Source organism: Oncorhynchus mykiss, chromosome 18, assembly GCF_013265735.2.
Source record: "Oncorhynchus mykiss isolate Arlee chromosome 18, USDA_OmykA_1.1, whole genome shotgun sequence".
NCBI lineage: Eukaryota > Metazoa > Chordata > Actinopteri > Salmoniformes > Salmonidae > Oncorhynchus > Oncorhynchus mykiss.
In genome coordinates, this window is record NC_048582.1 from 17186789 (window position 1) to 17258877 (window position 72089).

The following is a 72089-nucleotide window of genomic DNA, read 5'->3' on the forward strand; positions in this document are numbered from 1 at the left end:
TCTGGGACTGAAAGCAGACAGGGACAGCACACGTACAGTAGGACCAAGAGTTTTTCCTGACCACATGACCTGACAAGGGAAAAATACATAGTTATTTCATTCACTTAGAAACTATCATGAAACATCACTACTAAACAAAAAGGTCTGGATGCGCCCGGAGATAAATACTGTGCTGTTTATTGATGGCAATTAAAGGCCTTTTAACCCACGGGCACACAGAGTCAAATGTTTATGTACGTATTTGCATGGTATTCCGCGGCCTGCTCTTGCCAGATGAGGAGGGTTCTGTGAATTTCATTACCGTCTGCAAGGTGAACAGCAGGGCGGTGACAGGTTAAAGATTGTTTTGCTGTGGAGACGCGTCACTCACCGAATGTTTTCCACCTCAGTCATGTGGCTGTAACAAGATTCAGAGGCTCGGTGACATCAATGGAGCCACGATGCAGGCTGAGGACTCCACCCCTCCTCCTCCACCGGTCTGGTCCAGTTTAAGGTTCTGCTTGAAGTTTTTCTTTTTTAATCACTCCATCCCAACCTCAGCCCTCTCCTCCTCCCCCTCTCCCTCCTTCCTCGCCTCCTTCCCTTCAGGCTGCTCCTCTCTGCTCCTGTCAGCTCAGCACTTTGGGGGAATCGGTGCTCTTTGAAATGCATATTGTGCAGAGCTGAACACTGGCATGTGTACACTGCTGAGTAATTGTGGAGGCCAAATGTTTAATTACACATGACAGGCCGAGCAGCGGGGGTCCACACCACACCACAGCCCTGCATACAGCAGGCTGCTGGAAAACAAGGTCTCCACAGGGTCTGGCAAGAACAACAGACACCTAAACAATTCCACAACACGGCCAGGGAGAGAAGGCAGAGGGCTGGAATGAGGAGCTGGTGTGAGGAGGGTGGGCAGTATTTTCGTTTATGCATCGTCAAAATTCCTTGTTGAAGGTCCTGTGATAGAGACGTACAGCTCTAAGAGGTCCAAAACTGGTGAGCAAGCAGCAATGGCAAGGTAGCTGGACTTCCCCTGTTCCAGCTCTTCAGAGAGTGGAAACTTTCCATTACTTGACCCAGTGTGTCCCTCCCTCCCTCCCTCCCAGTGTCGTCTCAGCAGGACTGGGGTTTACCCTGCTTCTACTAATGGACTATGGCTCCTCCTGGAGCGAGGGAACGGGAGCGGGGAGCTGGGCCGGGGCGGAGGTGTAGGAACTCAGGAGCCTCAGGGGCCCTGTGTGTGTGACCCCTGACCTGGACTAGCATCAGGATGTGGCGAGCGGCGAGGGGAAGAGGGAGCACCTGTGCAGGTCAGTGGCAGCCCGTCAGGCTTAACTAATTTTGAAATTGACCTCCGACCCGCATTCCCACGGTGCACTGGGGCTAGCCGTCTGACAGACAGACGGAGGAAAGGGTGTGACTGGTCCACTTCCAGCCCTCCAACCCCACGCCTGGTTGTAATTACCCACGATGCCTTTCACTTGTTATCTGATTAGGCCTCTTTATTAAACCATATCATTGATTGTATTTTTTGTATATTGTCATTACAAATTAGCCCATTACCACACAACAGGGACCTACTGAGTGGTTTAACAACATTAACCTGAAGCCAATAATGGTCACAGAGACTTGAGTGGTTGACCTACTGTGAGAGATTAGCCCAATCCTCTGGCTTGGGCTCTGATACAGCCGTGTTACACACATACACACACACACTGCTGTATACCACTATAGTCACTGTAAATGAACATGGTACAATATAGTATTAGGGCCAATATTAGCTTTTTTATTTCTTTTAAATTACTATTTTGAAATCCAGGGACAGTCTTTAGGCTGCATGTATTTTCAACACAGTTTCCACAAAGGTAATTGGCAGACAAATCTCATCAGCTGAGATTTTGTTGCGAATTGCAGACATGTCTAGCCTGTTAAAAATGGAAATTCAATCAGAGATGTTAAATTTGTCTCGCACATGAAGCAGGAGCAGGGGGGTCAGAGAGGGGCTGTAGTCAGCAGTGTGTGTGTGTGTGTGTGTGTGTGTGTGTGTGTGTGTGTGTGTGTGTGTGTGTGTGTGTGTGTGTGTTTGTGTGTGTGTGTGTGTGTGTGTGTGTGTGTGTGTGTGTGTGTGTGTGTGTGTGTGTGTGTGTGTGTGTGTGTGTGTGTGTGTGTGTGTGTGTGTGTGTGTGTGTGTGTGTGCAAGCTGCGGCATGCTGGAAACAATCAAGTAGCAGGAAACCCACCACCTCAGCTCTCCAATTTGCGACCACCTCTGTGTGTGTGATTCACCAGGCTTCAGGACACAACCACACTACCATTCAAAAAGGTGTCTGTCAAGGGGCAGCATAATGCCACAGCTGATGGTGTAGTAGTGAACTACTCAGCACAATGATTTCACATGCATATTACATCTAAACTATGTGGAGCTAAAATTGCTGTTCTCCGAAACGTTATACCTCTTTGTGGCTTGTATTTCAACTTACAAATAATTATACAGCTTGTTTTTTTCTCCTTTGAAATTTGTCCCACTGGTTTTAGTGAAGGACGAGATACTCATTGATTTTCTCTACAGTGAGGCTATTGACGAGTGTTCCTTCCTTTGAAGGCCAGGCTACACCAGGCAGAGCAAACGCATAACAACAGGACCAGTCCCAACATAATTTTTCATCCTAATTGGTGGTCCTTTGTCAGGGGGAACGCTCAGGACAGAACGCTTAGCTCTGGATGCTTGACTCCTCTTCAGATGATTTACTTCTCTCTCTCTCTGTCTCTCTCTGCGTTAATGACATTTTTGTCTCGTTTGTTGTTGCCATGGCAAAGAGACAACGTCAGGCGTGTCATGTGTTCACGGGACACAGTGATGCAATTGGAGCACCAGCAGACGCCCCGACAGAAGATCAGCCGGCCCCTCCACCACGCTTTCCCCACATCCCATAACCCCTCACTCTCCCAGCCGGCTTACTCTCTCAGACTTCAGTTATCAGTCATCACCCTCATCAAGGCCTGGGATATGCATGGTTTGGTTTCATTCACAAAATCGTCTTTGGGAGAATCGGTGATGACGTCTCACAACACCAACAAAACCCCAGGAGCTAAAAAATCCTAATCTCCACAAATCTGAACATGCGACCAACATTTCACATATATATTTTTGTGTGAGTGTACAAAACATTAAGGACACCTGCTCTTTCCATGACATAGACTGATCAGGTGAATCCAGGTGAAAGTATTGTATTTTTTTTTAACAATATTTTTATTGACTTTTCTTTTCTGTTCACACTTTCCCAGGCAAGACGACATTTCCCTAAGCCATTGGGCAACACTAGGCCTGTTCACACTTTCCCAGGCAAGATTACATTTCCCTAAGCCATTGGGCAATACTAGGCCTGTTCACACTTTCCCAGGCAAGACGACATTTCCCTAAGCCATTGGGCAATACTAGGCCTGTTCACACTTTCCCAGGCAAGATTACATTTCCCTAAGCCATTGGGCAATACTAGGCCTGTTCACACTTTCCCAGGCAAGATTACATTTCCCTAAGCCATTGGGCAACACTAGGCCTGTTCACACTTTCCCAGGCAAGATGACATTTCCCTAAACCATTGGGCAACACTAGGCCTGTTCACACTTTCCCAGGCAAGATGACATTTCCCTAAGCCATTGGGCAATACTAGGCCTGTTCACACTTTCCCAGGCAAGACGACATTTCCCTAAGCCATTGGGCAATACTAGGCCTGTTCACACTTTCCCAGGCAAGATTACATTTCCCTAAGCCATTGGGCAATACTAGGCCTGTTCACACTTTCCCAGGCAAGACGACATTTCCTTAAACCATTGGGCAATACTAGGCCTGTTCACACTTTCCCAGGCAAGATTACATTTCCCTAAGCCATTGGGCAACACTAGGCCTGTTCACACTTTCCCAGGCAAGATTACATTTCCCTAAGCCATTGGGCAACACTAGGCCTGTTCACACTTTCCCAGGCAAGATTACATTTCCCTAAGCCATTGGGCAATACTAGGCCTGTTCACACTTTCCCAGGCAAGATTACATTTCCCTAAACCATTGGGCAACACTAGGCCTGTTCACACTTTCCCAGGCAAGATTACATTTCCCTAAGCCATTGGGCAACACTAGGCCTGTTCACACTTTCCCAGGCAAGACGACATTTCCCTAAACCATTGGGCAACACTAGGCCTGTTCACACTTTCCCAGGCAAGATTACATTTCCCTAAACCATTGGGCAACACTAGGCCTGTTCACACTTTCCCAGGCAAGATTACATTTCCCTAAGCCATTGGGCAATACTAGGCCTGTTCACACTTTCCCAGGCAAGATTACATTTCCCTAAGCCATTGGGCAATACTAGGCCTGTTCACACTTTCCCAGGCAAGATTACATTTCCCTAAGCCATTGGGCAATACTAGGCCTGTTCACACTTTCCCAGGCAAGACGACATTTCCCTAAGCCATTGGGCAATACTAGGCCTGTTCACACTTTCCCAGGCAAGATTACATTTCCCTAAGCCATTGGGCAATACTAGGCCTGTTCACACTTTCCCAGGCAAGATTACATTTCCCTAAGCCATTGGGCAACACTAGGCCTGTTCACACTTTCCCAGGCAAGATTACATTTCCCTAAGCCATTGGGTAATACTAGGCCTGTTCACACTTTCCCAGGCAAGATTACATTTCCCTAAGCCATTGGGCAATACTAGGCCTGTTCACACTTTCCCAGGCAAGACGACATTTACCTAAGCCATTGGGCAATAGTAGGCCTGTTCACACTTTCCCAGGCAAGATTACATTTCCCTAAGCCATTGGGCAATACTAGGCCTGTTCACACTTTCCCAGGCAAGACGACATTTCCCTAAGCCATTGGGCAATACTAGGCCTGTTCACACTTTCCCAGGCAAGACGACATTTCCCTAAGCCATTGGGCAACACTAGGCCTGTTCACACTTTCCCAGGCAAGACGACATTTCCCTAAGCCATTGGGCAACACTAGGCCTGTTCACACTTTCCCAGGCAAAACGACATTTCCCTAAGCCATTGGGCAACACTAGGCCTGTTCACACTTCCCAGGCAAGACAACATTTCCCTAAGCCATTGGGCAACACTAGGCCTGTTCACACTTTCCCAGGCAAGACGACATTTCCCTAAGCCATTGGGCAATACTAGGCCTGTTCACACTTTCCCAGGCAAGACGACATTTCCCTAAGCCATTGGGCAATACTAGGCCTGTTCACACTTTCCCAGGCAAGAGCTATCAAGTGTTTTGCTTGCAACAAGCACATATCTATAAGTGTTTGTACTTGGTTCTTTAGATCAGGATCGATTGGGTACAACCCCAGGATAAACACCTTGGGATGGAGAGGCAATTTTACTGACTGATACTATTTGGGATATCATATGTGATTCCTCCTTCCAAAAATCTTGAATTTTCTCACTGTCCCACAGACAATAGACAACTTTAGAGTGATTGCACTTGTAGCATATATCTGGAATTGTACTATTAAACTTATTTAACTTAGCAGGGGTTACATATGTTCGCATCAACCAATTGTATTGCAGTAGTTTTAGCCGAGTATTCACAGTCTGTGTCTGAACCTTAGTACATATACTACTCCATTCGCCCAAGACTATGTCCTCCCGAATATCTTCCTTCCAAGAGGTCAGTTTGTGCCCAGAGGATTCTGTTGAGCCAGACTCTAGCATATTGTTTAGAGATTAAATTATACCCTTACCATTACAATGGGTTGAGATTGTATTTTCTTAAATGGACAGAAGGGCTTCTGTTAGGCTTTGGTTATGGGTAGCCGTGAGGAACCTCCTTAGCTGTAAATGTATTTTTTTAAAGATCCAGGAATGTCATATTTTACTATGAGTTCTTCAAATGACATAAAAATACCTTATTTATACAAGTCTCAAACTTCCCTTAAACCCTTGTTGGCCCATAGTTGTTGGCCTAAGCTCTCTCAGGAGTGAAACTGATAAGACTAAAACATGACAAAGAATGCGTTTCACCAAGGAACTTCCGCACCTCATGCCAAATGTTGATTGTATTAAAAACAAAGGGATTATTTTTTTTTTTAAATGTAGTGTCTTGATATCAGCTAAGTAAATGTAGAGGTTAGGGGGTAATTTTGGGTCAACTGAAGATATTTCAGTCTCCATCCACGAACGGAGAGACTCGGAGGTAAAATAGTACATAGCAGTGCGAAGCTGAGCTGCCCAGTCGTACCACTGGATATTAGGCAAATGGAGCCCCCCGCTATCATACGGTAAGTACAATAAGGACAAGCGAACTCTGAGATGTCTGTTATTCCAGATAAATATAGTGAACATCTTTTTAAGCCTTGTAAAGAGGGAGGGTGGCGGTCACAAGGGAATGTTCTGAAACAGATACAACAGTTTTGGGAGGACATTCATTTTCAGAATGTTAATCCGGCTAATTAAAGATACAGGTAAAGATGACCATCTATCTATGGATTGAGTTATTGAATCTACGACAGGGTCATAGTTGAGACTATGCCGTCAATCTCTGGCACAATACAAATGCCAAGATATGTAAAGCATTCCGTTGCTTTAAGAAAAGAAGCCAGAGGTGTAGGTCTATGTCTTTCCTCCTCCTTTAGCATCATAATTGAGGATTCAGCATGATTTATTTTGTGTCCCGAGAACACCCCAAACTCTTTGAATAGGTCCAGAAGTGCGGGTACGGAATTGCACAGGTCTGTAAAAAAACAAATCACATCATCTGCATAAGGGGCAATTTGATGTTCCAGCTGATCTATTCTGATTAGAGGTCAACCAATTAATCAGAATGGCCGATTATTTAGGGACGATTTCAAGTTTTCATAACAATCGGAAATCTGTATTTTTGGACGCCGATTTTGCCGAGGCAAGTCAGTTAAGAACAGAGTCTTATTTTCAATGACAGCCTAGGAACAGTGGGTTAACTGCCTTGTTCAGGGGCAGAACGACAGATTTTTACCTTGTCATCTCAGGGATTCAATCTTGCAACCTTATGGTTAACTAGTCCAACGCTCTAACCACCTGCCTCACGAGGAGCCTGCCTGTTACGCAAATGCAGTAAGAAGCCAAGGTAAGTTGCTAGCTAAAATGAAACTTATCTGATAAAAAACAATCAATCAATCATAATCACTAGTTATAACTACACATGGTTGATGATATTACTAGTTTATCTAGTGTGTCCAGCATTGCATATAATCGATGCAGTGCGCATTCGTGAAAAAGGACTGTCGTTGCTCCAACGGGTACCTAACCATAAACATCAATGCCTTTCTTAATATCAATACAGAGAAGTATATATTTTTACACCTGCATATTTAGCTAAAATAAAGGTTAATACTTATTTTCCACCATAATTTGCAAATAAATTCATAAAAAATCCTACAATGTGATTTTCTGGATTTTTCTTCTCTCATTTTGTCTGTCATAGTTGAAGTGTACCTATGATGAAAATTACAGGCCTCTCTCATCTTTTTAAGTGGGAGAACTTGCACAATTGGTGGCTGACTAAATACTTTTTTGCTCCACTGTACTTGGGAATATTGAAGACTCATGTTAAAAGGAACCACCATTTTTCATATGTTCTCATGTTCTGAGCAAGGAACTTAAACGTTAGCTTTCTTGGCACATATTGCACTTTTACTTTCTTCTCCAACACTTTGTTTTTGCATTATTTAAACCAAATTGAACATGTTTCATTATTTCTTTGAGTCTAAATTCATTTTATTGATGTATTATTTTAAGTTAAAATACGTGTTCATTCAGTATTGTTGTAATTGTCATTATTATAAATAAATGTAAAAAATCGGTATCGGCTTTTTTTGGTCCTCCAATAATCAGTATCGGTATCGGCAGTGAAAATCATATTCGGTCGACCTCTAATTCTGATACCTGAAATTTTGGACGGGACCTAACAGCTATTGCTAGAGGCTCAATGGCTAGGATAAACAGGAGAGGAGAAAGAGGGCAGCCCTGCCTATAACCCCTGCAGATGTCAAAATGTTTAGATACCGTATTAGTGGTAAGGATCTCTGCAGTGGGATTTGTATATAGTATCTTTATCCATTTACAAAAGCTCTCACCACAGCCAAAACGGTTAACACTTCAAAGAGGTAGGGCCCCTCAAACCTGTCGAAGGCCTTCTCTGCATCCAACGACAGGATCACAGTGTCTGATGACCCAATTCTTGCATGTAGAACATTTAGCACTCTCCTAACATTATGAAATCCTTCACGACCTTGAATAAAGCCATTTTGGTCTCTACCCACCACATCCGGGAGAAAACCCTCCATCCTCCTCACAAGTGCTTTACAAAGAACCTTAGTGTCAGAATTCAAAAGTGAAATAACATGATAGGAATCACATTTGGTATGCAGCTTTCCGGATTTTAGGAGCAGAGTGATCAGAGCTCCTTCTTAAAGAAGGGGGTAGGGGACCATTTTTGTAAGATTCCAAAAACATTGCCAGGAGGGGAGTGCAGATTGTTCTTTAATCTCTTGTAGATGTCAATGGGCAGCCCATCTGGGCCAGATGCCCTCTCCGCCTTCATACTATCAATTGCATTGGAAATTTCCTCCACAGTCAGCTCAGCATTAAGAATATCCTTAGATTCATCTGAAATATTGGGAAATTCCAATCTATCTAATAAGCTAGCCTGGGTATCAGTTTCAGGAGGATACTCTGATGCATATCATTTTTCATACAAGGATTTAAAGGTATTGTTTATCTCCCGAGGGTCTACCATCACAGCTCCCCCTGCATCCTGAATTGATTGCTCTCTTTGCTTGCTACTGTTTGATTCGCCAGGCCAACAGCTTCCCAGCTTTTTCACCCTGGTCATAATATGATTGGTTTAGTCTCAATAAGCTTTCTGCAGCTCTACCTGCAGAAATTCTGTTATATTGGTTTCAAGTAATTTCATTTTTTGACGAGCATTTCTTGACTTGGATGAGGTGAAATTTATCACTTGGCCCCTTCTGAAAGCTTTAATGGCTTCCCATCTAGTACAAGCTGAAGTCTGTGTTGTATTAATTGAAAAGTATAGGTCAATTTGCTGTCCAATGTATTCTGTAAAACGTGTATCTTGCACCCATTTAGGTTGGAAGCGCCATTTAGGTGGGTCACCTACTAAATTAGAATCGGAATATATAAGAGATGCTGAAGCATGGTCAGAGATGACAATGCTATCATAAAAGTAATCTTCAATTTTAGAGCATAATGCTGCTGAGAACTCATTTTTTCTTCCGGGAATAGGTCTGGTGAGTGCTAGAGTAACAGGAGTATTCCACATCATCTGGTTTCATTTCTTTAAATTCTTCATAAAATGCAGTGTGGTTTTCCTAGATTAGGTGTGGGAGTAGTTTGAACCCGAGGTGCAATCTTTAACAGGATCTAAAGTGCAATTAAAGTCTCCTGCAACAATATAATTACCTGGACGTGTGGAAAGGTTTAAAAACAAATTGTTAAAGAATTTAGAGTCATCTTTGTTGGGACCATACACATTAATTAAATTCAACTGCTCGGAAAGCAAGGTACCCCGTATAATAATATATCTGCCGGAGGATCACAAATTGTTTGCAATATCTGATATAGAATGGACTTATGGATAAGAGTAATAACTCTTCTTGCATGTGATCTAAATGAGGCTGCAGTGACCTGCCCAGGCCACCTCTTGCATATCTTAGGAATGTCGCCAGATAATAGATGTGATTCTTGCATGTGATCTTTGCCTGAAGTGGTTTTAATCGACTTATTACCTGTTTTTATTTTGATGATTTTATTTAATCCCCTACAGTTCCAGGATGTAAATTGAACCTTAACACTATGAGTCATCAAATTTACCTGGGACACTGGAACTAAAACATTGCCCCATAAGAGCACGTTGGATCGTCCTAATATACCAACAGACCTCTGTTACCACCATAAACAAAAACACAAAGGACGCTTTAAAGCACGTCAACGTACAAAAACACATGCCTAACAATCAACCGCGAGCGTGTGATTAACCCTCTTACCCCAAAGTCTCTAACAGACCCCCCCCCCCCCTCTTAGCGACACTCCGTATAAGGTGCTCAACAGATCCACACACGTGAGGAGCTGACTCTGCCTCTGCGTCTTTTCCCCCTCTGTACTCCTTCTGCCCCGCCACTTGTCATTACACTATATTGTGTTCACCATTTAACAAAGACCCAAAGAAAATAGCAGGAGTGAGCCAGAGTATAAGACCAGCATGGTCTAGCCTCATATAGGCCCAAATAAAACAAATCCACACCAGGATGTTCCGATGCATAAAAGCATAGTTTCATAAAATTATAATAAGGCCTACTTGTAAACTGGCGATGTTATTATAGTTCAATAGACAGTGCTACTATGTTACTAGATAAATTATAACTGGCTCAAACTTTAAATACCGGTTTAGACAAAACCGAAAGCAAAGGTACTAAAAATGTTTTTAAAAATCGATAAAACTTTACGTTGCTATTCCCTCTTTTTCAGCATTGCTCCGCTTCCACATGTCTGCCCAGCTTCTCAAGAAACTTCTCCGCCTCGGCTGGTGTTTCAAAAATGCAGGAACGATTGTCGTGGGAGACCCTCAGGTGTGCTGGAAAGATGATTCCATACCGGATAGCCTTAGCACGTAGCCTTCGCTTGACACTGTCAAAGCATTGCTGCTGCTTGTGGACTTCCATGGAGAGATCTGGGAAGAGCATAACTTGTCGATTCCTGTAGAGTACTCTCCCTTTCACCCTGGCTGCATTCACCACGTGCATATTATCTTCAGAGTTTAAGAACTTCATTATCAGAGCCCTCGGGGGTGAGTTGGGGTCGGCTCGTGGGCCAGGAATCCGATGAGCTCTCTCAATGATCAAAGGAGAGCAGAGTGGCTCCATCTCCAGAGCCACCACTCTAGGAATGAGCAAGCTGTCACGGATCCCCCCGGTACTGCTGCTCATTCTGTTCACCAGTTCCGGAGGTCTACGTCACCGGCTTTCTAGACTTCACTGGATGGGATTCATTATCATCAACCCCGGACTGTCTTGTCTGATTACACACACCTGGTTCCCATTTCCTCTGTTTAGTGTGTTATATATGTGCCCTCTGTTCCCTCTGTCTTTGTCGGTTATTGTTTGTCGGTTATTGTTCCCATGTCCGTTGGTGGTGTGAGTACCTATGCGTTGGTGCACCTGTTATGCTGTATGCTATATATATTGTGTATTATGGGTATCGTCCCGTGTCGTTCAGCGAGGTTTACCTTCGCTCTTTTGTTTGGGTACAGCCCAGTGTTTTGTATACGTGTTTGTTTTGGGTGTATTAAAAACCCCTGCTGTGTATTCCTGCACCTGTCTCCAAATCCTTTATACCAGCGTGACACAAGCATCACTCCCCTCAGCGCCTCCGGGGAGATGTGCTAGTCTCAAGTTTGATCTCCTGCTGCGGCCCTCCAAATCAACTAGTTTAGAGGTAAGCGATTCAATCTTGTCCTCAAGAGCGGTGGTCATTCCCTGCAGGGCTATAATGTTGTCTTCGGTTCCAGAGATGCGTACCTCAGCCTGAGAGATTTGTCCAGCACATTCTTTGACATCTTTTTTTTTACATTGTCCACTGCAGACATTACATTTTAGAATTTGATAGAGATTTCTGCAATCATATCTTTGATGGCCTTGAGGATATCTTTCGGAGCAAACGACACTGCACGTGTTAATCGCCTCAGTCCTGCTTCCACCACTAGCACATGAAGCTAGCATGGCGCCTTCGTCCTCAGACTCTACACTTTCACTCGTTAAGCTTTTTGGTGTGACTTTTCTTTGTCGGTGTTGTGGGTTTTGAAAGCTAATAAACAATTACCGCCTTTCCTGGTACATTAAGCTTAAGGGTGAACTTATTTCATGATTTATTTCAAATTTGTAGCGGAGCTAAAAAAACTGGGACTTGATCAGCTCTGCACCATCCCGGAAGCCCATATGATCTCTTATTGATGTGACTTGTTAAATCCACTTCAATCAGTGTAGATGTAGGAGAGGAGAGAATGCCAAGAGTGTGCAAAGCTGTCATCAACGCAAAGGGTGGCTACTTTGAAGAATCAAAAATATATTTTGATTTGTTTAACACTTTTTTGCTTACTACAAGATTCCTTATGTGTTATTTCATAGTTTTGATGTCTTCACTATTATTCTATAATGTAGAAAATAGTAAAACTAAAGAGAAACCCTTGAATGAGTAGGTTTGTCCAAACTATTGACTGCTACTGTATATTATTTTTATGTTTTTTTTTTTTTTACAAATCGATACTGGGAGTCAGAGTGTCGATATAGTATTGTCCAAAATAATATTGCAATATGTAACTTTATAATGTTTTATAATATGTTTTCCCCCCATCACTAGTGTTTTCAGTAACACAGTTGTGTATAGAGCTTGACCTGAAGGAGAACATTATTAGTTTAGTGAGGTGACATTGCTCCTCGCTTCAAAGAACACAGCTACAACCAACCACAAGACCAGCTGGGCTCTTTGACTTCATTACCATTTTGATGATAATCAATATAAATTGATGAATTGTAAATTGTGTATTTCATACTATATATCGAGGGATGAAACACTGTTCAAGTTCAGTGTCTGTCCCACTCTACTGTATTGTAGATTCTATGGAGAGACAAAGGGAGAATCTCAATAGCATACTTCTCCCGTCCTCTCTCCTTGCCTCCTTATCAAAACCCATTGGATGAGAAAGCCAGAGGTCCCTCCACTCTGATCTTCTCATCCAATGGGTTTTGAGAAGGCTAGGCGAGAAGACACGAGGAGCATGCAATTGAGATTCTCCCAAACTGTGCCAAACTGTAGGATATCCATTTTAATCCATTCTATTCTGTTCTATTATAGTCTATTTTATTCTATCTGCTTGAGTATTGCCCCAGCACAGTGCTCTGGGGTTATGTTTCAGTCCACTCCACACCCCTGCTTCTTGCTAACCCAGTAACAGCAAGAGGGCTCCCTGCTGTTGTGAGGGCCCTCCTATGGCCCTCTGCTGTGAACACGATGAGGCACTCAGAACACGCTGGGTCTACTGCCTTCTGGGATAGGTAGCCTACAGTAGATCCTCCGACACCATCACTTCTGCATCCCCTGACCGGTTGAAATGTTTTATTATATTCCATTTAACCTTTATGAATTAGGGTTATTTATAAAGGTTGAATGTATTTCTAAAAAGAGACCTGGTCCAAAATGGCAGCAGGTTTAAAATAGAGCGTTAAAAGCATTAGCATGTACAGCTCAGTCTTCAAACATTTAATTCCCGCTGCCGTCTTCTCATAGAAAATGAAATGAATTATAAAGTTTAATATATGATAGAGTACAATTCTGATATCTTTCAGTAAAACAATAATGGTAAAGAAATTAAATTCTGTATTGGGCCTATCATCAACGGTTCTGAAGAGGTTTAGTATAGTGAAATATATGTGGATGGGCCTTGCAAGGACTTGTTACACAAACACAATTTCAGCTCATCATACAGAACATACTTTACCAATCATCTCATTTTCCACTTCGTCTCCCTTTCACATTCCTCAATGTGTATTATATTCACATGCCAATACAGGCTCATGTATCTAATCTAACAGGGGGGGGGGGGGGGGGGGGGGTTCATTTGCATAAACGTTGGAGCTGGACTGTAGTTTCTAACTGGTCGTTTGTACCTATAACTATTTGTGTCAAACCCATAGTTGAAGCCAGAAACTGTAACACCGAACTGTAAAATGGGTTACATTTCTGCTTGAAAAAAATCAGTTTCATAGCCTCGAGTTTGTTTGGTCTTTACAAAAAAATACCCACCATCCCTATAATCAATGGCGAAATGTTGTTGATCGCTGTCAAACGACTGATTCTGTTTGATAGCCCTAATGCCTAGTTAGCCGTTTCAGTATGTATGCAGCCTATGTTTAAACATTTGACGTGTGATATGTAATATGCAGCTCTAGCGTGGCTACAACAGGCCCTCAGATGGTCTGATAACTGGAGGGCAGAGCTCTACCGCTCTCCGCCTCTCTTTGTTCACTGCCCCTTCCCGCTTGTCCCCTCCATCACTCCTTTTCCGTTCCTTGTTTTGCATCCTTGCAGACCTTCACTTAACGCTGACTTTAGAATGCCTTTGTTAAACCATGGTTTACTCCTTCACCATTCCTGAATACATTTCCTTCAAGTGAATTCAATAATTTTTCATATGCCAACATGATGGATTATTCTGATTTTAGATCCCAACTTTGACAAGCAAAGCAGGAATGATTCTCCTACTATAAGGTGGCTTTTCTTTTACATTGCAACCCATTTACTGATAGACAATACATCTTCCCAATGCATATTTTATCCAGAATAAGTGCATGATAGCTGAAGGTTAACATGTTCGGGAGTTTTCTATTGAAATGCAACACACTGCATGCATTGCTCAAAGCACAGTGTACATCTAACAACAACCTACAAACTAGACATACACAGCTTAGAAATGATACTCAACTAAGGTTATTTTAATGTTCTATAATATTTTATGAAGTAACACTCACTATAATTAATGATTAGTGATGTAGCCATACAACATTGTCTTTAAGGGGTCAAGTTGTATGTTGCAACACATTATATACTGGGTGGTTCGAGCCCTGAATGCTGATTGGCTGACAGCTGTCGTATATCAGACCGTATACCACGGGTATGACAAAACATTTATTTTTACTGCTCTGATTACTTTGGCAACCAGTTTATAATAGCAATAAGGCACCTCAGGGGTTTGTGGTATATGGCCAGTATACCACGGCTAAGGGCTGTATCCAGGCACTCCGCGTTGCGCCGTGCATAAGAACAGTTCTTAGCCGTGGTATATTGGCCATATACCACACCCCCTCGTGCCTTATTGCTTAAATATAAAATGGATATTTATGTGATATTTATTTATTCATGTTATTAGTCACGGTTAGTAATGTTTTTCTTTGATGACTTTACTGTTAAGGTGACATTTAAACCGTTCATAATTATTTATGATCAAACAATTAACAGTTAAACAATTTAAATAAAAGTGTATCAATGTGCTTTGTAATATGCTGAGAGACACTTCACTCCTGTCTCTGAGCCCAGGCCCAGTCAGTCCGCCAGTCTGGACAACAAAAGCACCAACGGGCTATTATCTCCCTGATACACAGACATCATTCAAATGTCATTATTTGAATGTCAACCTCAAATAACTGCTTCCATCAGTGCTCCTGTCATTAAAGAAGAAGGGATAGAAAACAGAAAGAGGGGGGACATTGTTTTAGAAAGAGGCCTTTGCCTTTTGAAAACCGCCGGCGAAGGCAGAGCCAGATTAAAAACAAGCTTATTGTTTTATTTTCTTCTCCAGGTTGAGTTTTAATTTGTGTTCGGTGAAGGCAGTGTGGGAAGCAAACGGAACCCAGATGGCGCATAACTCTACAGTAGCGCTCACAGAACTGGCCCCGGCCCGATAACAAAGAAATGCTGATGAGGTGGGACCCGTGGTTGGATCCCAGCCAGAAAGATCCCCTCTCACAATAGCAGGGAACAAATTGATGTGTCCTGCAAACTGTGCCACTCCAGCAGGCGGTTAGGAGCCGCCCTGCCAAAACTATCACTCTCCAGCTCCATCCCCGAGTACCCGACAGGACGTCCACCGTTGGCCATTACGAAAACGAGATGCCTCAGTCTAGAATAGGTATCAACCATGTCAACAGTGTTGTTAGAGACGGGAAGCAACGATGCCAGCAAACAAATTAGCTGAGTGCATTGTCCCCCCTAAGTTATAGGTGTACAATTATCAACAACTGCTGTGTTCTGATGGACTTCTACTCCATGGTGGTTGGAGGGCTCTTCTGGCTAAGAACAGGCATTATAGCTTTGGAGTATTGCGGTGCAGCTCTCTGTGGAGTCAAGGATCAGATTTCTCACAACATGGCATCGACTGGATGGCCTCTCCAACACTGCCAGTCACACTGTACCCGTCCACTAGCTCCTTCATATCTGGGAGGAGTGGGCAAGCCCAGGGGACACCTCATCACTGTACTGAGACAAACACATCATACCCAAAGTAGTGCACTATTCAAGACAAAAGGATCGATTTGCATGGTGTTTACGCAAGTGCAGCGTATGGACATGTTTTGCATTGTAACCTTAAAAGGCAGAATTAAAGATAACATTTAAGTTAGGAAATACGGTTGTACATTGTTAGAAGAGATGAAAATTGTAGCTCTCTGAAAATGTCAGGTAATACATGGTAACACGAGTTATATGAGCTAGCCTTAAGTTGTTCAGTCGCTGCTACAAAACGAAAGACAGACACTCACCCAGTCCTGCCCTTTGAGGTTACAGTATTGTGTCTGTCTGTTCCTTCACCATCCAGAGGACATGAGACTGATGTCAGACCTCTATACTCCAGACCTTAGGGTCTGTAGGGACAGACACTGGGCCTGATGTTAGACTCTAGTTTCCAGACCTCTATACTCCAGATCTTAGGGTCTGTAGGGACAGACACTGGGCCTGATGTTAGACTCTAGTCTCCAGAACTCTATACTCCAGACCTTAGGGTCTGCAGGGACAGACACTGGGCCTGATGTTAGACTCTAGTCTCCAGACCTCTATACTCCAGACCTTAGGGTCTGCAGGGACAGACACTGGGCCTGATGTTAGACTCTAGTCTCCAGACCTCTATACTCCAGACCTTAGGGTCTGCAGGGACAGACACTGGGTCTGATGTTAGACTCTAGTCTCCAGACCTCTATATTCTAGACCTTAGTGTCTGCAGGGACAGACACTGGGTCTGATGTTAGACTCTAGTCTCCAGCCCTCTATACTCCAGACCTTAGGTTCTGTAGGGACAGACACTGGGCCTGATGTTAGACTAGTCTCCAGACCTCTATACTCCAGACCTTAGGTTCTGCAGGGACAGACACTGGGCCTGATGTTAGACTCGTCTCCAGACCTCTATATTCCAGACCGTAGGGTCTGCAGGGTCAGACACTGGGCCTGATGTTAGACTCTAGTCTCCAGACTATACTCCAGACCTTAGGGTCTGTAGGGACAGACACTGGGCCTGATGTTAGACTCTAGTCTCCAGACCTCTATGCTCCAGACCGTAGGGTCTGCAGGGTCAGACACTGGGCCTGATGTTAGACTCTAGTCTCCAGACTATACTCCAGACCTTAGGGTCTGCAGGGTCAGGCACTGGGCCTGATGTTAGACTCTAGTCTCCAGACCTCTATATTCCAGACCGTAGGGTCTGCAGGGAGAGACACTGGGCCTGATGTTAGACTCTAGTCTCCAGCCCTCTATACTCCAGACCTTAGGGTCTGTAGGGACAGACACTGGGCCTGATGTTAGACTCTAGTCTCCAGACCTCTATACTCCAGACCTTAGGGTCTGCAGGGACAGACACTGGGCCTGATGTTAGACTCTAGTCTCCAGACCTCTATACTCCAGACCTTAGGGTCTGCAGGGACAGACAGTGGGCCTGATGTTAGACTCTAGTCTCCAGACCTCTATATTACAGACCGTAGGGTCTGCAGGGACAGACACTGGGCCTGATGTTAGACTCTAGTCTCCAGACTTCTATGCTCCAGACCTGCAGGGATTTCCGTTCTCCAACTCCATCTTTGAACAGTAATGAGGCTCACTCGGGGCCCCTTCCTCACAATCAACACCAATCAATATACACATAATAAACATGCCTTATCCCCTCCTAATGAAGGGGAGAGAATAGGGAGAGAGAATAGAGGGGAGAGGGATAATCATATCTACACTCTTAGTCAATAAAGCCCACACCTCATTACGAATACATGAGGGAGGTGGGGGTGGGGGGGTGGAGAGAGATACAGAGAAGAGGAGGTTGTATACGCAGACATAAAAACACACATATGGACTCACACACATACGGGTGCGCACAAACTACCGCAATGTGCACACACACACACCACAGGCAGGGGTCACTGTCATTATAGTAGATTAGAGACACCAATTTGATTATGTGAACCTACTGCCATGCAAGCAGCAGCATGAGAAAATACTTGTTTTTGTCATTATTTAATTTCTTTATTTGGCCCGAGGACAGAGAACATATTGGAGCATTCGCCGTGTATCACTCAGCGTGAAACCTAGGATTATCTCTACATCAATGACAATCTTCTCTCCAAAATTAGACTCTCTTGGAAACTTGTCAGGAGAAATCCTTGATGTTAGAGCAGACTAATACAAAGTATGTCTTTTGCTACCATTTTCTTGAATAGAAAAATACATTTCAAAGTGTTATATTCTACTCCATCACATTATTTTGGAGTTACATATAACATAAAATGTATCACAATTCTAAAAGTGATTAGATTATGTAGTTATTTTATAAATATTTGTCTTGTTTGACGACTGCGGACAACGGATGTTCCCTGAGTCTGACCCCCTTGATCCCTGTCTGTTTACCTTCACCCCCCCCCCCCCCCCCCCTCTCCTCCCTCTTCCAGACTGGCTGTCACTCTGGACAGGTCCCTGATCTCTGGAGAGAGGGGTGGAGGGGTTGTCTGTGTTTGAATATGTGCTGTCCCTGTCCTCCCAACAGCTGTCCCTTCCAGACTGGTCCCTGTACCACAGAGGGGGTGAGGGGTACAGCCAGGGGAACATTGATTCCCCGGCTCTAGCTCCTTAGGGCCTGGTCTTACCCCAGCAGCACCAGACTCAAACAGCCCCTCCAGCCAGATTGACAGCTCCTAATAGCTGGGCTGCCTGTCGTCCCATAGAGACGCCCTATTAGGACAAGGAGCCAGGAGAGAAGAGGCTGCAGGACGGCAGCCAAGAGCAGGCTGAGTTATTACAGGGACTGGTGCTCTATCTCCTCTTCGCTTTGTGTGTGATACTGCGCTGATATGCAAATAAATGCCGCTCCCCTCGTCCTCCGCCCCTCATCCCGCCACCCCGCCCCTCCACCCCCCAACATACCGCAGTGTCTTCCTCTGAAGGGCAGGTCCACCGTTTAATTGATCCGTGGAGATTTCAGCTAACCTTCCTTCTTATGTATAAAGAGAGGAGAGAACAGGGTGAGATTAGAAAAAGGAGGGAAAAAGAGAGGTGGAAGATGGATAGGTACGCTTTTTAGCATTACGTATTCCCGTATAAACACAGGAAACATACCGCCCCGTTTTGAAGGGATCTGATGACATTAAACCAGGTAGCAAGTGTTCCCTTTCCAAGAACAATGGCTTTGTACCTGAGAGATCAGCCTCTCTATTAAAACAACCATCTATTGAATCTATCAAATCCTGTGATTCGTAATGTTATGCAGAATAGCATCATCTAATATTCACTGGAGAGAGTGAGAGAGAGTGAGAGAGAGAGAGATTGCTCACTCTGCGAGAGATGAAAAGATCCTACACCTCACAGTATGGCGTTATCTCTGTTGGCCCTTGGCCCTGCAGGAGTCTGTACACGTCACAGTATGGCGTTAGCTCTGTTGGCCCTTGGCCCTGCAGGAGTCTGTACACGTCCCAGTATGGCGGTAGCTCTGTTGGCCCTTGGCCCTGCAGTAGTCTGTACACGTCCCAGTATGGCGGTAGCTCTGTTGGCCCTTGGCCCTGCAGTAGTCTGTACACGTCCCAGTATGGCGTAGCTCTGTTGGCCCTTGGCCCTGCAGTAGTCTGTCGGGTGATAAGAGGGTCAATGATCCCGGTAATGGATGGATGGAGGGTGATTAATGCCACCTCTGTAGCTGGTCTCACCCTGGGCCGGGCCTCTGGGGGGCACTACCATCTACCCCTCCACTGATAAACACGCTCGCAGGACCCCACTATTAGTGCCTCCTTTTTGGTACATTAACAGTAAATCGGACATTAACTTGGACTTTAGACATTTTTATTGGTGTTTTTGTTTGGTTTAATTTGACCTTTTAGTCTGTCAGTGCTTATGTGTGTTTTATGTGTGTGTATATACGGTTTCCCAAATGAATGCATGTATACAGTAGGACAATTTGTCTCCGATATTCCAATTGGTTGATTGGTTTGGCCATGTTCAGAGAGGTCAAAATGTTCAGCATGTGTCTCTCGTTCAACATCTCATTACATCTCACCACCATTAGATGTACATCACCGTTCTATCTCCCATAGACTATCCTCTCCGCTCCAATGTCACTCAGATGTCAGTCAGGGACACGCGCCTCTCTCCTCCACACTGCAGCAAAACACACGCCAGCTATTATTTACAGGATTAGAGAGATCTCAGTGTGAAACACTCTCCTTGGAACTAAAGACGAGGAAATTACCTGCTAATGGACCACTGGGCACTAATATCTAAATCCCCAATCTATCTGTAATTGCTGCAAAATGCTCCGGCTTGTTCTGAGAGGGAGACTTCTAAGTCTAAGCGACTCTCTTTTTTTTGGTGTATTTTATTAAAGGCAATAAGCAAACGCCGGCACATAGGAGGAGAGTTTTAGGCTCTCTCACTTCTCTCTTCTCTTCTTTGAATCCCTCTCTCCTGTGGAATCCCACAGGCATCATTAATGTCTCATCACTTCTTTCATATCTCGGCAGGAAGACTTAAGTGACCGTCCTGCAGCTGCTTCCACACGCGGTGTGATTCATTTCTTGCGAGGAGAAGAGGAGCTGCTTTTTGAGAGGTGCTTTATTTGCATAAGCGTTCATAATTACTTAATGACCAATCAGATGTGGTTCAGTGCAGAAACAAGCTGTCTGAATCATGTATTTCAATTAGGAATACCACTGAAACACGTTCCCCATGACCATCCAATATAACAATTAGGAATACCACTGAAACACGTTCCCCATGACCATCCAATATAACAATTATGAATACCACTTAAACACGTTCCTCATGACCATTCGGTGTAGCCATTATTTTATTTATTATGCTATGAAATTATGAGGAGGTCCACAGGTCCAGGATGAAGAGGCCCACGGGTCCAGGATGATGAGGCCCACGGGTCCAGGGTGATGAGGTCCACGGGTCCAGGATGATGAGGTCCACGGGTCCAGGATGATGAGGTCCACGGGTCCAGGATGATGAGGCCCATGGGTCCAGGATGATGAGGCCCATGGGTCCAGGATGATGAGGTCCACGGGTCCAGGATGATGAGGTCCACGGGTCCAGGATGATGAGGTCCACGGGTCCAGGATGATGACGTCCACGGGTCCAGGATGATGAGGTCCATGGGTCCAGGATGATGAGGTCCACGGGTCCAGGATGATGAGGTCCACGGGTCCAGGATGATGAGGTCCACGGGTCCAGGATGATGACGTCCACGGGTCCAGGATGATGAGGCCCACGGGTCCAGGATGATGAGGCCCACGGGTCCAGGATGATGAGGTCCATGGGTCCACGGGTCCAGTGGATTACAATTGAAAGATATTTTTGTAGGGGTTGATAGATTTTTCGTAAGGGAAAATCAAATATGATATGTCAAAGTGGAAGCCTTTTTAAACTTCATACACTAAATGTTTAACATTTCCTGCATTGCAGGAAAGTCCTGCAACAGGGTGATCAAATGAACATCCTACAGCTGTATCTGTATTTGTACCTCTGAACTATCATGTTCATTAACAGTATTTAGAAATTCACTACGGAGCAAAATCTGTAGAACTATAGAACTGTAGAACTATAGAACTGTTGAACTATAGAACTGTAGAACTATAGAACTGTTGAACTTTTGAACTGTAGAACTATAGAACTGTAGAACTATAGAACTGTTGAACTATAGAACTGTAGAACTATAGAACTGTAGAACTATAGAACTGTAGAACTATAGAACTGTAGAACTATAGAACTCTAGAACTATAGAACTGTAGAACTGTAGAACTGTAGAACTATAGAACTGTTGAACTATAGAACTGTAGAACTATAGAACTGTAGAACTATAGAACTTTAGAACTATAGAACTGTAGAACTATAGATTCAGGGAGGAAAAGAGCAGTAAGTGAAAGTCCTTGAACAAAAAAAAGTGTTAAACTTTTTCCTTGCTCTTGAAAAACCGCCTCCTTGGCAATATCTGTTTTAATCAAGCCAACAATAAAAGACAGAAGGAAGCATGTGTAAATAATCATTAATAACCATGGGACCACACCCCCGGAGGCATAGCCAGCATGGAGGCACTTTCAATATCTCCAAGGGAAACCTTCATCTATAAAAAAAATTCAGCTTGGCTGCTGTTAAAAACTCAAACTAATTTGTGAGGAGTTCAACGGCAGTTCAACGTGGAGTGCACTTTCCAAGGCCTCCGCTGAGAGGGATGGAGAGAGGGATGGAGAGAGGGATGTAGGACGGACGGTGGCGGATATGTAGTAGAACCCCATCGACGAGGAGTTTAGAGAGAGTCACGACCTCCCGTGATGGGGTATTGTCACTCTGGATTACAGCTGTAGAATGGGCGTCAATGACTACAGTAAACCCTCCTTAACGCTGTCATGTTGCTCAGCCCTTAGATACATGTTGTACAGTACAGTAGCTTTAACCTCCGTTATTCATTAGAGAGGTGACTGATTTGATGAGGATTTGTTCAAACCGGTAGGTGTGTTATCTGTGATGCTGTACGTATGACTGGTGTGCTGAACACTACCTGACTGCAGTAGAGCTCAGCGCCACGGCCTTGGACTAGGTAGCCTTGGTGATGAGCTGTTGGATCAATGCTCTGAACCACTCGACCTCAAGTCTACGATCAAAACAGTGTTTACATGTTCATCGTGTTCGACATTCAAGGGCATGATTAGCGTTATAGCTGCATACTGTGTATCTCAGCCATGTTTTAGCAACACTTCATCCATTGCTCACCTGCACATGGTTATACAGTGTTAGTTATACTGCCTTACATATCTTACACCTACAGCAAGCTACAGAAACATATGATCTGTGTATGTATGTATGTGTTTGCATATGTAAAGGATGTCACGCTGCTTGCTCAGTGAGTACCGCTTCCCCAGGACACAGGACCTCTGCTTTGGTAGTACGTGACCACCCTCCTGGAGCGTCTTACCAAGTTGCGCCACATGAAGCGCTAGCTATTTGCTGGCGGAAGTGGGGACAGTTCAGTTTGAGCAGTAAGCTACACACATCCCCATGCTACACATGCTTGCCTGTGCATCCGTCTGTACGTTCGAGCATGCATTTGTGTGTGTGTGTTCCTGTGTATGTGTGACTGATCTCTGTCATATGGACCTGTGGCGTATGGGCCTGTCTCTTGGCTGGGCCCTCGTTAATGGGCCCCATTGAACAGAGCTAGATTGGAGCCTCCCCTTCCCTTCCCTTCCTTCCCGTGGAGGGCCTGTGCCAGTGTTAAGAGCTTTAATCACAGGATTTTCTTCTGCTTGCCAAGTTACCATGTAATCGCTGGATGACCACCCAACAGTTGTGCCAAAGTGGGAGAGAGAGAGAGAGCGCTTGGTAACCGGTGATGATGTTGTTGACTAGGGATGTTCAGGCCAGAACAGAAATAGCTGTCTGTGGTGGTACTGTATTGCTACCTGAGTCCCTGGGTCTGACAGGGGGAGACTGGGAGCTTTTCACACTGAGTGAAAGGGGAATGAAACGGCCCCTTGTCGACGCTGAGACAGGGGATAATGGAGCAATTGTTTCTGTTTGGTGAACCTAATCGGGGTTGAATTACCACTGCGTCATTTTACACATACACACGTCTCCCTCTACGTCTCTGTCTGACTCTCTCTCTCTCTCTCTCTCTCTCTCTCTCTCTCTCTCTCTCTCTCTCTCTCTCTCTCTCTCTCTCCAATTCAATTCAAGGGGCTTTATTGGCATGGGAAACATGTGTTAACATTGCCAAAGCAAGTGAGGTACATAATATACAAAAGTGAAATAAACAATACAAATTAACAGTAAACTTTACACACACAGAAGTTCCAAAACAATAAAGACATTACAAATGTCATATTACATATATATACAGTGTTGCAGTGATGTACAAATGGTTAAGGGTACACAAGGGAAAATAAATAAGCATAATTATGGGTTGTATTTACAGTGGTGTTTGTTCTTCACTGGTTGCCCTTTTCTTGTGGCAACAGGTCACATATATTGCTGCTGTGATGGCACACTGTGGAATTTCCCCCAGTAGATATAGGAGTTGATCAAAATTGGGTTTGTTTTCGAATTCTTTATGGATCTGTGTAATCTGAGGGAAATATGTGTCTCTAATATGGTCATACATTGGACAGGAGGTTAGGAAGTGCAGCTCAGTTTCCACCTCATTTTGGGGGCAGTGTGCACATAGCCTGTCTTCTCTTGAGAGCCAGGTCTGCCTACGAAGGCCTTTCTCAATGCAAGGCTATGCTCACTGAGTCTGTACATAGTCAAAGCTTTCCTTAAGTTTGGGTCAGTCACAGTGGTCAGGTATTCTGCCACTGTGTACTCTCTGTTTAGGGCCAAATAGCATTCTAGTTTCCTGTTGTTTTGTTAATTCTTTCTTATGTGTCAAGTAATTATCTTTTTGTTTTCTCATGATTTGATTGGGTCTAATTGTGCTGCTGTCCTGGGGCTCTGTGGGGTGTGTTTGTGTTTGTGAACAGAGCCCCAGGACCAGCTTGCTTAGGGGACTCTTAGGTTTGAGAATCACTTCCTTTTAGGTGGTTGTAGAATTTAATGTCTTTTTTCTGGATTTTGATAATTAGTGGGTATCGGCCTAATTCTGCTCTGCATGCATTATTTGGTGTTCTACGTTGTACACAGAGGATATTTTTGCAGAATTCTGCATGCTGAGTCTCAATTTGGTGTTTGTCCCATTTTGTGAAGTCTTGGTTGGTGAGCGGACCCCAGACCTCACAACAATAAAGGGCAATGGGCTGTATGACTGATTCAAGCATTTTTAGCCAGATCCTAATTGGTATGTTGAATTTATGTTCCTTTTGATGGCATAGAAAGCCCTTCTTGCCTTGTCTCTCAGATCGTTCACAGCTTTGTGGAAGTTACCTGTGGCGCTGATGTTTAGGCCAAGGTATGTATAGTTTTTTGTGTGCTCTAGGGCAATGGTGTCTAGGTGGAATTTGTATTTGTGGTCCTGGCGACTGGACCTTTTTTGGAACACTTTGGAATCTGTGCAGAATATCTAGGTGCTGCTGTAGGCCCTCCTTCGTTGGTGACAGAAGCACCAGATCATCAGCAAACAGTAGACATTTGACTTCGGATTCTAGTAGGGTGAGGCCGGGTGCTGCAGACTTTTCTAGTGCCCGCGCCAATTCGTTGATATATATGTTGAAGAGGGTGGGCATTAAGCTGCATCCCTGTCTCACCCCACGGCCCTGTGGGAAGAAATGTGTGTGTTTTTTGCCAATTTTAACCGCACACTTGTTGTTTGTGTACATGGATTTTATAATGTCGTATGTTTTACGCCCAACACCACTTTCCATCAATTTGTATTACATACCCTCATACCAAATTGAGTCGAAGACTTTGCCTTTGTTTTGGTTTGTTTGGTTGTCAATTAGGGTGTACAGGGTGAATACATGGTCTGTTGTACGGCAATTTGATAAAAAGCCAATTTGACATTTGCTCAGTACATTGTTTTCATTGAGGAAATGTACGAGTCTGCTGTTAATGATAATGCAGAGGATTTCCCCAAGGTTACTGTTGACGCATATCCCACGGTAGTTATTGGGGTCAAATTTGTCTCCACTTTTGTGGATTGGGGTGATCAGTCCTAGGTTCCAAATATTGGGGACGATGCCAGAGCTAAGGATGATGTTAAAAAGTTTTAGTATAGCCAATTGGAATTTGTTGTCTGTATATTTGATCATTTCATTAAGAATACCATCAACACCATATGCCTTTTTGGGTTGGAGGGTTTTTATTTTGTCCTGTAGCTCATTCAGGGTAATTGGAGAATCCAGTGGGTTCTGGTAGTCTTTAATAGTTGATTCAAAGATTTGTATTTGATCCTGTATATGTTTTTGCTCTTTATTCTTTGTTATCGAGCCAAAAAAGATTGGAGAAGTGGTTTACCCATAGATCTCCATTTTGGATAGATAATTATTTGTGTTGATGTGTGTTTAGTGTTTTCCAATTTTCCCAGAAGTGGTTAGATTCTATGGATTCTTCAATTTCATTGAGCTGATTTCTGAGTTCCTTCTTTTTCCGTAGTGTATTTCTGTATTGTTTTAGTGATTCTCTCTCTCTCTCTCTCTCGCTCTCTCTCGCTCTCTCTCGCTCTCTCTCTCGCTCTCTCTCTCTCGCTCTCTCTTGCTCTCTCTCGCTCTCTCTCGCTCTCTCTCGCTCTCGCTCTGTCAGTACAATACATGAATGTAAGTGACAATCTTTTATATTGTCTTGACTTGACTTTAACATTCATCTGAAGACTGTTATTTATTTAATTACCTAGCTATGTTTAATTGTTACCTGATTAAATGAATCATGTAACAATTAACTCATTAGGATCTGGGGCACCACGAGAGCAGTCCTTTAAAGAGTTACCATCTCCCGAATTAAACTCTAAAAGGTATCTTACCTATCACATCTATAAACAGTCAACCTATTAATCATAACCTCGTATCATGTCATAATTCTGAACAGTCGTAACCTCCTTGCATCTGCAAAAACCCAAGCCTTGCTTATATTTCTGTACTACATGAATTGGTTTAATTATTTATTTACTAGCTAACTAAATGGTTACACAGGATAAGCATACACACTTAATGCGTTAAAAACAGGTCCCTAGCGGACTGACAACAGTATGGCTGCCTGTTACAAAAGACATGGAGAGGGCGAGATAGAGAGGGACAGAGACACTTCACATTGGTACTTTCAGAAACTGCTCTCACTTACAGTGACCATATACTTTGCATACGAACCGCCACCCGCTTTGAGTAAGAAATCATGAATGTATTTACGTGAAATGCCTTGGTTCGCCGCATCTCTCTCGGTGGACAGGGCCGCCTTGGAAAGGGAGTTGGGCTTTTTCATGGCACACTTGTAAGGCTCTGATTGTCCAAAAGGGTTCCATAAAGTCTTCTACTGTTGTTTACTTTGTAGTTGTCCGGTATCCGGTGTCTTGTCGTGTAGTCCTGAACACAACTACGTAGTTTATTTTCCTTCAATTCGCTCTTGAAGATACTTCTTTGACGATAGACTAGCCAGCTGTATCGAAGGTTAAAGCAGAGTACAGGATGGTCCTAATTAAATTTGCTTTCGAAGATACTTTACGTAGGAAAGCTAATCAGCCGTACCAGTGATTGTCCGAGAGGTGAGTTTATCGTCTCTACCTCGTGTTGAGATTCACAGTTCAAACCACTATAAACGTGCAGCTGCAGCTTGATGCTTTTCTGGTCTAGTATGTTAATTTCTGGACTCATTTATACAGTTTTTAAGCAAAAACACTTTCATAATTTGTCATATTACATGCACAACGCACAGTATAGAAACTTTTTACATGTAGTGGGTTATACTTTCCAAGTTACAGTATTTCCTGTATAACATTTTTAAATACATTGCAAAATAACAAACACAATAAGTGTTTTATAGATCGCCTCTGAACATTCCCCATGTTCTATGTTAGAAATATTGTTCCAGTATTCGCTTTTGAACGTGTTAGAGTTTCAGCGGGGAAAAGGTCTGTTGAGACAAAGCACATTCCTTTGGTGAATTTGGAGAGGGAGGCCTGAATCTTCTCCCCTTGATTTATAACAGGACGTGAGTTGTTAATTCCCACTAGTCCCCCCCCCCCCCCCCCCCCCCCTTGTGTGGGTGAGCGGGTGTCTGATTGAAGTTATTCATTGCAAACCTTATCTCACCTACACTACCTGTCAAAAGTTTTAGAACACCTACTCATTCAATGGGTTTTCTTTATTTTTACTATTTTATACATTGTAGAATAATAGTGAAGCCATCAAAACGATAAAATAACACATATGGAATCATGTAGTGACACAAAAAGTGTTAAACAAATCAAAATATATTTTATAATTGAGATTCTTCAAATAGCCACCCGTTGCATTGATGACAGCTTTTCACACTCTTGGCATTCTCTCAACCAGCTTCACCTGGAATGCTTTTCCAATAGTCTTGAAGGAGTTCCCACATATGCTGAGCACTTGTTGGCTGCTTTTCCTTCACTCTGCCGTAGAACTCATCCCAAACCATCTCAATTTGGTTGAGGTCGGGTGATATGATGCATCACTCCATCACTATCCTTCTTAGTAAAATAGTCCTTACACAGCCTGGAGGTGTGTTGGGTCATTGTCCCGTTGAAAAACAAATGATAATACCACTAAGCCCAAACTAGATGTGATGGCGTATCGCTGCAGAATGCTGATGTAGCCATGCTCGTTAAGTGTGTCTTGAATTCTAAATAAATCACAGACAGTGTCACCAGCAAAGCACCCCCACACCTTCATACCTCCTCTTCCATGCTTTATAGTGGGAAATATACATGCGGAGATCATCTGTTCACTCACACTGCATCTCACAAAGACACGGCGGGTTGGAACCAAATATCTCCAATTTGGACTCCAGACCAAAGCACAAATTTCCACCGGTCTAATGTCCATTGCTCATGTTTCTTGGCCCAAGCAAGTCTCTTCTTATTATTTGTGTCATTTTAGTAGTGGTTTCTTTGCAGCAATTTGACCATGAAGGCCTGATTCACACAGTCTCCTTTGAACAGTTGATGTTGAGATGTGTCTGTTACTTGAACTCTGTGAAGCATTTATTTGGGCTGCAATTTCTGAGGCTGGTAAGTCTGGGTCTCCATTCCTGTGGTGGTCCTCATGGTCCTCATGAAACTTTCAAAGGTCTTAAAATAATGATGGACTGTCATTTCTCTTTGCTTATTTGAGCTGTTCTTGCCATAATATGGACTTGGTCTTTTACCAAATAGGGCTATCTTCTGTATACCAACCCTACCTTGTCACAACACAACTGATTGGCTCAAACGCATTAAGAAGGAAAGAAATTCCACAAATTAACTTTTAACAAGGCATACCTGTTAATTGAAATGCATTCCAGGTGACTACCTCATGAAGCTGGTTGAGAGAATGCCAAGAGTGATCAAAGCTGTCATCAGGGCAAATGTAGGCTACTTTAAGAATCTCAAATGTGAAGTATGTTTTGATTTGTTTAACACTTTTTTTTGGTTACTACATGATTCAATATGTGTTATTTCATAGTTTTGATGTCTTCACTACTTTTATACAATGTAGAAAATAGTGAAAATAAATAAAAACCCTTGAATGATTAGGTGTTCTATACCGTTTGACCGGTAGTGTATTTCGATGTTCGTGGACAGTCATGACAGCATTTTAATCTTATCTAGAATATAATTTTCCAAAAGAGTGAAACCAGAGTGGAGGAATGGGGTCGGTCATAGTCCCACTAATGACACATACACAAGGGGAAACAGAAGAAAGAGGATGGGAGAGGTAGAGAAATAGATTGAGAGAAGGAGAGCGAGCGTCTCCTTCACCTTCTACGACCGGGGGTGTCAGTGTCTTTTGTGTGTGTCATCCACGACGGGATGGACTGCCCCCGTATCAAACCCCGACTTCAAACCCACCACACTTAGCTGCCCATTGTCTTCCCATCCCACTCACACAAAGCGGAGGGAACCGTGGTGTTGAAGAGAGCAAGATGTATGGTAATGTGCTGTCCAGCTGTAGCGGCCCGGCAGCAAACAAAACACTTTCTAAAAGGCCCATAGAGGGAGGAGATACATCAATCAATTAACAATTACCCCACTGCTAATCAGCTGTCCCTGGCGTCCGTCGGGCAGCGTTTTTTGTAATCCGGTTGGCAGCATCAATTAAATTCTTAAGGTTAGTCTATTGAATTTCTCCCAGATAGGGGAGCTGAGGGGGGAAACCAACCAACGCTCCAAATGAACTGTAGCCAAGGCTTAATCGCAGCAAGCAGCACAATTGTTCAGGTTCCCCCCCCCCCCCCCCCCCCCCCCCCCTCGCTCCCCCTCCACCTTTCCCCTCGATGGAGACTGACGCTCTCCTGGAATTTGGGTGACTGATAGGATCTGAGAGAGACTCTTAGAGAGAGATTATGACATGTTATTTTCATCGTAACACGGCTGCAGCTGGCACTATGTACACTAGCCAGTCACCTGCTGGACTGACTCTCACTCTCTGGACTAGACTGGCCAGCGTCTCTCAGACCAGAGGTAGAGGGAGAAAATAGCCACAGAGTTTAGGCTAAGAGTGTGTTTGTAAGTTACTGTGTCGTGCATAGCATGGCGGTGCAGGGCAGTGCCTGGCATGTCCTTGTTTATACCCCACCCCATCCGACCCTCTTTCAGCACCCCCTCTGAGTGAGAACATCTCCTTGAGTAAAGTCAGGACACACACACACACACACACACACAAACACACCTCTGCTTGCACACACATTCGCAAGCACATGCGCAAACATACACACACACACACACATACGCAGACACACACACACACACATACACAGACACACTGAGCCGATCCAAGGTCAATGTGCTGCGTTTAATCTCAAACTAAAATCTACATACAGTATAATGACCTGAAATCCAACCAGAGAAACAGTCCTCAATTAAACAGCAACCACAGACATCCTAAAGAAAGAAGCTGTATAAACTGTGTAATTACCTGAGTTCCAATCAATAGAATAATAATCTTATTCACAATCAAACAGTGTTGCATGGTAGCACACAGCTCGCATCTCCTTACAGCAGTGTTTCCCACGAAACGCTTCCCTCCTCAGGTACCTAGTTTGTAATTTAAACCAGGATGCATGTGAATTTGATAGGGAGGCGGTCCCAGACTGATCGAGAGAGAGAGAGAGAGAGAGAGAGAACGAGAGAGAGAAAGAGAGAGAGAGAGAGAGAGAGAGAGAGAGAGAGAGAGAGAGAGAGAGAGAGAGAGAGAGAGAGAGAGAGAGAATGCTGACTCTGGTCCCATTTCCTGAAATGAAACTTTAACAGGCTGACCCGGGGACCTCTCCGCCTCGGTCTCCAAAGACCCTGGGCTTCCCAGACCACTTATCTGTGTGATTGCTTTGGACACTGATCTGATTAAATCATCATGAATCATCAATTAAGATGTGACAAAAAACTTGGGGGCTCAACAGGGATTTACCAGGACGGGTTTGACTTTGAGGACCATGAAATCAAGTTGTACGCCCCTTGAGCACTCGTCTCTCTCTCTCTCTCTCTCTCTGTCTTTCAGTTCTGCTGTGCAAAGGGAGAAAAGACCATCCGTCTGGCTGGACCTGAGGAAGGAGGGGATAGGCTCTCACTTAACAGATACTAACATAGAGCTCAGCTACTGGCTTCCTCTTAGAAGTAAGGTTCCTTATGGTATTGTTGGGCCTTGTGAACATTCAGGTAGCCATACAACTCAGTACTACTCATTGGTGATTTGAGGCAGGGTTACCTGGCATCTACAACAGTATGGCAGCTAGGTCACTGCAAAGCAAGACGATCTAAGTGTACAGCAGTCTTTAGCTTTCCAGATCTCTAGCTACTAGCTACTGACTGTGATAAGATGTGCTCCCTCCCTCCCAAAAACAAGACTAAAAACAGAAGGTGCGTGTCTCTTCGGTAACATCTCCCCATCACGCTTCTCATCAGTGTGTCTTAGCACCCGCCCGAGCGTGAAGGGGCAGATTTTCTGGTAGCACAAGCCTGAGATGGGCTCCTGCATCTCGTTGAGCTCGTTCCCCCAGTCTCCCACAGAGCTCCCCACTGTCACTGCACCGAGACGCCACTCGATCCGCAGCCCCAGGACACAGCCACGGAGGGAGGAGAGAGGGAGAGAGGGCAATAGAGGGAGAGGGTAGAGGGATGGAGAGAGAGAATGATAGAAGACGAAAGAGAGAGAGAGCGACAGAAAAGAGAGAGTGTGATTGCTCGCGGCTCATTTCTCCACACATGAGCCCATCTGTACAGCGCCCAGGGTGGGACGGAACCACTGCTCTCTCTGAAATGACTGAGCGCACCAAAGACACCCTGGCACCACAGGAAGCCAAATGCAATCCCTGGTGTGGCTATTATTCTCCAGAAAGCTCCTTTAAAGTGCCATTTCTTCCTGATGGAGGCTTGTTGATTTACTTTCTGTTCCATCATGACTTAAGTTGACCATAATGTGTTTCGAAGAAGGCCTCTCAGTGAATTTAGTATTTGAAATATTTGGCCTGGGTATATATTTTCTTTCTCGCCAGAGTTAGTTCCATCAACACACAGCACCACAGGGGAAAGAGAATTGACTCTCGGGGAACCAAGGAATGGTGTTTGCAGGGAGCATCTTGTGATATTGTCATATTTACTGTTAGCACCTCAGGCTACACGATACACTTCACTGCCACCATTAAACAGGCCTTTTTTAAAGGAAGGCACATCTGTTGTCACCCCCCCTCTCTCCTCTCTTCTCACCCCATCTCTGCCATGCTCAGAAACACCACCACCTTCCTTAAGTCATAACGTTTCTCACCCGCACCACGATTCTTCCCTCCTCCACCCCTCCTCCTCATCTCTCAATCCCCTTCTCCCTCTCTGACAATGGCTGGGGATGCGTCCGGCTCAAATTGATCATTGCTCCGACCAATAATTCATTGTGATGGAGGCGACGTGGTGTGTGCACGGAGAGCGCCGGCCCCGCAATGGCCCCCGCATACTAAACAGGGCCTCCGACCAATGGAGTCGCGGGGATGCGGCCCAGGTGACGTCCTGTTTATCCTCTGATAAATGGCAGGTCAAACGGGGTGGCTGTGCCTGCCATATCCCTCAGCGCCATGTCGCCGCCGCCTCCGAAAGCTCATCACCCTCCCCAAACACCCCCTCTACCCCCCTGACACACCCCACACCCCATCTTAACACCCCTCCATCCGCCCTCTTCCTCTCCCCACCGGATCCTATTATTCTCCACCAGCTCTCGTTGCTCCGTCAGCAAAGTCAAGCTGCTGACTTCTCTTCCCTTCAGCTTCAACTTTGAACACAATTAACTTTGTAATTGCATTTGTTTTAGAAGGAGTATGGGAGTAATTATCAAAGCCACCCATGATCTTCCATGCACGCCGGCAGCATCTTGATCTCGGCGGTGCAGGCGTGCCTACAGGGGGTAAGGTTGGGTAGACGCTTCAAAGAGGGAGAGATTCCTCCTCTTCTTCTTGTCCTTCTCCAAACTCTTATTATACTCCACTGATTGGTCTCCTCTTGTGTTGTTTGTGTGTGTTTGTTTGTTTGTTTGTTTGTTTACGAGGTCATCCTCGGCTCGTTTGAAAAGTCCCCGGTTTGTTGGTCACTTCAGTTGCGTCTGTCAAGCTAAGATTGAAGATGGGGATTGAAGACTTGGGGGAAACAAGCGTGATTGGAATTTGAAGAAGTTGATGGGAAAACGGCGTTGTTTAGTCTGACGTTTCTCTTTTATTCTCGGTTTTGTTTTGAGTAGCCACTCAGACTCTGCTGGGGGGGCCTGTGCTTTTTAAACATGTTTTTTTTTAACTAGGCAAGTCTACATGTTCAGTAATACTCCTCTCTATGAGGACAAGATAAATGGGCATCCTGTTTCGATCTATTTAACTCTACATTGCTTTTTAATTATTGCTACAATCTCCTATCGTCTGCTTTTTCCCATTGGAAGTTAACAAGCAAATATTGCATTTGGTGAAACTGAAATTCCTGGCCTGTGTCATATTCTTTATTGTTACAGTACACACCAAAATGCTTTATTCTGGTTGAATTCTGCTGCTCTTTCTTAGCACGCTGAATTAGAATAAAACACCACTATTTCCACTCTTCTTTTAATTGAAATGCAAACGATGTTAGCGTTTGGGCCACAGAATTGGCAATACTCTCTTGCTAGAATGATAAAGGCTTTTCTGCTATTTTCTGTGGCTATCGAGTTGGTCATGTGTGTAATTGCCTAATGCCGTGTTAGACCCTCAGATGCACCAATGCAAATATTAAGGAGAGGAGCCAGCTTAATAAAAATGCTGTTCAAACAATATGGGGCCTGAGTTTATCTCCGCTTGTCCAGTCTCACAGCGAGGGCCCGGAGAGAGGAGAGGAAGGCAGGGACGGGCTCGGTATCAAGATTAGACCAGCTCCTTCATAAGCAAGAAAAGAGAGGAAGAACGAAGCGAGGTACGATTAAATGGATTCATGAAAAAAGGTGAATAAGGAATAAGACACAGCCCCCCCCAAAAAAATCATGAAAGAACAGGAGATATATGAGAGCGAGCGAGAGAGAGAGAGAGAGAGAGCGAGAGAGAGACGTTTTAATGGTATTGATCCTGTTCAAGGCCATGGTGGAGATGAAGGCCACCCTCCAGAGATGTCCTGCTTTCACCTCGACCTTGGGCCAATGCCTGACCTCTGACCCCTTGGCCCTGACAGTCCAGCCGCCAGACCTCTGTGATCTTGGAGCTATAGTCAGCTCGGCAGGAGAGCACAGACACATGCGCACACACTCTCTAAATGAGAATTGACTTTCCACCTCCGTGGAAGCTGGGAGATGTGGGTTAAAGTATGTCAATAGTGTTTCACAATAACAATTTCTCCCCAGAATTGTGGAACGGTGTGATGTTTTGACATTTACTTGGTGGAGGGGAAAACGTTAGTGTGTCCTGTGTGGCACTTGAAGGGAGTTGTCGGGCTGCTAACTGCCTGGTCCTATTGATCTGGTCGGTTAAATTGCATGCACACAGAGGATGGAGAGAAGAGGGGAGAGCATTGAGGGCCAGCTGCAGTGGGCCTAACAGCAGAGAGAGAGAGAGAGAGAGAGAGAGAGAGAGAGAGAGAGAGAGAGAGAGAGAGAGAGAGAGAGAGAGAGAGAGAGAGAGAGAGAGAGAGAGAGAGAGAGAGAGAGAGAGAGAGAGAGAGAGAGAGAGAGAGAGAGAGAGAGAGAGAGAGAGAGAGAGAGAGAGAGGGGGGAGAGCACTGAGGGCCAGCTGCAGTGGGCCTAACAGCAGAGAGAGAGAGAGAGAAAGAGAGAGAGAGAGAGGAGAGAGCACTGAGAGCCAGCTGCAGTGGGCCTAACAGCAAAGAGAGAGAGAGAGAGAGAGAGAGAGAGAGAGGGGAGAGAGAGCACTGAGGGCCAGCTGCAGTGGGCCTAACAGCAAAGAGAGAGAGAGAGAGAGAGAGAGAGAGAGAGAGAGAGAGAGAGAGAGAGAGAGAGAGAGAGAGAGAGAGAGAGAGAGGGGAGAGCACTGAGGGCCAGCTGCAGTGGGCCTAACAGCAGAGAGAGAGAGAGGAGAGCACTGAGGGCCAGCTGCAGTGGGCCTAACAGCAGAGAGAGAGAGAGAGAGAGAGAGAGAGAGAGAGAGAGAGAGAGAGAGAGAGAGAGAGAGAGAGAGAGAGAGAGAGAGAGAGAGGAGAGCACTGAGGGCCAGCTGCAGTGGGCCGAACAGCAGAGAGAGAGAGGAGAGCACTGGGGGCCAGCTGCAGTGGGCCTAACAGCAGAGAGAGAGAGAGGGGAGAGCACTGAGGGCCAGCTGCAGTGGGCCTAACAGCAGAGAGAGAGAGAGGGGCTGTTCAGATAGCAGCTCTAATGGTAATTGCATTCGATCCTCTCTCTCTCAGACGCATGATTTAGCGGCTACTCTCTCATGAATAGTTGACATCAAATATTTTGGAGGAGGAAAATGTCTCCCTTCTTCAGGGGGGAGAGAGATAGAGCTTCATTAATATTGCAAAGTAGGAAAGCAGTTGTTAAACATGATAGTTGATCATTGCTAAAGGGACACTTGGCTGTCAACAGCTGTACTTTATCATTGAGCAGCTTCGTTGGGTGGTGTTTGGAGGACGTGAGGGAAGGATGGCTCTTTCACGGCTCCAGGTGATTAGCCAGAATGGATTGCAGCAGGAAGCTAACCCCTGTCTGTGTCTCCCTCTCAGACTGCAAGCTACCATCAATTTCCTCCCATCCTATTGTTGAACAGAGAGTACAGGGCAGATTTAGACTGCTAATAAACTCACAGCTTCTGAGGAGACAGGTTGATGTGCAGTATTAACTGATCAGATATCAGTCCTGCCCTGCTTTGAACTTGACCACAAGTGTGAGTACATTTACTTGACTGCCAAAACACGCAGTAAAATGTAGTTACTCTAGAAATCTCCTAAAAAGCTATGGAGAACATATGCATGGTTAAAAGTGATCTATCTGACAGCGTCTCACTAACTTATCTGAATCAGTCCTAACACTATAGAGAATATATCTGTTTTCTCCCTGTTGTCTGTTTGGATCTCTGCTCCTTGTTGTCTGTTTGATCTCTTCTCCCTGTTGTCTGTTTGGATCTCTTCTCCCTGTTGTGTGTTTGGATCTCTTCTCCTTGTTGTCTGTTTGGATCTCTTCTCCCTGTTGTCTGTTTGATCTCTTCTTCCTGTTGTCTGTTTGGATCTCTTCTCCCTGTTGTCTGTTTGATCTCTTCTCCTTGTTGTCTGTTTGATCTCTTCTCCCTGTTGTCTGTTTGGATCTCTTCTCCCTGTTGTGTGTTTGGCTCTCTTCTCCTTGTTGTCTGTTTGGATCTCTTCTCCCTGTTGTCTGTTTGATCTCTTCTTCCTGTTGTCTGTTTGGATCTCTTCTCCCTGTTGTCTGTTTGATCTCTTCTCCCTGTTGTCTGTTTGGATCTCTTCTCCCTGTTGTCTGTTTGGATCTCTTCTCCCTGTTGTCTGTTTGGATCTCTTCTCCCTCTTGTCTGTTTGGATCTCTTCTCCCTCTTGTCTTCTTTGGATCTCTTCTCCCTGTTGTCTGTTTGGATCTCTTCTCCCTGTTGTCTGTTTGGATCTCTCCTCCCTGTTGTCTGTTTGGATCTCTTCTCCCTGTTGTCTGTTTGGATCTCTCTTCCCTGTTGTCTGTGTGGATCTCCTCTCCCTGTTGTCTGTTTGGATCTCTTCTCCCTGTCGTGTGCTGATGCTAATCCTATTATTATTGTATACTTCTGTATACTTCTGGCCCTTCCTTGGGCACTGTGCTATCTAACCTCCAAACGAGCTTCAATGCCATACAACACTCATTCCGTGGCCTCCAACTGCTCTTAAATGCTAGTAAAACCAAATGCATACTTTTCAACCGTTCGCTGCCTGCACCTGCACGCCCGACTAGCATCACCACCCTGGATGGTTCCGACCTAGAATATGTGGACATCAATAAGTACCTAGGTGTCTGGCTAGACTGTAAACTCTCCTTCCAGACTCATATCAAACATCTCCAATCCAAAATCAAATCTAGAATCGGCTTTCTATTTCGCAACAAAGCCTCTTTCACTCACGCTGCCAAACTTACCCTAGTAAAACTGACTATCCTACCGATCCTCGACTTCGGCGATGTCATCTACAAAATGGCTTCCAATACTCTCCTCAGCAAACTGGATGCAGTTTATCACAGTGCCATCCGCTTTGTTACCAAAGCACCTTATACCACCCACCACTGCGACCTGTATGCTCTAGTCAGCTGGCCCTCGCTACATATTCGTTGCCAGACCCACTGGCTCCAGGTCATCTACAAGTCCATGCTAGGTAAAGCTCCGCCTTATCTCAGTTCACTGGTCACGATGGCAACACCCACCCGTAGCACGCGCTCCAGCAGGTGTATCTCACTGATCATCCCTAAAGCCAACACCTCTTTTGGCCGCCTTTCCTTCCAGTTCTCTGTGACTGGAACGAATTGCAAAAATCGTTGAAGTTGGAGACTTTTATCTCCCTCACCAACTTTAAACATCTGCTATCTGAGCAGTTAACCGATCGCTGCAGCTGTATATAGTCTATCGGTAAATAGCCCACCCAATTTACCTACCTCATCCCCATACTGTTTTTATTTATTGTCACACCCTGGTCAAAGTATTTTGTGTTTATCTTTATTTATTTGGTCAGGCCAGGGTGTGGCATGGGTTTGTGTATGTGGTGTGTATGTATGGGGATTGTAGCTAGTGGGGTGTTCTAGCTAAGTCTATGGCTGTCTGAAGTGGTTCTCAATCAGAGGCAGGTGTTTATCGTTGTCTCTGATTGGGAACCATATTTAGGCAGCCATATTCTTTGAGTTTGTCGTGGGTGATTGTCCTTATTGTCCTGATGTCATTGTTCTGTGTTAGGTTACACAAGTATAGGCTGTTTCGGTTTTCGTTAAGTTTATTGTTTTGGTAGTGTTTGTGTTTAGTGTGTTACTTCATTAAACATGGATTGCAATAGACACGCCGCATTTTGGTCCGACTCTCCTTCTCATATAGAAAACCGTTACAGAATCACCCACCACAAAGGGACCAAGCAGCGTGTCAACAGGCAGCAACAGCAGCGTAAAGAGGAATGGACATGGGAGGACGTTTTAGATGGCAAGGGCTGTTACACTTGGGAGGAGATACTGGCTGGAAGAGATCGCCTCCCATGGGAACAGGTGGAGGCACTTATTTTATTTTATTTATTTTTATTTTACCTTTATTTAACCAGGTAGGCAAGTTGAGAACAAGTTCTCATTTACAATTGCGACCTGGCCAAGATAAAGCAAAGCAGTTCGACAGATACAACAACACAGAGTTACACATGGAGTAAAACAAACATACAGTCAATAATAAAGTATAAACAAGTCTATATACAATGTGAGCAAATGAGGTGAGAAGGGAGGTAAAGGCAAAAAAGGCCTTGGTGGCAAGGTAAATACAATATAGCAAGTAAAACACTGGAATGGTAGTTTTGCAATGGAAGAATGTGCAAAGTAGAAATACAAATAATGGGGTGCAAAGGAGCAAAATAAATAAATAAATTAAATACAGTTGTGAAAGAGGTAGTTGATAGGGCTAAATTATATGTGGGCTATGTACAGGTGCAGTAATCTGTGAGCTGCTCTGACAGTTGGTGCTTAAAGCTAGTGAGGGAGATAAGTGTTTCCAGTTTCAGAGATTTTTGTAGTTCGTTCCAGTCATTGGCAGCAGAGAACTGGAAAGAGAGGCGGCCAAAGAAAGAATTGGTTTTGGGGGTGACTAGAGAGATATACCTGCTGGAGCGTGTGCTACAGGTGGGAGATGCTATGGTGACCAGCGAGCTGAGATAAGGGGGGACTTTACCTAGCAGGGTCTTGTAGATGACATGGAGCCAGTGGGTTTGGCGACGAGTATGAAGCGAGGGCCAGCCAACGAGAGCGTACAGGTCGCAATGGTGGGTAGTGTATGGGGCTTTGGTGACAAAACGGATTGCACTGTGATAGACTGCATCCAGTTTGTTGAGTAGGGTATTGGAGGCTATTTTGTAAATTACATCGCCAAAGTCGAGGATTGGTAGGATGGTCAGTTTTACAAGGGTATGTTTGGCAGCATGAGTGAAGGATGCTTTGTTGCGAAATAGGAAGCCAATTCTAGATTTAACTTTGGATTGGAGATGTTTGATATGGGTCTGGAAGGAGAGTTTACAGTCTAACCAGACACCTAAGTATTTGTAGTTGTCCACGTATTCTAAGTCAGAGCCGTCCAGAGTAGTGATGTTGGACAGGCGGGTAGGTGCAGGTAGTGATCGGTTGAAGAGCATGCATTTAGTTTTACTTGTATTTAAGAGCAGTTGGAGGCCACGGAAGGAGAGTTGTATGGCATTGAAGCTTGCCTGGAGGGTTGTTAACACAGTGTCCAAAGAAGGGCCGGAAGTATACAGAATGGTGTCATCTGCGTAGAGGTGGATCAGAGACTCACCAGCAGCAAGAGCGACCTCATTGATGTATACAGAGAAGAGAGTCGGTCCAAGAATTGAACCCTGTGGCACCCCCATAGAGACTGCCAGAGGTCCGGACAACAGACCCTCAGATTTGACACACTGAACTCTATCAGAGAAGTAGTTGGTGAACCAGGCGAGGCAATCATTTGAGAAACCAAGGCTGTTGAGTCTGCCGATGAGGATGTGGTGATTGACAGAGTCGAAAGCCTTGGCCAGATCAATGAATACGGCTGCACAGTAATGTTTCTTATCGATGGCGGTTAAGATATCGTTTAGGACCTTGAGCGTGGCTGAGGTGCACCCATGACCAGCTCTGAAACCAGATTGCATAGCAGAGAAGGTATGGTGAGATTCAAAATGGTCGGTAATCTGTTTGTTGACTTGGCTTTCGAAGACCTTAGAAAGGCATGGTAGGATAGATATAGGTCTGTAGCAGTTTGGGTCAAGAGTGTCCCCCCCTTTGAAGAGGGGGATGACCGCAGCTGCTTTCCAATCTTTGGGAATCTCAGACGACACGAAAGAGAGGTTGAACAGGCTAGTAATAGGGGTGGCAACAATTTCGGCAGATCATTTTAGAAAGAAAGGGTCCAGATTGTCTAGCCCGGCTGATTTGTAGGGGTCCAGATTTTGCAGCTCTTTCAGAACATCAGCTGAATGGATTTGGGAGAAGGAGAAATGGGGAAGGCTTGGGCGAGTTGCTGTTGGGGGTGCAGTGCTGTTGACAGGGGTAGGAGTAGCCAGGTGGAAAGCATGGCCAGCAGTAGAAAAATGCTTATTGAAATTTTCAATTATGGTGGATTTATCAGTGGTGACAGTGTTTCCTATCTTCAGTGCAGTGGGCAGCTGGGAGGAGGTGTTCTTATTCTCCATGGACTTTACAGTGTCCCAGAACTTTTTTGAGTTAGTGTTGCAAGAAGCAAATTTCTGCTTGAAAAAGCTAGCCTTGGCTTTTCTAACTGCCTGTGTATAATGGTTTCTAGCTTCCCTGAACAGCTGCATATCACGGGGGCTGTTCGATGCTAATGCAGAACGCCATAGGACGTTTTTGTGTTGATTAAGGGCAGTCAGGTCTGGGGAGAACCAAGGGCTATATCTGTTCCTGGTTCTAAATTTCTTGAATGGGGCATGTTTATTTAAGATGGTTAGGAAGGCATTTTTAAAAAATATCCAGGCATCCTCTACTGACGGGATGAGGTCAATATCCTTCCAGGATACCCCGGCCAGGTCGATTAGAAAGGCCTGCTCGCTGAAGTGTTTCAGGGAGCGTTTTACAGTGATGAGAGGAGGTCGTTTGACCGCTGACCCATTACGGATGCAGGCAATGAGGCAGTGATCGCTGAGATCTTGGTTGAAGACAGCAGAGGTGTATTTAGAGGGGAAGTTGGTTAGGATGATATCTATGAGGGTGCCCGTGTTTAAGGCTTTGGGGAGGTACCTGGTAGGTTCATTGATAATTTGTGTGAGATTGAGGGCATCAAGTTTAGATTGTAGGATGGCTGGGGTGTTAAGCATGTTCCAGTTTAGGTCGCCTAGCAGCACGAGCTCTGAAGATAGATGGGGGGCAATCAGTTCACATATGGTGTCCAGAGCACAGCTGGGGGCAGAGGGTGGTCTATAGCAGGCGGCAACGGTGAGAGACTTGTTTTTAGAAAGGTGGATTTTTAAAAGTAGAAGTTCAAATTGTTTGGGTACAGACCTGGATAGTAGGACAGAACTCTGCAGGCTATCTTTGCAGTAAATTGCAACACCGCCCCCTTTGGCAGTTCTATCTTGTCTGAAAATGTTGTAGTTTGGAATTAAAATGTCTGAATTTTTGGTGGTCTTCCTAAGCCAGGATTCAGACACAGCTAGAACATCAGGGTTGGCAGAGTGTGCTAAAGCAGTGAATAGAACAAACTTAGGGAGGAGGCTTCTAATGTTAACATGCATGAAACCAAGGCTATTACGGTTACAGAAGTCGTCAAAAGAGAGCGCCTGGGGAATAGGAGTGGAGCTAGGCACTGCAGGGCCTGGATTCACCTCTACATCGCCAGAGGAACATAGGAGGAGTAGGATAAGGGTGCGACTAAAAGCAATAAGAATTGGTCGTCTAGAACGTCTGGAACAGAGAGTAAAAGGAGGTTTCTGGGGGCGATAAAATAGCATCAAGGTATAATGTACAGACAAAGGTAAGGTAGGATGTGAATACAGTGGAGGTAAACCTAGGTATTGAGTGATGAAGAGAGAGATATTGTCTCTAGAAACATCATTGAAACCAGGAGATGTCATTGCATGTGTGGGTGGTGGAACTAATAGGTTGGATAAGGTATAGTGAGCAGGACTAGAGGCTCTACAGTGAAATAAGCCAATAAACACTAACCAGAACAGCAATGGACAAGACATATTGACATTAAGGAGAGGCATGCTTAGTCGAGTGATCAAAAGGGTCCAGTGAGTGGAGAGGTTGGTTTAGGGTCACGGCGATTTAGACAGCTAGCCAAGCCAACCGGTAGCAAGCTAGCATAGGATGGAGTCTGTTGTTAGCCACCTCTTGCGTTCGGTCAGTAGATTAGTGGGGTTCCGTGTGGTAGAGGGGATTAATCCAAATCACACAACAACAAAAATAAGAACAATAGATATAGTTATAGAGGCCCGAGAAGAAAACATAATAATTCAAATAAATAAATTGTCCGATTGTCTATTCAGATAGCAGCCGGAAAGACAGCTAACGGTTAGCGGGCCGCAGATGGGCGTTCCGGTAACGTCGCGACAGAGGAGCCAGCCGGATCTCCTTCAGGTAGATAACGTCGGCAGTCCGGTTGTGAAGGCCCGGTGGGGCTCCGCGTAGGCTCCGCGTAGGCAGTGAAACGGGTCCGGATAGGTGACTGCAGCCCAGGAGTGAATGATGGGACTCAGGCGTGATTGACGGAGCTGGCTAGCACCGGAACAATCGATGTTTGCTCCGGAATCGACGAAAGCCGACTGTCACACGGATAGCAGCTAGCTAGCTGTGAGATCCGGGTATGAATGTCCAGAGAGCAGTTGAAATCCAGGGACATGGAGAGAAAAATTGGTCCGGTATGTTCCGTTCCGAGCCGCGCTGCGCCGTACAAAACTGGCGATAGATTTTCGAACTAAAGGACAGCCGATGACCACAAACCGTGGTTAGCTTCTGATTAGCTTCTGGGCTAGCTCCTGGCTAGCTTCTGGCTAGTTTCTGGCCAGCCTCCTGGAGTTTCTGGCTAGCTTCCTGAAGGATTGCAGATCTGAGGTAAATAATACTTTTTTATAAATATAAATTGGTGAGGCTGGTTGCAGGAGAGTGTTTAGAAGATGAGTTGATGGAAAATAAAAATAAAATGTATGTGAAAAAAGTTGTAAATATATATATATACAGGACACGACAAGACGAGGACAAAAGACGTCTGAACTGCTATGCGATCTTGGAAGTTGAGAGGAGAGCAGAGGCAGCCGGAGAGAGGAGCCGGCGATATGAGGGAACACGGCTGGCAAGGAAGCCCGAGAGGCAGCCCCAAAAATTTCTTGGGGGGGGGCTAACAGGGAGTATGGCTACGCCAGGTAGGAGACCTGGGCAGACTCCCTGTGTTTACCGGGGGGCTAGAGAGACCGGACAGGCACCGTGTTATGCAGTGGTGCGCACGGTGTCTCCAGTGCGGGTGCATAGCCCGGTGCGGTATATTCCAGCTCCGTGTGTCGGCCGGGCTAGATTGAGCGTCGAGCCTAATGCCATGAAGCCGGCTCTACGCAGCTGGTCCCCAGTGCGTCTCCTTGGGCCGGCTTACATGGCACCAGCCTTGCGCTCGGTGTCTCCGGTTCGCCTGCACATTCCACCTCGCCGCACTGGCAGGGCGACCGTGAGCATTCAACCAGGTAAGGTTGGGCAGGCTCGGTGCTCAAGAGCTCCAGTGCGCCTGCACGGTCCGGTTTTTCCAGTACCACCTCCACACCCCAGCCCTCCGGTAGCAGCTCCCCGCACCAGGCTTCCTGTGCGTGTCCTCGGCCCAGTACCACCAGTGCCAGCACCACGCATCAGGCCTACAGTGCGCCTCGCCTGTCCAGCGCTGTCGGAGCCCTCCTCCTCTCCAGCGCTGTCGGAGTCTCCCGCCTGTTTAGCGCTGTTAGAGCCTTCCTTCTCTACAGCGCTGCCGGAGTCTCCCGCCTGTTCAGAGCTGCCAGTCTGCAAGGAGCCGCCAGAGCTGCCAGTCTGCAAGGAGCCGCCAGAGCTGCCAGTTAGCATAGAGCTGCCAGTTAGCATAGAGCTGCCAGTTTGCATAGAGCTGCCAGTTAGCATAGAGCTGCCAGTTAGCATAGAGCTGCCAGTCTGCAAGGAGCTGCCAGTCTGCAAGGAGCTGCCAGTCTGCATAGAGCTGCCAGTCTGCAAGGAGCTGCCAGTCTGCAAGGAGCCGCCAGAGCTGCCTGTCTGCAGGATGCCGCCAAAGCTGCCAGTCTGCAAGGAGCCGCCAGAGCTGCCAGTCTGCAAGGAGCCGCCAGAGCTGCCAGTCTGCAAGGAGCCGCCAGAGCTGCCAGTTAGCATGGAGCAGCCAGGGCCGCCAGTCAGTATGGAGCAGCCAGGGCCGCCAGTCAGCATGGAGCAGCCAGGGCCGCCAGTCAGCATGGAGCAGCCAGGGCCGCCAGTCAGCATGGAGCAGCCAGTCAGCATGGAGCAGCCAGAGCAGCCAGTCAGCATGGAGCAGCCAGAGCTGCCAGTCAGCATGGAGCAGCCAGTCAGCATGGAGCAGCCAGAGCAGCCAGTCAGCATGGAGCAGCCAGAGCTGCCAGTCAGCATGGAGCAGCCAGTCAGCATGGAGCAGCCAGTCAGCATGGTGCAGCCAGAGCTGCCAGTCATCATGGAGCAGCCAGTCAGCATGGAGCAGCCAGAGCTGCCAGTCGACCAGACTCTTCCAGATCTGCCAGTCGACCAGACTCTTCCAGATCTGCCAGTCGACCAGACTCTTCCAGATCTGCCAGTCGACCAGACTCTTCCAGATCTGCCAGTCGACCAGACTCTTCCAGATCTGCCAGTCGACCAGACTCTTCCAGACCTGCCAGTCGACCAGACTCTTCCAGATCTGCCAGTCAGCCAGGATCTGCCGAAACCACCAGCCAGCCAGGATCTGGTAGATTCATCAACCTGCCTGAGCTTCCTCTCACTCCTGAGCTTCCTCTCACTCCTGAGCTTCCCCTCAGTCCCGAGCTGCCTCAGTCCCGAGCTGCCCCTCAGTCCCGAGCTGCCCCTCAGTCCCGATCTGCTCCTCAGTCCAGTGGGGTTCTGGGTGAGGACTACTAGGCCATGGTCGGCGGCGAGGGTGGACTATCCAGGGACGCGAGGAGAAGGGACTAAGACATTGATTGAGTGGGGTCCACGTCCCGCGCCGGAGCCGCCACCATGGACAGACGCCCACCCGGACCCTCCCTATTGTTTTGAGGTGCGTTCGGGAGTCCGCACCTTAGGGGGGGGGGGGTTCTGTCACACCCTGGTCAAAGTATTTTGTGTTTATCTTTATTTATTTGGTCAGGCCAGGGTGTGGCATGGGTTTGTGTATGTGGTGTGTATGTATGGGGATTGTAGCTAGTGGGGTGTTCTAGCTAAGTCTATGGCTGTCTGAAGTGGTTCTCAATCAGAGGCAGGTGTTTATCGTTGTCTCTGATTGGGAACCATATTTAGGCAGCCATATTCTTTGAGTTTGTCGTGGGTGATTGTCCTTATTGTCCTGATGTCATTGTTCTGTGTTAGGTTACACAAGTATAGGCTGTTTCGGTTTTCGTTAAGTTTATTGTTTTGGTAGTGTTTGTGTTTAGTGTGTTACTTCATTGAACATGGATTGCAATAGACACGCCGCATTTTGGTCCGACTCTCCTTCTCATATAGAAAACCGTTACATTTATTTCCTTTTCTGCTCTTTTGCACACCAGTATCTCTACCTGCACATGACCATCTGATCATTTATCACTCCAGTGTTAATCTGCTAAATTGTAATTATTCGCCTACCTCCTCATGCCTTTTGCACACAATGTATATAGACTTTTTTTTTAATGTAAAACAAAAATAATTATACTGTGTTATTGACTTGTTTATTGTTTACTCCATGTGTAACTCTGTGTTGCTGTCTGTTCACACTGCTATGCTTTATCTTGGCCAGGTCGCAGTTGTAAATGAGAACTTGTTCTCAACTAGCCTACCTGGTTAAATAAAGGTTAAATATATGTATATTTTTTAAATGAGTGATGTCACTTAAACACAACTTAGTGGCCTATCCATCCCCAGCTCCCCATCCGCCTGTCGATAGACTGAACACAACACCCACATTTTATGTTACAATAGTCACATGGTCTTATGTTGTCCATTTGTATCATTCACCATCTACGATGCTCACAGTACTCTAACTAACAATTAATGAGGTAGAGAACAGAAAAAAAAGGTGATATCTAGAACCTATAATGGTCATTCGGCTGTCCCCATAGGAGAACCCTTTGAAGAACCCTTTTTGGTTTCAGGAAGAACCCTTTTGGTTCCAATTAGAACTGTTTTGGGTTCCATGTAGAATCATTTCCACAGAGGGTTCTGCATGAAAGGGTTCTCCTATGGGGAAAGACAAAAAACTATTTTGCAACACTTCTTTCTAAGAGTGTATGTTGCATGTGTGCAATAAACATGACTGCTCTGAATCTGTCTTAGTTTTCCAGTACACAACTGTATTGAATGACTCAGTGCAGTTACACAACTGTATTGAATGACCCAGTGCAATTAAGGAACTATATTGAATGACCCAGTACAGTTACGGAAATGTATTGAATGACCCAGTACAGTTACGGAAATGTATTGAATGACCCAGTGCAGTTACACAACTGTATCGAATGACCCAATGCAGTTACACAATTGTATTGAATGACCCAGTGCAGTTAAGAAACTGTATTGAATGACACAGTGCAGTTACAGAAATGTATTGAATGACCCATTGCAGTTACACAACTGTATTGAATGACCCAGTGCAGTTAAGGAACTGTATTGAATGACCCAGTGCAGTTGAACAACTGTGTTGAATGACCCAGTGCAGTTACACAACTGTATTGAATGACCCAGTGCAGTTAAGGAACTGTATTGAATGACCCAGTGCAGTTGAACAACTGTATTGAATGACCCAGTGCAATTAAGGAACTATATTGAATGACCCAGTACAGTTACGGAAATGTATTGAATGACCCAGTGCAGTTACACAACTATATTGAATGACCCAGTGCAGTTACGGAAATGTATTGAATGACCAAGTGCAGTTACACAACTGTATTGAATGACCCATTGCAGTTACACAACTGTATTGAATGACCCAGTGCAGTTACTCAATTGTATTTAATGACCCAGTGCAGTTACACAATTGTATTGAATGACCCAGTGCAGTTACACAATTGTATTGAATGACCCAGTGCAGTTAAGAAACTGTATTGAATGACACAGTGCAGTTAAACAACTGTATTGAATGACCCAGTGCAGTTAAACAACTGTATTGAATGACCCAGTGCAGTTAAGGAACTGTATTGAATGACCCAGTGCAGTTAAACAACTGTATTGAATGACCCAGTGCAGTTAAGGAACTGTATTGAATGACCCAGTGCAGTTACGGAACTGTATTGAATGACGCAGTGCAGTTAAGGAACTGTGTTGAATGACCCAGTGCAGTTAAGGAACTGTATTGAATGACACAGTGCAGTTAAGGAACTGTATTGAATGACACAGTGCAGTTAAGGAACTGAATTGAATGACCCAGTGCAGTTAAACAACTGTATTGAATGACCCAGTGCAGTTAAGGAACTGTATTGAATGACACAGTGCAGTTACACAACTGTATTGAATGACCCAGTGCAGTTAAGGAACTGTATTGAATGACACAGTGCAGTTACACAACTGTATTGAATGACCCAGTGCAGTTAAGGAACTGTATTGAATGACACAGTGCAGTTACACAACTGTATTGAATGACCCAGTGCAGTTAAGGAACTGTATTGAATGACACAGTGCAGTTAAACAACTGTATTGAATGACACAGTGCAGTTAAACAACTGTATTGAATGACGCAGTGCAGTTAAGGAACTGTATTGAAAGACCCAGTGCAGTTACGGAAATGTATTGAATGACCAAGTGCAGTTACTCAATTGTATTTAATGACCCAGTGCAGTTACACAATTGTATTGAATGACCCAGTGCAGTTACACAATTGTATTGAATGACCCAGTGCAGTTAAGAAACTGTATTGAATGACACAGTGCAGTTAAACAACTGTATTGAATGACCCAGTGCAGTTAAACAACTGTATTGAATGACCCAGTGCAGTTAAGGAACTGTATTGAATGACACAGTGCAGTTAAACAACTGTATTGAATGACGCAGTGCAGTTAAGGAACTGTATTGAATGACCCAGTGCAATTAAGGAACTGTATTGAATGACACAGTGCAGTTAAGGAACTGTATTGAATGACCCAGTGCAGTTAAGGAACTGTATTGAATGACCCAGTGCAGTTACGGAACTGTATTGAATGACGCAGTGCAGTTAAGGAACTGTGTTGAATGACCCAGTGCAGTTAAGGAACTGTATTGAATGACACATTGCAGTTAAGGAACTGTATTGAATGACCCAGTGCAGTTAAGGAACTGAATTGAATGACCCAGTGCAGTTAAACAACTGTATTGAATGACCCAGTGCAGTTAAGGAACTGTATTGAATGACACAGTGCAGTTACACAACTGTATTGAATGACCCAGTGCAGTTAAGGAACTGTATTGAATGACACAGTGCAGTTACACAACTGTATTGAATGACCCAGTGCAGTTAAGGAACTGTATTGAATGACACAGTGCAGTTAAACAACTGTATTGAATGACCCAGTGCAGTTAAGGAACTGTATTGAATGACCCAGTGCAGTTAAGGAACTGAATCGAATGACCCAGTGCAGTTAAGAAACTGTATTGAATGACACAGTGCAGTTACACAACTGTATTGAATGACCCAGTGCAGTTACACAACTGTATTGAATGACACAGTGCAGTTAAACAATTGTATTGAATGACCCAGTGCAGTTAAGGAACTGTATTGAATGACACAGTGCAGTTAAACAACTGTATTGAATGACCCAGTGCAGTTAAGGAACTGAATTGAATGACCCAGTGCAGTTAAGAAACTGTATTGAATGACACAGTGCAGTTACACAACTGTATTGAATGACCCAGTGCAGTTACACAACTGTATTGAATGACCCAGTGCAGTTAAGAAACTGTATTGAATGACACAGTGCAGTTAAACAATTGTATTGAATGACCCAGTGCAGTTAAGGAACTGTATTGAATGACACAGTGCAGTTAAACAACTGTATTGAATGACCCAGTGCAGTTAAGGAACTGAATTGAATGACCCAGTGCAGTTAAGAAACTGTATTGAATGACACAGTGCAGTTACACAACTGTATTGAATGACCCAGTGCAGTTACACAACTGTATTGATTGACCCAGTGCAGTTAAGGAACTGTATTGAATGACCCAGTGCAGTTAAGGAACTGTATTGAATGACCCAGTGCAGTTACGGAACTGTATTGAATGACGCAGTGCAGTTAAGGAACTGTATTGAATGACCCAGTGCAGTTAAGGAACTGTGTTGAATGACCCAGTGCAGTTAAGGAACTGTATTGAATGACCCAGTGCAGTTAAGGAACTGTGTTGAAGGACCCAGTGCAGTTAAGGAACTGTGTTGAATGACCCAGTGCAGTTAAGGAACTGTATTGAATGACCCAGTGCAGTTAAGGAACTGTATTGGATGACCCAGTGCAGTTAAGGAACTGTGTTGAATGACCCAGTGCAGTTAAGAAACTGTATTGAATGACACAGTGCAGTTAAACAACTGTATTGAATGACGCAGTGCAGTTAAGGAACTGTATTGAATGACCCAGTACAGTTACGGAAAGGTATTGAATGACCCAGTGCAGTTACACAACTATATTGAATGACCCAGTGCAGTTACGGAAATGTATTGAATGACCAAGTGCAGTTACACAACTGTATTGAATGACCCATTGCAGTTACACAACTGTATTTAATGACCCAGTGCAGTTACACAATTGTATTGAATGACCCAGTGCAGTTACACAATTGTATTGAATGACCCAGTGCAGTTAAGAAACTGTATTGAATGACACAGTGCAGTTAAACAACTGTATTGAATGACCCAGTGCAGTTAAACAACTGTATTGAATGACCCAGTGCAGTTAAGGAACTGTATTGAATGACACAGTGCAGTTAAGGAACTGAATCGAATGACCCAGTGCAGTTAAGAAACTGTATTGAATGACACAGTGCAGTTAAGGAACTGTATTGAATGACACAGTGCAGTTACACAACTGTATTGAATGACCCAGTGCAGTTAAGGAACTGTATTGAATGACACAGTGCAGTTAAACAACTGTATTGAATGACCCAGTGCAGTTAAGGAACTGTATTGAATGACCCAGTGCAGTTAAGGAACTGAATCGAATGACCCAGTGCAGTTAAGAAACTGTATTGAATGACACAGTGCAGTTACACAACTGTATTGAATGACCCAGTGCAGTTACACAACTGTATTGAATGACCCAGTGCAGTTAAGGAACTGTATTGAATGACACAGTGCAGTTAAACAACTGTATTGAATGACCCAGTGCAGTTAAGGAACTGTGTTGAATGACCCAGTGCAGTTAAGGAACTGAATTGAATGACCCAGTGCAGTTAAGAAACTGTATTGAATGACACAGTGCAGTTACACAACTGTATTGAATGACCCAGTGCAGTTACACAACTGTATTGAATGACCCAGTGCAGTTAAGAAACTGTATTGAATGACACAGTGCAGTTAAACAATTGTATTGAATGACCCAGTGCAGTTAAGGAACTGTATTGAATGACACAGTGCAGTTAAACAACTGTATTGAATGACCCAGTGCAGTTAAGGAACTGTATTGAATGACCCAGTGCAGTTAAGGAACTGAATTGAATGACCCAGTGCAGTTAAGAAACTGTATTGAATGACACAGTGCAGTTACACAACTGTATTGAATGACCCAGTGCAGTTACACAACTGTATTGAATGACCCAGTGCAGTTAAGGAACTGTATTGAATGACCCAGTGCAGTTAAGGAACTGTATTGAATGACCCAGTGCAGTTAAGGAACTGTATTGAATGACCCAGTGCAGTTACGGAACTGTATTGAATGACGCAGTGCAGTTAAGGAACTGTATTGAATGACACAGTGCAGTTAAGGAACTGTGTTGAATGACCCAGTGCAGTTAAGGAACTGTGTTGAATGACCCAGTGCAGTTAAGGAACTGTATTGAATGACCCAGTGCAGTTAAGGAACTGTATTGAATGACCCAGTGCAGTTAAGGAACTGTATTGGATGACCCAGTGCAGTTAAGAAACTGTATTGAATGACACAGTGCAGTTACACAACTGTATTGAATGACCCAGTGCAGTTACACAACTGTATTGAATGACCCAGTGCAGTTAAGGAACTGTATTGAATGACCCAGTGCAGTTAAGGAACTGTATTGAATGACCCAGTGCAGTTAAGGAACTGTATTGAATGACCCAGTGCAGTTACGGAACTGTATTGAATGACGCAGTGCAGTTAAGGAACTGTATTGAATGACACAGTGCAGTTAAGGAACTGTGTTGAATGACCCAGTGCAGTTAAGGAACTGTGTTGAATGACCCAGTGCAGTTAAGGAACTGTATTGAATGACCCAGTGCAGTTAAGGAACTGTATTGAATGACCCAGTGCAGTTAAGGAACTGTATTGGATGACCCAGTGCAGTTAAGGAACTGTATTGAATGACCCAGTGCAGTTAAGGAACTGTGTTGAATGACCCAGTGCAGTTAAAGAACTATATTGAATGACCCAGTGCAGTTAAGGAACTGTGTTGAATGACCCAGTGCAGTTAAGGAACTGTATTGAATGACCCAGTGCAGTTAAGGAACTGTATTGAATGACCCAGTGCAGTTAGGGAACTGTATTGAATGACCCAGTACAGTTACGGAACTGTATTGAATGACGCAGTGCAGTTAAGGAACTGTATTGAATGACTCAGTGCAGTTAAGGAACTGTGTTGAATGACCCAGTGCAGTTAAGGAACTGTGTTGAATGACCCAGTGCAGTTAAGGAACTGTGTTGAATGACCCAGTGCAGTTAAGGAACTGTGTTGAATGACCCAGTGCAGTTAAGGAACTGTATTGAATGACCCAGTGCAGTTAAGGAACTGTATTGGATGACCCAGTGCAGTTAAGGAACTGTATTGAATGACCCAGTGCTGTTAAGGAACTGTGTTGAATGACCCAGTGCAGTTAAGGAACTGTGTTGAATGACCCAGTGCAGTTAAAGAACTATATTGAATGACCCAGTGCAGTTAAGGAACTGTGTTGAATGACCCAGTGCAGTTAAGGAACTGTATTGAATGACCCAGTGCAGTTAAGGAACTGTATTGAATGACCCATTTCAGGTACAGAAGTGCAGAAAGGTACATTGTCTTTGTCATTGCATCCAAGTAGAGGAGGTGCTAAAAAACGACTCTCTCAAGGACCTGGACCGAAATGTGTGCTTTGGTCTGCAGTCACACAGTTTATTAGCCATACTCCGGACTTGAAGATCTTAATGTGTGAATAAATTAATTGTTGTTTGTGTATGAAACATCCTCCTGTCATGTATTGTCATGTTGTGTCTTTCTGTCCTTTCCTTTCACCCTGTCTCCCTCTGCTGGTCGTACTAGGTTACCGTTTCTGTCCCTCTTTCCCCCAGCTGTTCCTTGTCTTCTCTGACTACCTCATTCACCCCTTTTCCCACCTGTTCCCTTTTTCCCTCTGATTAGGTCCCTATATCTCTCTCTGTTTCTGCTCCTGTCTTTGTCGGATTCTTGTTTGTGTGTCTCATGCCTGAACCAGACTATCATCGTGTTTGCTGCAACCTTGTCCTGTCCTGTCGGAATCTACCTGTCCATCTGAGCCCACGTGTGTTCATCATTAAAGAAACTCTGTTTGTTAATTCGCTTTTGGGTCCTCATTCACGCACCTGACAGAAGAATCCGACCAAGAATGGACCCAGCGACTTCGGATCCTCTCCACTCAGCCGTCGAGATCCAGGGAGCGATGCTAGGCAGACACGAGCAGGAATTGTCTGCTGCTCGACATGCCGTTGAGACCCTGGCCACCCAAGTCTCCAACCTCACAGAACAGGTTCACCTTCTCCGCCTCGATCCACCGGCCACTTCCAGGGCTTTCGAATCTCCGGAGCCCAGAATCAATAACCCGCCGTGTTACTCTGGGGAGCCCACTGAATGCCGCTCGTTCCTCACCCAGTGTGATATTGTGTTTTCTCTCCAGCCCAACACTTACGCCGGGAGCACTGCTCGTGTCGCCTACGTCATATCTCTCCTTACTGGACGGGCTCGTGAGTGGGGCACGGCAATCTGGGAGGCAAGGGCTGAGTGTACTAACCAGTATCAGGACTTTAAGGAGGAGATGATACGGGTTTTTGATCGATCTGTTTTTGGGGAGGAGGCTTCCAGGGCCCTGTCTTCCCTATGTCAAGGCAATCGATCCATAACAGACTACTCTATTGAGTTTCGCACTCTTGCTGCCTCCAGTGGCTGGAACGAGCCGGCTTTGCTCGCTCGTCTTCTGGAGGGTCTCCGCGCAGAGGTAAAGGATGAGATTCTCTCCCGGGAGGTTCCTTCCAGCGTGGATTCCTTGATTGAACTCGCTATTCGCATTGAGCGACGGGTTGATCTTCGTCACCGAGCTCGTGGAAAGGAGCTCGCGTTCTCCGTTGCCCCCCTCTCCGCATCACTACCATCTTCCTCTGCCGGCTCGGGAGCTGAGCCTATGCAGCTGGGAGGTATCCGCATCTCGACTAAGGAGAGGGAACGGAGAATCACCAACCGCCTCTGTCTCTATTGCGGTTCTGCTGGTCATTTTGTCACTTCATGTCCAGTAAAAGCCAGAGCTCATCAGTAAGCGGAGGGCTACTGGTGAGCGCTACTACTCCTGTCTCTCCTTCAAGATCCTGCACTACCTTGTCGGTCCATCTACGCTGGACCGGTTCGTCAGCTTCCTGCAGTGCCTTAATAGACTCTGGGGCGGAGGGCTGTTTTATGGACGAGACCTGGGCTCGGGAACATGACATTCCTCTCAGACAGTTAAGGGAGTCCACGGCCTTGTTCGCCCTGGATGGTAGTCCTCTCCCCAGGATTCAGCGTGAGACGCTACCTTTAACCCTCACTGTTTCTGGTAATCATAGCGAAACCATTTCTTTTTTAATTTTTCGTTCACCTTTTACACCTGTTGTTTTGGGCCATCCCTGGCTAGTTTGTCATAATCCTTCCATTAATTGGTCTAGTAATTCTATCCTCTCCTGGAACGTCTCTTGTCATGTGAAATGTTTAATGTCTGCTATCCCTCCTGTTTCCTCTGTCTCTTCTTCACAGGAGGAGCCTGGTGATTTGACAGGGGTGCCGGAGGAATATCACGATCTGCGCACGGTGTTCAGTCGGTCCAGGGCCACCTCTCTTCCTCCACACCGGTCGTATGATTGTAGTATTGATCTCCTTCCGGGAACCACTCCCCCCCGGGGTAGACTATACTCTCTGTCGGCTCCCGAACGTAAGGCTCTCGAGGATTATTTGTCTGTAGCTCTTGACGCCGGTACCATAGTCCCCTCCTCCTCTCCCGCCGGAGCGGGGTTTTTTTTTGTCAAGAAGAAGGACGGGTCTCTGCGCCCCTGCATAGATTATCGAGGGCTGAATGACATAACAGTGAAGAATCGTTATCCGCTTCCTCTTATGTCTTCAGCCTTCGAGATCCTGCAGGGAGCCAGGTTTTTCACTAAGTTGGACCTTCGTAACGCTTACCATCTCGTGCGCATCAGGGAGGGGGACGAGTGGAAGACGGCGTTTAACACTCCGTTAGGGCACTTTGAATACCGGGTTCTTCCTTTCGGCCTCGCTAACGCTCCAGCTGTCTTTCAGGCATTAGTCAATGATGTCCTGAGAGACATGCTGAACATCTTTGTTTTCGTTTACCTTGACGATATCCTGATTTTTTCACCGTCACTCCAGATTCATGTTCAGCACGTTCGACGTGTCCTCCAGCGCCCTTTAGAGAATTGTCTTTTTGTGAAGGCTGAGAAGTGCACTTTTCATGCCTCCTCCGTCACATTTCTCGGTTCTGTTATTTCCGCTGAAGGCATTAAGATGGATCCCGCTAAGGTCCAAGCTGTCATTGATTGGCCTGCCCCTAAGTCACGCATCGAGCTGCAGCGCTTTCTCGGCTTCGCGAACTTCTATCGTCGTTTCATCCGTAATTTCGGTCAGGTGGCAGCTCCTCTCACAGCCCTTACTTCTGTCAAGACGTGCTTTAAGTGGTCCGTTTCCGCCCAGGGAGCTTTTGATCTCCTCAAGAATCGTTTTACATCCGCTCCTATCCTTGTTACACCTGACGTCTCTAGACAGTTCGTTGTCGAGGTTGACGCGTCAGAGGTGGGCGTGGGAGCCATTCTTTCTCAGCGCTCCCTCTCTGACGACAAGGTCCACCCATGCGCGTATTTTTCTCATCGCCTGTCGCCGTCGGAACGTAACTATGATGTGGGAAACCGCGAACTGCTCGCCATCCGGTTAGCCCTAGGCGAATGGCGACAGTGGTTGGAGGGGGCGACCGTTCCTTTTGTCGTTTGGACTGACCATAGGAACCTTGAGTACATCCGTTCTGCCAAACGACTTAATGCGCGTCAGGCGCGTTGGGCGCTGTTTTTCGCTCGTTTCGAGTTCGTGATTTCTTATCGTCCGGGCTCTAAGAACACCAAGCCTGATGCTTTATCTCGTCTCTTCAGTTCTTCAGTAGCCTCCACTGACCCCGAGGGGATTCTCCCTGAGGGGCGTGTTGTCGGGTTGACTGTCTGGGGAATTGAGAGGCAGGTAAAGCAAGCGCTCACTCACACTCCGTCGCCGCGCGCTTGTCCTAGGAACCTTCTTTTCGTTCCCGTTCCTACTCGTCTGGCCGTTCTTCAGTGGGCTCACTCTGCCAAGTTAGCCGGCCACCCTGGCGTTCGGGGTACGCTTGCTTCCATTCGCCAGCGTTTTTGGTGGCCCACCCGGGAGCATGACACGCGTCGTTTCGTGGCTGCTTGTTCGGTCTGCGCGCAGACTAAGTCCGGTAACTCTCCTCCTGCCGGCCGTCTCAGGCCGCTTCCCATTCCCTCTCGACCGTGGTCTCACATCGCCTTAGATTTTGTCACCGGACTGCCTTCGTCAGCGGGGAAGACTGTTATTCTTACGGTTGTCGATAGGTTCTCTAAGGCGGCTCATTTCATTCCCCTTGCTAAGCTTCCTTCTGCTAAAGAGACGGCACAAATCATCATCGAGAATGTTTTCAGAATTCATGGCCTTCCGTCAGACGTCGTTTCGGACAGAGGTCCGCAATTCACGTCTCAATTTTGGAGGGAGTTTTGCCGTTTGATTGGGGCTTCCGTCAGTCTCTCTTCCGGCTTTCACCCCCAGTCTAACGGTCAAGCAGAACGGGCCAATCAGACTATTGGTTGCATCTTACGCAGTCTTTCTTTTCGCAACCCTGCGTCTTGGTCAGAACAGCTCCCCTGGGCAGAATACGCCCACAACTCGCTTCCTTCGTCTGCGACCGGGCTATCTCCTTTTCAGAGTAGCCTCGGGTACCAGCCTCCGCTGTTCTCATCTCAGTTCGCCGAGTCCAGCGTCCCCTCCGCTCAGGCTTTTGTCCAACGTTGCGAGCGCACCTGGAAGAGGGTCAGGTCTGCACTTTGCCGTTATAGGACGCAGACTGTGAGGGCTGCTAATAAGCGTAGAACTAAGAGTCCTAGATATTGTCGCGGTCAGAGAGTTTGGCTCTCCACTCAGAACCTTCCCCTTAAGACGGCTTCTCGCAAGTTGACCCCGCGGTTCATTGGTCCGTTCCGTATTTCTCGGGTCATTAATCCTGTCGCAGTTCGACTTCTTCTTCCGCGATACCTTCGTCGCGTCCACCCGGTCTTCCATGTCTCCTGTATCAAGCCCGTTCTTCGCGCCCCCGCTCGTCTTCCCCCCCCCCCCCCCCATCCTTGTCGAGGGCGCACCCATCTACAGGGTCCGCAGGATTTTGGACATGCGTCCTCGGGGCCGTGGTCACCAGTACCTCGTAGATTGGGAGGGGTACGGTCCTGAGGAGAGGAGTTGGGTTCCCTCTCGGGACGTGCTGGACCGTGCGCTGATCGAGGATTTCCTCCGTTGCCGCCAGGTTTCCTCCTCGAGTGCGCCAGGAGGCGCTCGGTGAGTGGGGGGGTACTGTCATGTATTGTCATGTTGTGTCTTTCTGTCCTTTCCTTTCACCCTGTCTCCCTCTGCTGGTCGTACTAGGTTACCGTTTCTGTCCCTCTTTCCCCCAGCTGTTCCTTGTCTTCTCTGACTACCTCATTCACCCCTTTTCCCACCTGTTCCCTTTTTCCCTCTGATTAGGTCCCTATATCTCTCTCTGTTTCTGCTCCTGTCTTTGTCGGATTCTTGTTTGTGTGTCTCATGCCTGAACCAGACTATCATCGTGTTTGCTGCAACCTTGTCCTGTCCTGTCGGAATCTACCTGTCCATCTGAGCCCACGTGTGTTCATCATTAAAGAAACTCTGTTTGTTAATTCGCTTTTGGGTCCTCATTCACGCACCTGACACCTCCAATCATTGAGTGTGATAATAGTTTTAAAATGTCCTTGACATTGTCCCCTAGATATAGATGGATGGTGTCTGTGTGAGTATGTGTTTATTTGAGCCGAGGGTGTAAAACTCAATCCCTGGAACGTATCCAAAAGTGTTTTTTCATCACTCTCATTGTTAATGTTCAAGTATTGTGTGTGATAGTGGGGTATTCAGCCCAATGATCCTCTTATAGCAGTTAAACAATTAAAACTGTTAAGCTACTGTCTGTTGTCTTTTTTTTGTTTTGTTTTGTATTTTCTCGCTAAAAGCTTTTTTTTATTGATAATTTCTCAAAGCCTAAAAGCTCAAGGGGATCACGTATTGATTCTTTCATTTAACCAAAGACACACACTGTATGGCATTCTTTCTACAGAAAATGAGAGATTTGCTATTGAAACAAATAAATCACTAAATGGTTTGTTGAAGTGAACTTATTTGTGGTATTGCATCTACTGCTAATAGATAGATTTGGATTTGGTCCTAATAGTTGTATAATGTGGCTACCGTTTCTGTACAGTCTCATTTGGTGTACACAAACTATAAATATACATGTATAAGCTGTGTGTAGTGTTTGCAGTTACCTGTGGAAAAAAATGTTACTTTTCGAAAATGTGTTTTTTCTGTATAATGGACTCTGACTTGGTGATATTGTTCCCATCAATATGATGGTTGCTCGGAGCTGAATATAAAATGATTATTCCTTCATAATGAAGTGATTTTAGTTTGGGAGTTTCCTTGGCCTGGCTCCAGGTGCCTTCAGATGGCGAACAGATGTCTAGAAGCATCTCCAAAGACTTCTCTACTTATTTTTTTTTCACTTTAACCATATTCTCCTTGCCTTATTGGAGGGGCTGCATTTCTGAATTCCACCCAAGTTTCTTTAACATTAGTTAAGAGCAAAACTAATTTTTAAATTATTTTTTTTACAGAAAGCTCTTAAAAAAATATTGACAGGAATAATTCTGAGATGTTGAGTTAGGATGAAAATGAAATGGCTCTGTTCCTTGGCTATGTATTTAAATATGCAATATGGACAGTAGTCTGTTGCTTCTCTCATTAGGCACACAGAGCAAGGCTGAATTTAAAACCGTGACAGTTTAGTGGCATGTGTAAACATGCAGGCTTTGCTTGGCAGATGAGCCAAGTGTATTAGCAAGAGGTCCATGGAGCAAGAAATAGTACTGAAATATTGATGGGGTTGGATTTGGATTCACCCCCCAAGGATGAGGCAGTGAAACTTGCAATCTGTGGATCGCCTAAGGCAAACTGGCACGGAGGTCAACCCTATAGGTTTTTCTTTACATGAAAACGACTCGTCAAAGAGAAAAGACCGGGCGAAGGAAGAAAACATATTATACACCTGGGATCGGGATTTTGGCTTTAGAGGGTTATGGATTTTTTTTTTTTTTTTCGTTTTTTTTTGTTACAGACATCTTCCCTCATTTTCTCTGGATCAAAAATCCATTTTGGATCATCCATTCAATATTAAATCTGGCAGCTACTTGTATACACAACAAACTCAATTTGCTGAGGGGTTTTGAGATCTTTCATGGACGTGTATCAATGGCTGAAATCAAAGAGCCTCTCTCTCGGGTCTTAAATTGTCAACTTTTGAGATGCATCGTTCATTTCTCATTCCAAATGGAGCAAAGTTTTAGGCTATTATCCTTTTTTAAATTACTTTTCTTATTTTCATTTGTCTCGCTGAAATGTTGTTTACTGTCTTTTTTGTCTTGTACTTTTATGTATTATATTATGAGGGGAAAATAAATATAGAGGAAATAAAATGTGGAATAAATATGCATAATTAAGACATTACAATGCAATTCCCCAGAGAGTGGCACTGGGCAATGGACACAGTACTTCTCCCAAAACAGACACACAAACACTGAATGCTGAAATGTACTGTATGTATGGTAAGTGGTTAATTTGAAATCACCAGATCAGAGACCGACACTGGTGACGCATCGTGTATCCCATGACAACTCCCACCACAACTCCCAAACAGAGAAGAAGGACTCATTTCCCCATGGTTACCCAGCCAATGAATCCAGGAAATTGGGCAGAGGTTGGCAGCAGGCCCTCTGTGCCTCCTGTGACAGCATCAAATCCCTATCCCTCCAACAGGGTCCTCCAGGGAACCCAGAAAACATGCCTGATTACTTTTTGCCAGTTGTATTTTATCTCTTTTCATTTCCAACATGATCATGTAGCGGGAAGCAATTACTTCACCTATGAGGTTATGGCTAAATCTGTAGTTCCTCACCATTGAGGGCTGTTTTGTATTAATTGCGGTCAAATCTCTTGAAATAGGACAAGTGTTTTGTGAGCTGAAGTGGCTTTTGTGATTTTGGGGGTGAAATCTTGCTGCCTTTTTGTACACCTGAAACAACACATGAAGTAATTACAAAGCCAACAATTACCCAGCCAACCACCAGACATAATCGATAGGCCATCAGACAGAGGGTCAGAGAGCAAATGTCAGGGGTCAAAGTTCAATGGCAAATGCTATAGCAGTGTGAGTGTGTGTAAGCATGGGGGGTGGGAGAGTTCCTCGAGAGGAAGAGGATGCTGATTCAACAGGGAGTGCAACAGAATGGGATTGAGTCAGGGGCAGGGCTGTAAATAAATGATCTATTCTTCTTGAGGCACGGAGTATTGATCAGGATACCACATTATTGTAGCCCTGAGGACTCCACCTCGGAACAGATGGGATATAATGCCTACCAGACATACACTGGTAGGTCTAGAATTAAAACTGCAGGCCTATAGGCCTCAACATGCAATTCTCTCTTATTTCACACAGACATAAAAGCTGGTCTAGAATACAGACTAGGCCAACTGTAAATACTCAAACTGTACGTCTCTCCTATTATACTTTGATACTGTATATGTACTATGTATTTCACAGCAAGGTGATCGTGTAATACAGACGTAAGATCTTAATTTGACCTATATTGTCACAGCAAAAAAAATCCAGCAGCAACAGGATTTGACATAGTGTTGCTTGATAATGTTGCTTGATCGGTAGTTAGGCTATTAGGTGGCCTAAAGTATGCTACAGATATAGGTTCTTAATTTGATCACCCAGAAGATTCAACAAAGGACGATGGCGACATTGACTTGGCAAACCAGAGCCTTACATTTGTTGCTGAAAATGTTCCTGCACAGCAGGAAATGTGAACTGGTAGTGTATTGAAGGTTTACAAAGGCTTCTAAAGTTGGTCATTTCCACTTTAAAATGTCCGACTTTGTCACGCCCTGGTCTTAGTATTTTGTGTTTTCTTTACTATTTTGATCAGGCCAGGGTGTGACATGGGTTATTTATGTGGTGTGTTTTGTCTGGGGTTGTTTGTAGTTATGAGATTGTGGTTAGAGTAGTACTCTAGGTAAGTCTATGGTTGCCTAGAGTGGTTCTCAATCAGAGGCAGGTGTTTATCGTTGTCTCTGATTGGGAACCATATTTAGGCAGCCATATTCTTTGATTGTTTCGTGGGTGATTGTTCCTGTCTCTGTGTTTGTTTGCACCAGATAGGCTGTTTAGGTTTTTGCGGTACGTTTAGGTTTTTGCGGTACATTAAACATGTATCAAAATTGTGCTCTAACTGTGTGCAAGTGTGAGTTTTACCGTGAATGTATCACGAAGCTCGATGCAGGGAAACTCACAGCAGCAAAAGAGTGATCAAATTAATATCCTACATCTGTAGCGCTCCACCAGGTGACATCACAGTCCTACTATGATGTCTACAAACAAACGGAGGCTGTCACTGAACGGGGCTGACGGCTGGACTAAACCATCCATAACCCTGTCCTGACGTGTTGGAAATGGATGACCAGGCTGCACTACACCGCGCACACGGAGAAGGAGGCTAGTCCATCATCGGCATCCCCTTGTGAAACCCTCTACCCCCCACCACCTCTACCTACCAGGGATGTTCCCGTTAAATATGTGCAACTTCCCATTTAAATGAAAGGCCCTGAACCATGAAAGGCACCACAGGTATCCACTGCTCTGTGCTGTACTGGTTCCTGTAGTGGAGGTTGGTGGGTCTGATACAGAAGTGGCCTGTGTGTCGTAACGCTCCTACAGCAGAGGAATACAGCAAGCCGCTCTCTCAGCTGTAACGTATAAAAAAACAGAGGAAATAAATGACCCAGCCCCTGATGAGTTATGAGTTATGGGTCTACGCTGTACGTAGAAGTATGTGTGTGTGGGCGCGTGTTCGTGCATGTGTGAGAATGGGGTGAACCTTGCATTTTTGCTACCGGAAGCAAATTATACAAAATACTCAACTAAACGGCCCGGTCCGTTCAGGCTCGACTCACTCTATCTTCCCATGGGACAGAGTGTTCAGGAGTCACACAGCCATCACATAACAGAGGTGACTATACAGTATACAACTTGAGAGCATGTTCCCTTCTGCTCAACAGAGACTGTCAGTGGGATTGTATAAGGTGATTTCTGATGGTGGCCTTTTGAACAATATCAGACATCTAGACAACGTGTAAATACTGACCAAAATACAAAACAAGTAAGCCATGTCAGAGTATATCACCTTATTCAAATGGACGTCTGAACACAGCCATTCAATACTCCAGTTTTATACACCATTAACAAATTAACAAACCACAGGAGGCTGGTGGCACCTTAATTGGGGAGAACGGGCTCGTGGTAATGGCTGGAGTGGAATGGTGTCAAATACATCAAACATGGTTCAAACATGGTTTCCAGGTGTTTGATGCCATTCCATTCGCTCCATTTCAGACATTATTATGTCCTCCCCTCAGCAGCCTCCACTGGAAGAAACATCACTTTTTGCTGATCAAAATAAAGCCGCGCGTTACGTTAATGACGATTCTTAAATCCAACGCCATGTAGAAATGACTATACGCCAGGTGCAAACAAACCATTTCTAATGCCTTTGTTATTAAGTTGCAGAGGTAAACACACAAGAGAAGAACATCTATGGCAGAGTAATGAGCTGAGGCGGCTCGCTACTGAGTAAATATTGGTGCGGTTAATAAATACAATCCAATGTCGAATTCAATTAAAGGGGATCTTACCTCTATTGTAGCTTCAGTCAGTACTATCACCAGGGCTGCTAATTCGCCAGGGTCCTCATAATATGATAATTAGGTGCCGATACGATATGTTTTGCGATTTTCACGATTCTATGTATTACGTTTCGTTACTGCAATTTAATTGCGATTCGATGTTCCAAACATATTGCTCACCATATGTCTGCTGCGGAGGGACAAGAGAGAGCCATGAGAAAACATTAGAAAATGTGTGTTGATCAGTCATGGAAATAAAAGTGCTGAAAAGAAATTGACTCCCTATTTAAAAAGAAGACGGAGAACAAGCTATGAAGGAAAAATACTGGAGTTATAGTGCAGGTACAGTCGACTAGCGCAAAATAATATTCTAATATGTATCTGTGTCGATCAAAACACATCATCCTAAACAACCAAAACAAACTGCAAATGCATCCAAGTTTGATGTAGTGTAGGCATTGTGTCTTTAAGGATATGAGACCAAGTACTCAACTTTGGACTACTTTATACACTATAAGTGAATTCCTCCAAATACTTTGACTACTTTATACACTCTAAGTGAATTCCTCCAAATACTTTGACTACTTTATACAATATAAGTGAATTTCTCCAAATACTTTGACTACTTTATACACTATAAGTGAATTCCTTCAAATACTTTGACTACTTTATACACTATAAGTGAATTCCTTCAAATACTTTGACTACTTTATACACTATAAGTGAATTCCTCCAAATACTTTGACTACTTTATACAATATAAGTGAATTTCTCCAAATACTTTGACTACTTTATACACTATAAGTGAATTCCTCCAAATACTTTGACTACTTTATACAATATAAGTGAATTTCTCCAAATACTTTGACTACTTTATACACTATAAGTGAATTCCTCCAAATACTTTGACTACTTTATACAATATAAGTCAATTTCTCCAAATACTTTGACTACTTTATACACTATAAGTGAATTCCTCCAAATACTTTGACTACTTTATACAATATAAGTGAATTTCTCCAAATACTTTGACTACTTTATACACTATAAGTGAATTCCTCAAAATACTTTGACTACTTTATACACTATAAGTGAATTCCTCAAAATACTTTGACTACTTTATACACTATAAGTGAATTCCTCAAAATACTTTGACTACTGTATACAATATAAGTGAATTCCTCCAAATACTTTCTTCATTTGTAAACGGTAAAACTGAGACGGAGAAGGCCAAAAGTATGCAAAGCTGTCCTCAAGGCAAAGGGTGGCTAATTTGAAACCTAATTCTCAAACCCAAAATGCTGGAGAACAGACACAAATATATATTTTTTTATCTTGACTTTCCAAATATGCACGGAAAGGAACCATAGACTTAGACAACTTTAGTACCCAAATGCCAGTTTTAGCATGGGCAGCACCATTGAGGACATTCACAGTTTTGAAGTAGTTAACTGAGTGGTACTTCCTATGGGTTAAGGAATGATCACATAATTCCAACCAGGTCATCAGGAAGGATCAGGCAATGAATTATACTCATGAACAAACATTCCATAACTGCAGGTGGCAGTAAATCTCCAACCTCCAAACAACACTCTCCGGGTTGCAAGATGGGGGTATTAACGGTGTTGTACATTACTTTTCACAATGCAAATTGTTTAACAAACATTCATGTGTCGTAAAGTTGATACAGGTAGCCTAGCCATTAAGAGCGTTGGACTAGTAACCAAAAAGTTGCTGGTTCAAATCCCTGCGTTGACTAGGTGAAGAATCTGTCTGTGTCCCTGATTAAGGCACGTAGCCCTAATTGCTCCTGTATGTCACTCTGGATAAAAGTGTCTGCTAAATGACTAAAATGTAAATAGTGGGCCTTTAATCTGTAACTCTGAGAAAATTGGTGGTCCTCAAGAGCTTTTGATTGTGATTTAGTGGTCCCTGAAAAAGAAAAGGTTGAAAACCGCTGGTCTAGATTGGCATTGTTGGATATGGAGAATCATATGAAAGAGAGCTTGTTGGATATGGAGAATCATATGAAAAATAGCTTGTTGGACATGGAGAATCATATGAAAAATAGCTTGTCAGATATGGAGAATCATATGAAAGATAGCTTGCTGGATATGGAGAATCATATGAAAGATAGCTTGTTGGATATGGAGAATCATATGAAAAATAGCTTGTTGGATATGGAGAATCATATGAAAAATACCTTGTTGGATATGGAGAATCATATGAAAAATAGCTTGTTAGATATGGAGAATCATATGAAAGATAGCTTGCTGGATATGGAGAATCATATGAAAGATAGCTTGTTGGATATGGAGAATCATATGAAAGATAGCTTGTTGGATATGGAGAATCATATGAAAAATAGCTTGTTGGATATGGAGAATCATATGAAAGATAGCTTGTTGGATATGGAGAATCATATGAAAGATAACTTGTTGGATATGGAGAATCATCTGAAAGATAGCTTGTTGGACATGGAGAATCATATGAAAGACAGCTTGTTGGATATGGAGAATCATATGAAAGATAGCTTGTTGGATATGGAGAATCATATGAAAGATAACTTGTTGGATATGGAGAATCATCTGAAAGATAGCTTGTTGGACATGGAGAATCATATGAAAGACATGGAGAATCATATGAAAGATAGCTTGTTGGATATGGAGAATCATATGAAAGATAGCTTGTTGGATATGGAGAATCATATGAAAGATAGCTTGTTGGATATGGAGAATCATATGAAAGATAACTTGTTGGATATGAGGAATCATCTTAAAGATAGCTTGTTGGATATGGAGAATCATATGAAAGATAACTTGTTGGATATGGAGAATCATATGAAAGATATGGAGAATCATCTGAAAGATAGCTTGTTGGACATGGAGAATCATATGAAAGACAGCTTGTTGGATGTGGAGAATCATATGAAAGATAGCTTGTTGGATATGGAGAATCATATGAAAGATAGCTTGTTGGATATGGAGAATCATATGAAAGATAACTTGTTGGATATGGAGAATCATCTGAAAGATAGCTTGTTGGACATGGAGAATCATATGAAAGATAGCTTGTTGGATATGGAGAATCATATGAAAGATAACTTGTTGGATATGAGGAATCATCTTAAAGATAGCTTGTTGGATATGGAGAATCATATGAAAGATAGCTTGTTGGATAAGTAGGACACTTAAATGAGCTGTTCTTTTGCTTCTGATGGCCAGAGAGCTGTTTTGAGGTAGTAGTATACACTGTAACATAGGCTACGTCCCAAATGCCAGTCTATTCCCTACCTAGGTCACTGAGGCGGCTTCAACAGGGGGCGGAGCTTGTGAGAAATAATGAATTTGCTGATTTGCATATTGTCACCGGGCGGTTGCTGTGTTTACTCCAAGGTGTTTGCGTAGCTGGCTCTCCCAAAGGAGTCTGTGTTCACTGTAACTTCAGGAGTAAACAGTGATATGCAAATAACCTCTGCACATAATCAACTTTGATTTAGAACAACCTGTTCTAAGGTTGATGACTCTCGTTTTAAGTCAACATCGCTACAAATTATAATGAGGAGAAAATTCATTGGACTGTTAAGTGGAAGTGTGGTTTGTATCAACCAGTACAAAATAGTCCATTCTATCTGTTGTAACAATAAGCTACAGTCTCTCCTAAAGTGTAACAGGAGTATTTCCAAGTTGCCTTTTTCTTTGATTCTCCCTTTTAATTTTGAAGGGAACATTTGAAGGTTGGAATATACTGGGATTAAACAATACAATTAGCAGAAACCCTGCCTTGTCTTTGCTAGCAGCACATCCCAAACTGGACTGCTTCTTTGTTGGCTAGATCACTAGCTACTCTCAGTTCCTTCTAGAACATTCTACCCCATCCTCAGCAGTCTTCATAAAACTGATGCTGCGAACCACATCTTTGTGTCTCTCTGCTGATAATGAAATAATGATGACTTTTTTAAATGTAATGCTCAATGTAATCAATGTTCAGTGGGATTTCATCTCTGGTACATTCCCTGACAATTTGTTGCCATTCAGGATGTGTCGGTATGGGGTACAGAGATGAGTGACAGATGCAGAAATAGCTGCAGCGTCGGGGTATTGTGTATCTTCTTGACTGTAAATTAATACTGAGAAAGGCTAATTCAATTTCCTCTCAATAGACTGCCTATATGGTACACTCAGCTGGGAAGCTCTTTCTGTGGTATCCCACCCACAATGCACCAGTGGCGTGCACCCTACTCATGCCTATCATGTCATTTGCATATTGTGTAAAGCATTTTTATTTTTACACAAGGCTCATAATGTTGATTCAATATGTTAACTATTATCACTTAACATTCAATAGCATCCAATAGCTGAATGCTGCTGGTGTGGTATTCTGTGTCGTAACATCATGTCCTACCAGTTTATGTTGAGGGTGATTTAGTTTGGTTTTGTGGTGAAAATAGGCTACATACATTGATACCGTGATAACCTTGATTCATGTGAATATTAACATTAGGACCAAGATCCTGATTTAGGAACTTGTGGCCTCGATCTGTCCCTCTCTCTTTTTGTCTGTCTCTGCCCTGTTTCCCTCCATCTCACTATTTCCTATCCTTCTTTTCCGTCTATCTCTCTCCCTCCCTACCTCTCCCACGGTGTTCAGATCTTGTCGTACTGGTCAGTGTCTGCTTAGCAGTCACAAAGCCTTACTGTAATCAAAGAACTGACAAAAGACGGCTTTCATTTTCTGTGTATGTTCCGTTTCTCTCGCGTGTCTGGAAGTCGGGGTGCCCTGTGCAGTAATTTGCATTGAATAAGATGCTGGTGATCAAAGTCCTTGGAGACCTTTTGATTAGAATAGCCAGCCTTCCCTCTGTTATGCCCTTTCAATATCTTCTTACAAAAAAGGAGACCAAAAATGCCTCTCCCTCATTCCTCTTGTAGATATTCCCAGATTCCCACTTCTGCACCTCTGCATGGGAAGTTGTCCTTCAGGTTTTTTGGGAAAACCTTTCTTTATAAAGGAGAGGAGAGGACATGCTGTTAGGGTGAGGAGAAAGACCTACTGTAATGCCTCTTGTATTATGAGGATATTATGAATGGTGACTTGTAGTTTGAAAGTTTAATGACTGAGGTTTGATAGTCATTCTCCCAGTCCCATCTCTCAGGCATACTGGCCTCTGGCGTAGGCCTACCCTTCAACATCTTCCATTTAAAAATAGGAATGCTCCTCCACCCTAGTTAAATGGTAAATCTCTCTCTTCCTCCCCAAGTTTTCTATCATATTTGTTAAATCCTGAGTAGACAAATGTCACTCCTCTCAGTGTGGTGGTGGTGGTGGTGGTGGTGGTGGTGGTGGTGGTGGTGGTGGTGGTGGTGGTGGTGGTGGTGGTGGTGGTGGTGGTGGTGGTGGTGGTGGTGGTGGTGGTGGTGGTGGTGGTGGTGGTGGTGGTGGTGGTGGTGGTGGTGGTGGTGGTGGTGGTGGTGGTGGTGGTGGTGGTGGTGGTGGTGGTGGTGGTGGTGGTGGTGGTGGTGGTGGTGGTGGTGGTGGTGGTGGTGGTGGTGGTGGTGGTGGTGGTGGTGGTGGTGGTGGTGGTGGTGGTGGTGGTGGTGGTGGTGGTGGTGGTGGTGGTGGTGGTGGTGGTGGTGGTGGTGGTGGTGGTGGTGGTGGTGGTGGTGGTGGTGGTGGTGGTGGTGGTGGTGGTGGTGGTGGTGGTGGTGGTGGTGGTGGTGGTGGTGGTGGTGGTGGTGGTGGTGGTGGTGGTGGTGGTGGTGGTGGTGGTGGTGGTGGTGGTGGTGGTGGTGGTGGTGGTGGTGGTGGTGGTGGTGGTGGTGGTGGTGGTGGTGGTGGTGGTGGTGGTGGTGGTGGTGGTGGTGGTGGTGGTGGTGGTGGTGGTGGTGGTGGTGGTGGTGGTGGTGGTGGTGGTGGTGGTGGTGGTGGTGGTGGTTCTGAGGCTGGGGGCTTTGGCTCAGCAGCAGCTCTCAGACTGGGCTGTGTGGTGGGAATACCTGTGGGGCCGCGCTCCACGGCTGCACATTTAATTAGAGGAATTCTCCAGTGATAAGGCCAGCGAACGGAGCTCCATCAATCCATCCCTCTGTCCTTGTGATCCCCGGCTATTTCCCTCCTCCATCCCCTCTCCTCGCTCAACCATCTCTTATCCCATCCCCTCTGTCCGTCCGGGTTCGAAATCCATTGTCAGAATTATGGCGAGCGGTTCAATAATTCCGATTAGAGCTCATGTTTATTAATGCTCTACATCTGTGCAAACAACATGTCAAGCCCAGAGTTTATTGTAATTGCCTGAGCAAACAAAACCTGAAAGAAGCAATTTCCACTGACAATGTGCTATGGCAAGTAATGAGACCATTGGCATTCCCCACCAATAGCGCTTCCCGCTTCTTTTTCATGGCGTCCATGTTGTGTGTGATAGATACAGTATGTTTATAAGGAATGAAGGTGCTGGATAATGCGATGCCGCCACTAGAGGGAGGTTAGTGATTAAAGATAATCATCGTTTTCCTTCCCCGCGAGATCTTATTCGTTTCCCTTATCATAACTTATTCGAGAGACTATTGGTCGCTCCTCCACCCTCGTTGTCCCTGTATGGTCGACCGGTATAATATATTACGGCGACTATTCATTTTGTGTGTTGTTGAATGAAATTATTTCCTGGAATTCACATATACTGCCTGCCTCTCAGCCTGTTGTGACAATAGTGATTGTGTAATACCACACCGATAGGTCAAATAGATGTTTTTAAACAGAGAGTGTTATTTAATTGAAAATGATGGTGGATATCAGAGACGGATTTTCTGTCTCAGAGTAGCATGTATCAGTGAGCTCCTGAATTAGTCATTATTGGGTAATTGAATTTGGGTGCTAAATATTTAATTGAATAACAGCTAGGGAGGTTTTATTGAATTCAACCTCCATTTGTAGTGAGTCGGACCTCTTAACAGTTTAGCAAAGTGCCTGGGTGGAAACGTACGTCTCTGCTCTACTACAGCGTGTCATTTGAAATGTGATCAGAGCCTCTGATTCTCTCTTTTAATCCCAGATGACCACTGGGAAGCAGGGACTGGATCTGACATTGAAAACTCTAGTGTGTTATTGCAGAGGAAGACATGCAGAGGAATGTAGAGGCTTCATTTATCATAGTGCTACTGGTTTAAAGTGTTTGCTACTCGCTATCTGCCCATTGAAGAGCTGAGTTTGGGTGGCAGATGGTTTTGGGTGGTGGATGGGTTTGGGTGGTAGATGGTTTTGTGTAGGTTAGAGGCTAGAGAATTAGATTCATATGTAAGTGATTAGACATCTGCGGCTCTGTTGTAGGGCTGGTTGGCCTCTCTTAACTGTTTCCAGAAACATGATGTAGCCTACGTCTTCATATCTAATCATGCTGTTAAGCGACAGAGCCAGAGAGAGACCAGTGTAGCGTGTAGATAATTGAAATAATTGTCCACAATATCCTAAAATATTTTGTGGTTCTTCGACAGCTAAGGGTGATACCGAAAGCAAAAAATCGTCCAAATTTGGCATTTCAAAGTCAGTTATAAACATACATTTTTCACTTAAAACCGGTGAGGCCAGGTTGTATCCAGAAGGTAACTCTGGTGTGTGTTTATGGGGGCCGGGGGAGTGCTGAGCCGGGGGCCCGTTGATAAAGTGTTTAGGTTGCATCTCTGTGTGATGGCTCTGTGGGATTACAGTTCCGCTTATGATTGATAGATTTATTTGTCACCCGTGTCTCAACGCGAGCCGCTTACACACAGCCCCACACCAGACACGCCATTAATCAGAGTAAATAGGTCTCTTCTTATACGCATATCAGGACAACGTAAGTAGAGACATTTGACACGAGTACAGCAGCAAAGCGTATTTACTACAAATAGGAGTGTGACCGGGCTGATCAGAAAACAGGTGTTTGGCAATGAGCTGACGAGCTGACTCCATCTCCTTTAAACAACTGTAAATGTTGCTGACGCCAACCCTGAGGAAATTGCTATTTCTCCTTTTAGGATTGTGTTGTTTTGGACAGACGTTTGATTAATAGGGATGTGGGATGTTATATTTCATATACCCCTCCTATATATTAGCCTTTAGTTGGGTCGTGTTTTTTAGAAAGAAATAAAGGTTCATTTCTTCTAATATTTACGCATGCTTAAATGTAGTGGTCACATAGGCCTACTGTTGCTGGACTCATTTAATCTTCCTTTGTTGTTGTCCCCACACTCATCAGTAACACACAATCTGATTGGACGCCTTATCCGAGTATCACCTCACCTGAGGTGTCGCATTATCTTCGCATAAATGCACACCTTGTCATTATTTATTGCTTAATTAATTAGTGTGCTGCTTAATTAAATCTACATGAATCAAAGAGTCAGAGGCGGTGCTTAGGGATCACTTTACACATGTTAAATATACTGTACTTTATTATCCTGGGAATCATAAATCACCTTCCTCACTGGAATGAACTGATTATATTTGGTCAGTAATCGGTCACTAATAAAGTTCTGGAATGCTTGAGCACAGATTCCATGGAAGCCATGTGATTAACGATGGTTCTCCACAATAAGGACAACATTCTGAGAGAGGGGATCTCTCCAACCATTCCGGTGGTGGAATTATGACTGTTGGCCTTAAATATCATCTGGATATTCTGCAGATTAGATAGAGTTTATTTCGAATTCAATCTGTCTAACACCCCTTCCTTTCCAGGCACCAAGAGGCCTATTTCCCGATTTCAGCCCCTGTGTTTGAAATAGATTGGGCCTGTAGAAATAATATCTCCCATTTCTAATTTGTCTCATGGATTGCATTTCATCATCGGCCACCACAGAAGAAAAAAAATCATTTGATCTGTGAAAATAGTCTGGGAGTTGAAAATTGTATTTCTTCATCCCTCTCTCTGTCGGGGGGAGGTGTTTGGCCTCCTCTTTTTCTCTCCTCCGTAATGGAGGGAGTGTTCCCCCGTGGCGAGGGAGAGACGGAGGGGAGGAGAAAGAGGGGGAGACGGCAGCAGTGGGAGAGAGGCGGGGGAGGCCGGTTGACTCTGTGTAATTAAAGCAGTATTAATGGGAGGACTGTGGCTGCGTGAAGGGGAAGGTCAGTCCCTGTGGAGACCAGCCTCTCCTCGGCACACGCTCACTACACACCGTCCCCACGCCACACCCCCGTCCCGCGAGACGAGGGCGAGCATGCACCATTAAGAGGATTTCACCCCCCGTCCCGCCTCGTCCCCCTGGGGTAGGAAGGGCGCTGGTAGGAGAGGGTGGTGGGAGCCCCGATTAGCTAGCTGGCACCATGAGCCAAACCTGAAACCCAGCCATGCAAATGAGCGGAGAACCAAGGCTTTAAAGCAGAGGGAAGCACCTGTCACTCAGGCTTGGCTGTCTCTTGATGTAGCCCCTATTGTAATGCTAGGTGTGCTGGTTGTACAGTCTCAGATAGGAGAGCAAGGTTGATTCATCCCTGTAGGATTGGTAAAGGTGCATCCACTAACATTTCAAAGTGACTCAAATAGGGGGCTTGAACACTGCTGTCAGCTCTTTCTGTACCCCGCCATATAGGCTTTTTTGTGTGGAGATTTTACTGTCTGGCTTTGTGAATGTATAGTAATGCTGCTTTCATGTTTAA